This window comes from Lolium perenne, chromosome 4 (genome assembly GCF_019359855.2).
Source record: "Lolium perenne isolate Kyuss_39 chromosome 4, Kyuss_2.0, whole genome shotgun sequence".
Taxonomy (NCBI): domain Eukaryota; kingdom Viridiplantae; phylum Streptophyta; class Magnoliopsida; order Poales; family Poaceae; genus Lolium; species Lolium perenne.
In genome coordinates, this window is record NC_067247.2 from 70969212 (window position 1) to 71041300 (window position 72089).

At 42.4% G+C, this 72089-nt stretch overlaps 3 protein-coding genes across 3 annotated transcripts; 1 reads left to right on the plus strand and 2 right to left on the minus strand.

The window, feature by feature from the left end:
* The first annotated feature begins 23915 nt into the window (after nucleotides 1-23915).
* Nucleotides 23916-29889, plus strand: LOC127346881 (E3 ubiquitin protein ligase DRIP2-like). The gene is made up of 7 exons (XM_051373127.1): nucleotides 23916-24036; nucleotides 27205-27304; nucleotides 27838-28171; nucleotides 28266-28672; nucleotides 28756-28806; nucleotides 29195-29267; nucleotides 29653-29889. The coding sequence occupies exons 1-7, from the start codon at nucleotides 23916-23918 to the stop codon at nucleotides 29887-29889; spliced, it is 1323 nt and encodes a 440-aa protein (XP_051229087.1).
* A 663-nt stretch (nucleotides 29890-30552) lies between these two features.
* Nucleotides 30553-31197, minus strand: LOC139838988 (uncharacterized). The gene has a single exon (XM_071829010.1). It carries the CDS (start codon nucleotides 31195-31197, stop codon nucleotides 30553-30555), a length of 645 nt encoding a protein of 214 aa, XP_071685111.1.
* Nucleotides 31198-40717: 9520 nt separating this feature from the next.
* On the minus strand, nucleotides 40718-41839 carry LOC127292933 (PRA1 family protein B6-like). Its single transcript, XM_051322481.2, has one exon. The coding sequence runs from the start codon at nucleotides 41790-41792 to the stop codon at nucleotides 41010-41012; it is 783 nt and encodes a 260-aa protein (XP_051178441.1). The 5' UTR covers nucleotides 41793-41839; the 3' UTR covers nucleotides 40718-41009.
* Nucleotides 41840-72089: the final 30250 nt, after the last annotated feature.

A 72089-nucleotide genomic window follows, 5' to 3' on the forward strand; every position in this document is an offset into this window, starting at 1 on the left:
CTTTCTGGTCACCCTCGAGCTGGGAGTGATTGATGGGGGTGGGGGGCGGGGGCTACCTTTGCTTGGATTGGGGTGTTCTTCCTTTATTTGTCGACATTTGCAACCTTTGTAGTTTCTGCTGATCCTCACTGTATCTTTTGTCAGCTTGTACAGGAAAGGCAAGACCTCGGCGGTGGGGGCAATGGAGCGTAAGGCCACCACGCATGTGGGCAGTTGGCTGAGCCTGAGCTGCGTCCCCAGCCCCGCGAAGCAGGTACTCCGTTTGCTTATCCACTCTTTACCTTTTAAGTGTCTCTCTGGTCTCTGCATCCTCAATCTGTTCCTGTTCTGGAATATGCTTAAAGTAGCACATGTCTTCAGCTGTTTGTGCGTAAAGCCTCTGTGACACCATGCTCTATATTCTCTGTATCAGGTTGGTACCTCCAGGTTCCGTGCTGAGGCTATGGGGAACGAGAATAGCGCCCCACCTGCTGCAGGAGCATGGCCCGATCTGCAGCACAAGAAGCGAAATGCCACTGCCGAGCCGGGCAGGGACCGCCCAGGGGTAATTTTTTTTAACCAACTTACCATGATGTATACTGAATCAGATACTCCCTCAGATCCAAATTAATTGACTCAACTATCTGTAGATACGGATGTATCTAGATGTGTTTTAGCTCTAGATACTACTGCCTCCATCCCAAAGCTTTGGGCTTATATTATTTTTAGAAAGTCAAACTATACCATGTTTGACTAAGCTTTTACCAAAAATCAGTAACATGCAAAATACAAAATTAATATCATTAAATAGATAATAAAATATATTTTCCTACGGTATCTACACAGTATTATATTTGTTGATAGAATGTTCTAAAATTTTGGTCAAACTTTGCTTGTTTTGATTTCTCAAAAATAAATAAGGCTTAAGCTTTTGGATGGTGGTAGTACATTCATATCTAGACAAAGCTGAGTTAACTAGTTTTTTTGTCTGTCCATAGCTAGTGTTCACGCTGCAAAAGGCTAAGAGCATCCACTATATGCATCAGTCTATCTCATACAGTAATTCAATATCACTGCTGAGGTCTGCCTTTTGTTTTGCTATTCATATGCAGACTGAAACTTTAGGGCCTTTACTCAAAAGGAAGATCAAAACTGCGGCTGATCAGGCTGCCAGTATGTTGATGCCGCCCCCATCTTCTAAATGCCTCTACAAGCACAAGGCCACGCACCAGCTGGGTGGTGATCTTTTAATGAATATGGTATATTTTCTTAATCCACAAAACATGCCTTGATTTTTCTCTGTTTATTGTCGGTTTTTTCTATGCTTGCCAAAAGTTTACAACAACAACAACAACAACCAAGCCTTTCAGTCCCAAACAAGTTGGGGTAGGCTAGAGTTGAAACCCATAAGATCTCGAAGCCAAAAGTTTAGAAACACCAAATTCGTTTGCTTACAATCATCATACAGTAATGTTCATCTACTCCAGTTCCCCTAACCCAACATAAAATGATGTTAATTTCGATTTTTAGATTAAAAGAGCACCATTAGGCGCTGTTAATTACGACTTTGAGATTAAAATGTCATTTGCAATTGTTAATTATAATTATGAGACAATTGGTTAGTTTAACCTCGATCTCTTCTGCTCTCCATTTTTCCCAACCGAACAAAAATGTAACCATTCCATTCCTCTGAAATGGAACCATTCCATTCCATTCCACGCTGTTTCAGAACCGAACACACCCTTGCATTGTTGTGAACTGTTGTCCATACACGGCCATACCCTTCCACTTACATCTAGCACTATATGCATCGATCTGTCTCGTAGTCATTCAATATCACTGCTTGAGATCTGTTCCCATTCTTATGCAGGCTGAAATCGCTGCGCCTTTACTCAAGTGGATGCAAAATGGGGCTAATGAGGCTGCTGTGAGGACGATGGTGCCGGCACCATCTTCCGAAAACCTCTACAAGCACGAGGCCATGGGCCACTGGGTGGTGACCTTTTAATGAATCTGGTATATTTTCTTAATCCACATACATGATTTCATTATTATCTGTTTAATTACTGTTGGCTTTGTCTAATGCTTACCAAAAGTTCAGAAACACCGCGTTTGCTTACAATCATCATACACTAATTTTTCACTTTTCATCTGTCTCATCCAAAGATATAAACTGTTGATTTCCATTGGCTTCTTTTGTAATCATTTGCATTGTTGTCAACTCGTTCTCTATGCACAACCCTATTCTTCCACTTACACCCCGCACTATTTGCATCAGTCTATCTCATAGATTTATTAAATATCAATGATGAGTTCTGTTGCTATTCATATGCAGGATGAAACTGTTCCTCTACTCAAATGGATAAAAAATGATCCCGATGAGGCTGCCGTGAAGACGATGGTGCTGCCACCATCTTACGAAAACCTCCTCAAGCACAAGGCCACGGGCCACTGGGTGGTACCCTTTTCAAGAAGGTATATTTTCTTAATCCTCATACATGATTTGATTTTTGTCTGTTTATTGCCGGCTTTGTCTATTGCTTACCTTTACTTCAGTCACTCACACACCTATTATTCCACTTACATCCGCACTATATGCATCGGTGTCTCATAGATTCATTTTATATATCATCATTGATGTCCGTTGTTCTTCAATTTTTATATGCAGACTGAAACCGCTAAGCCTTCATTGGTCAAAAGGATTGCAACCGCTGCGATGAGGCATCTGCAGAGGCTGCCACCAAGTTATCGTCAGCCCCACCTTCGGATGCTTATATAAGCTCAAGTCCAAGGATCAGCCGGGCCGTAACCATCCAAGGGTTCGGGTATATTTTCTTAAGCCACATATACATGCCATGATTTATGTCTGATATTATCACTGGCTCTGTCTAATGCTTTTTGGAATTCGGAAACACCAAATTAGCATGCTTATATTCATCATACACTAATTTTTCACTGTTCAGCTTTGTAACATAGTGTTATGCACTTGCTTGTCAACATTTGCATTGCTCTGAACTATGCACTTTACACAACCTAATTCTTCCACTTACGTTCAGCGCTACGCACCAGTAGTACCTCCCATGTTTCCTTCACCATCCCGATGCCGAGCTTGCGGGAATATGGCGGGCCCATGTACATACCCCGCATATAACACCTCCTATGGCTCTATCTACCTTTCTAGTAGCTCCTTCACAGAGTTACAGGTATGTATTCTCAGTGGTTTAGCATGAATTGGCATATAGTAAAGTCTTGTTTTTAGTCTTCCCGCTTCTTACATTTGTATCAATTTTCACATGCAGATCGTACCTTGTGAACTTCGTCCAATGATTAACCAGATGTGTCCGCATGAAGGATCTTTCACTATGCATGGCAATGGCAAATTGATGAACACCTACACGGTCTATGAGGTGTATGTCTACAAGACGCAGGCCATCACATATTTGTATGGACATGATTGGAGAAAGTTTGCTTTTGACTACGGTCTGAAGAAGGGCGACGAGTGAGGATCGAAACTCAAACGGGCAGATATACGTAATCGCTACGTAGTTGGAGACACTTCCAAATATATAATATGTAACTTTTTTCTACTCATATCTTTTGATAATCGCATTCTGAGCAGCTTGTTCTAAACCATTCCCTCTGTTCTAGCTTGCTGGGTTTAACATGATCAAAGCTGCAGATCCCCGACGGAACAGAGCGGATGTCACAAAGGGCAACCACACCAAAGACCGGCACCGGCTTCCCACTCTCCCGCATCAGCACCGGTTCCCGTACCAGCTCCGTTTCATCGCATCTACCCGCAGTCCCCTACATCAGCATTGGTTCCTGTAGAGGCCCCATATACTACACATGCCCAAGCAGCTCCCGCATCAAAGATCGGTTCCTCTAGCTGCACCGTTCATCGCACCTGCCCAACAGCCTCTGCATCAGCACCGGTTCCTCTAGAGGCACCGTTTACCGCACCTCGCCCAGCAGTCTCCTCTGCATCAGCACCAGCTCGTGTACCAGCCTGTGCTCATGCACCTGCCCACCCGGATCACCGAGGTCTCAGCTCATTGCCGTGGCCACCCGTGTGGTGACCGGGACGCATCTCGAAGGCTATGTTCGTGAGTATATGACAGCATAATCGCTCTTATCTTGATGTCTTCTCTGCTCAAAGTCTCACATGGTTCAGTGCATTGGTGCCATTGACTAATTTTTGGTGGTATCTCTTGCTTTGAATCAGAAATTGCCTAAAAGTATCTCCAAGGATCTCAATGCTGGCCGAAGGGGCAAGATATCCCTCGTCATGGAGAGTGAAGGTCTCACCGTGGAGGGACGGTACTCTGTCGGTCCACGTATGGCCGCTTGGCTGTTACTTCCAGGTGGAAAAAGTTCATTGACGGTGCCAAACTTCGCATTGGATCAAAGTTGAAGGTCAAGATCTTTCGATGCCGCTGTGACATGCTGGTCATAAAGTTCGCGGTTGTCTAGTTCTGTTGTCCCATGAGCCCTTATCAAATGCATTTGTAGTTATACTTATATAAGGTTATCTTATCTGAACTGCTAATTAATTGTATGGGTGGTAAAACTCTGGCAAGCTTTTGTTCTTAGCAAGTATGTATGTATGATCAGCTATTATGATAACTAATGTTTGTGTTCATCTTAATTTGCATTTCCCTTTTAGAAAAAAACTTAATTTCTATTTTGGCTGACCTGTTAGAGAACTATCAGATTGAACCCACAACATGATTCATATAGATTCATTACACCGAGCCACATGTCTTACCTTGCGATACACTACTTCCATTAATTAGTGCAAGAAGGCTTACCTGAGCTGCCTGAACCATGGCAGATTCGAATCCACCTTATCTATCTAGAAATACAACCTTTGCAGAAAGAGGATTTGCAGTATGGGGAGGCTGACATTGGGGACCCATGAGCCAGGCGTCGTCAACGTTTTAAAGGTGGCAGGAGATCGAAAGAAAAAATAAGCCAAAAATCAGTTGGTAAACAAATTCAAGAAAAGAAACATTTACCTTTCTGAGAGGATGACATGCGGGACCCATGAGGCAGCAGCATCCTCAACTATTTCAAGGCGGCAGGGGATCAAAATAAAAAAGGAAATAGCCAGAAATTAATTAGGGTCAAAAATAAATCCATCAAAGGAAACTTTTATTGTTCATAGAGGATGACATGTGGGACCGACTTGCCAGCTGCGTCGTCATCGTTTCAAAGGGGGCAGGGGATCAAAAGAAAAAGACAAATAGCCAGAAATTAGGGGAAAAAAATAAATCCAACAAAGAAAACTTTTATTGTTCATAGAGGATGACATGCGGGACCCATGAGCCAGCAGCTTCCTCAACGTTTCAAAGTCGGCATGAGATTGAAAGAAAAAGTCAAGTGACATAATATCAGGAGCCAAAAATAATCCAAGAAAAGAAACTTTATTGTACATAGAGGATGACATGCGGGTCCCATTTTGTAGCAGCGGTCTCAACGCTTCCAAGGCGGCACAGGACCGAAAGAAAAATGAAGTAGCCGTAAATCGGGTGTGAAAAAAATCCAAGAAAAGAAAGATTTCAATTGGGCCGTATCTGGACATCCGGGCCTTCGAACTATCTTCGGGCCTTTTGACTCGTACAATTTCAGCCCACTCCAAAACAGGAAAGGTCGGATTTTTCTCAAAAAAAAAACAGGAAAGTCCTATGCTTCGCAAAAACAAAAAACAAGGAGATTCAACATATAAGTTTGTTTATGTAGATATAAAGATTTAATTTATCCGTTTGCAATAGCTCAGAGCGAAATACAACGTTTATTGTCTCAAAATAAAATATCACATGTTTCTTGTACGGGAGGCTGATATCGGGGACCCATGAGCCAAAGAAATGGAGTCAACGTTTCAAAGGTGGCAGGGATCGAAAATAAAAAAAGCCAAAAATCAGTTGGTAAAAAAATACAAGAAAAGAAAACATTTATCGTTCTGAGAGGATGACATGCGGGACCCATGAGGCAGCAGCATCCTCAACGTTTCAAAGTCGGCATGAGATCGAAAGAAAAAGGCAAGTGACATAATATCAGGAGCCAAAAATAATCCAAGAAAAGAAACTTTATTGTACATAGAGGATGACATGCGGGTCCCATTTTGTAGCAGCGGTCTCAACGTTTCCAAGGCGGCACAGGACCAAAAGAAAAATGAGGTAGCAGCATTCTCAACAATTCCAAGGCGGCAGGGGATCAAAAGAAAAATAAAGGAAATAGCCAGAAATTAATTAGGGGTCAAAAATAAATCCACCAAAGGAAACTTTTATTGTTCATAGAGGATGACATGTGGGACCGACCTGCCAACATCGTCCTCATCGTTTCAACGGGGGCAGGGGATCAAAAGAAAAAGGCAAATAGCCAGAAATTAGGGGTAAAAAATAACTCCAAGAAAGGAAACTTTTATTGTTCGTAGAGGATGACATGCGGGACCCATGAGCCAGCAGCTTACTCAACGTTTCAAAGGCGGCATGAGATCGAAAGAAAAAGGCAAGTGACCAAATATCAGGAGCCAAAAATAATCCAAGATTTATTGTACATAGAGGATGACATGTGGGTCCCATTTTGCAGCAGCGGTCTCAATGTTTGTAATGCGGCTTGAGATCAAAAGAAAAAGAAAGTAGCTAGTAATTAGGGGGTGAAAAAAATCCAAGAAAAGAAAGTTGATGGACATAGAGGATGACATGCGGGTCCCTTGAACCAACAGCTTACTCAACGTTTCAAAGGGGGCAGGGGATCAAAAGAAAAAGGCAAGGCAAAAATCAGAGGGTGAAAAAAAATCCAACAAAGGAAACTTTTATAGCACACAGAGGATGACATGCGGGTCCATGAGCCAGCAGGTACCTCAACGTTTCAAACGTGGCATGAGATCGAAAGAAAAAGTCAAGTTACCAAATATGAGGTGCCAAAAAAAACTCCAAGAAAAGAAAGTTGATTGCTCATAGAGGATGACATGCGGGTCCCATGAGCCTGCAGGTTCCTCAACGTTTCAAACGTGGCATGAGATCGAAAGAAAAAGGCAAGTGAAAAAATATGAGGAGCCAAAAATAATTCAAGAAAAGAAAGTTTTATAGTATATAGAGGATGACATGCGGGTCCCATTTAGCAGCAGCGGTATCACTGTTTGAGAGGCAGCAGGGGATCGAAAGAAAAAGTCAAGTGACCAAATATGAGGTGCCAAAAAAAATCCAAGAAAACAGTTCAAAAAAAAAATCCAAGAAAAGAAAGTTTTATAGTACATAGAGGATGACATGCGGGTCCCATTTAGCAGCAGCGGTATCACTGTTTGAGAGACAGCAGGGGATCGAAAGAAAAAGTCAAGTGACCAAATATGAGGTGCCAAAAAAAATCCAAGAAAAGAAAGTTTTATAGTACATAGAGGATGACATGCGGGTCCCAGTTAGCAAAGAAATGTATCAACGTTTGAGAGGCGGCAGGGGATCAAAAGAAAAAGGCAAGTGACCAAATATGAGGTGCCAAAAAAATCCAAGAAAAGAAAGTTTTATAGTACATAGAGGATGACATGCGGGTCCCATTTAGCAGCAGCGGTATCACCGTTTGAGAGGCGGCAGGGGATCGAAAGAAAAAGGTAAGTGACCAAATATGAGGTGCCAAAAATAATCCAGGAAAAGAAAGTTTTATAGTACATAGAGGATGACATGCGGGTCCCAGTTAGCAGCAGCTGTATCACCGTTTGAGAGCCTGCATTGGATCGTAATTAAAATTCAAGTGACTAAATTTGTGGTGCCAAAAATAATCCAGGAAAAGAAAGTTTTATAGTACATAGAGGATGACATGCGGGTCCCATTTAGCAGCGGTATCACCGTTTGAGAGGCGGCAGGGGATCGAAAGAAAAAGGTAAGTGACCAAATATGAGGTGCCAAAAATAATTCAAGAAAAGAAAGTTTTATAGTACATAGAGGATGACATGCGGGTCCCAGTTAGCAGCAGCGGTATCACCGTTTGAGAGGCGGCAGGGGATCGAAAGAAAAAGGCAAGTGACCAAATTTGAGGTGCCAAAAAAAACTCCAAGAAAAGAAAGTTGATTGCACATAGAGGATGACATGCGGGTCCCATTTAGCAGCAGCGGTCTCAACGTTTCCAAGGCGGCAAGGGATCAAAAGAAAAAGGAAGTAGCCAGAAATCAGGGGGTCAAAAAAAATCCAAGAATAGAAAGAATTTTGGTTCATAGAGGATGACATGCGGGACCCATGATCCTGCATCGTAAACGGCTCGATCGGAGAACGTTGAACGAGATGGCGCGATCTAGAAAAAAAACAATGCCAGAGAGGCTGCCATCTGGGCCCTACATCCCTCGGCGGTGCGGATTTGCGTTGACTCGGCCGGCGAACCCGAGATTTCGAGATGCACCACGTCCCGGGCCACCATACGCCACGTTTTGGCCGCTTTCGTCGGGCTAGGTGGCCTCAAAAACGAGAAAAAAAAAAGTTTTGACATGCACCACGGAGGGACCAAAATCGTCGGCCATGGTACACCAGCAACCACGGCGCGACTTCAACTTCGTCGGCCATGGCAACTTTTCTTGTAGTGTAACCCTCTAATGAGTTTGCTTGAAGTTTGGTGTGGAGGAAGTTTTCAAGGGTCAAGAGAAGAGGATGATACAATATGATCAAGAAGAGTGAAAGGTCTAAGCTTGGGGATGCCCCGGTGGTTCATCCCTGCATATTTTAAGAAGACTCAAGCATCTAAGCTTGGGGATGCCCAAGGCATCCCCTTCTTCATCGACAACTTATCAGGTCACTTCTAGTGAAACTATATTTTTATTCCGTCACATCTTATGTTCTTTACTTGGAGCGTCTTTTTGCTTCTATTTTTGTTTTTGTTTGAATAAAGTTGGATCCCACCATCCTTATATTGGAGATATTACTCTCCGCTTTTTCATATGGAACACTTGTGTTCTTAGTTGTGCTTTAATGTTCATGGCGAAGGCTGAAAATTGCTTCGTTAATTGTTATTTGGTTGGAATCAGAAAATGCTTCATATGGTTTGGAATAACTGGGCAATTGTTTTGAGATCTCATTAGATCATGTTTAAGCTCTTGCATCATGTAGTTTAATCTATTTATGGAGAACTACCGTAGAGCTTGTTAAAATTTGGTTTGCATGATTGGTCTCTCTAAGTCTAGATATTTTCTGGTAAAGTGTTTGAACAACAAGGAAGACAGTGTAGAGTCTTATAATGCTTGCAATATGTTCTTGTGTAAGTTTTGTTGTACCGGTTCATACTTGTGTTTGCTTCAAACAACCTTGCTAGCCCAAACCTTGTACTGAGAGGAAATGCTTCTCGTGCATCCAAACACCTTGAGCCAAAACCCATGCCATTTGTGTCCACCATATCTACCTACTATGTGGTATTTTTCTGCCATTCCATAGTAAATTACTTGAGTGCTACCTTTAAAATTTCATTCATTTATCTTTGCAATATATAGCTCATGGGACAAATAGCTTAAAAACTATTGTGGTGATGAATATGTAGTTATGTGTCTTAGTTCTTATAAGTTGCTTGTTGAGCGGTAACCATGTTTCTGGGGACGCCATCAACTTTTTACCTTTGTTGGATATCATGTGAGATGCTATGCATGTTCGTCTTGTCTGAAGTAAGGGTGATTTTCATGATCAAATGGTTTGAGTATGCATATTGTTAGAGAAGAACATTGGGCCGCTAACCAAAGCCATGTATCATGGTGGAAGTTTTCAGTTTGGACATAGAACCTCAATCTCTTATGAGAATATTATCTGTTGTTGAATGCTTATGCATTAAAAGAGGAGTCCATTATCTGTTGTCTATGTTGTCCCGGTATGGATGTCTTAAGTTGAGATCTGTTAAAAACGAGAAATCAAATGCAATTGATCTCGTAGGACCTTTGTACAGGCGGCATAGAGGTACCCCTTTGTGACACTTGGTTGAAACATATGTCATGCAATGATAATCCGTGTTAATCCAAGCTAATTAGGACAAGGTGCGAGCACTATTAGTACTCTATGCACGAGGCTTGCAACTTGTAGGAAGTATTATGCATAGCACATATGAATTATTACTACCGTTGACAAAATTGTTTCTATGTTTTCAAAATAAAAGTTCTAGCACAAAAATAGTAATCCATGCTTCCCTCTGCGAAGGGCCATTCTTTTACTTTATGTTGAGTCAGTCTACCTACTTCTTTCTATCTTAGAAGCAAACACTTGTGTTAACTGTGTGCATTGATTCTTACATGTTTACCTATTGCACTTGTTATATTACTCTATGTTGACAAATATCCATGAGATATACATGTTACAAGTTTAAAGCAATTGCTGAAACTTAATCATCCTTTGTGTTGCTTCAATGCATTCTACTTTGAATTTATTGCTTATGAGTTAGCTTTTATGCAAGTCTTGTTGATGCTTGTTTTGAAAGTACTATTCATGAAAAGTTTTCCTATATGATTCATTTGTTTAGTCATTATCTTCTGTTAGCAATCTTTTGCTTCAGATCACTCCATCCATCTCATATGCTTTACAATAATGTTGATCAAGGTTATGTTGGTAGCATGTCACTTCAGAAATTATTTGTTGTTATCGTTTACCTACTCGAGGGCGAGTAGGAACTAAGCTTGGGGATGCTTGATACGTTTCAAACGTATCTATAATTTCTTATGTTCCATGCTACTTTTATGACAATACTTGAATGTTTTATACATACTTTACATCATTATTATACATTTTCCGGCACTAACCTATTAACAAGATGCCGAAGTGCCAGTTGCTGTTTTCTGCTGTTTTTGGTTTCAGAAATCCTACAAAGGAAATATTATCGGAATTGGACGAAATCAACGCCCGGGGTCTTATTTTTCCACGAAGCTTCCAGAAGACTGAGGGAGAAACGAAGTGGGGCCACGGGGCGCCGCCACACTAGGGCGACACGGCCTAGGGGGGGGCCGCGCGGCCCTAGCGTGTGGGGCCCCCGTGACTCCCCCGACTCCGCCCTTCCGCCTACTTAAAGCCTTCGTCGCGAAACCCTCTGTACCGAGAGCCACGATACGGAAAACCTTCCAGAGACGCCGCCGCCGCCAATCCCATCTCGGGGAATTCAGGAGATCGCCTCCGGCACCCTGCCGGAGAGGGGAATCATCACCGGAGGGCTCTACATCATCATGCCCGCCTCCGGATTAATGCGTGAGTAGTTCATCCTTGGACTATGGGTCCATAGCAATAGCTAGATGGTTGTCTTCTCCGCTTGTGCTATCATTGTTTAGATCTTCTGAGCTGCCTAACATGATCAAGATCATCTATTTGTAATGCTACATGTTGTGTTTGGTGGGATCCGATGAATCTAGAATATTATGTCAAGTTGATTATCAATCTATTATATATGTGGTGTTTATGTTCTTGCATGCTCTCCGTTGCTAGTAGAGGCTCTGGCCAAGTTGATACTTGTAACTCCAAGAGGGAGTATTTATGCTCGATAGTGGGTTCATGCCTCCATTGAATCTGGGACAGTGACAGAAAGTTCTAAGGTTGTGTATGTGCTATTGCTACTAGGGATAAAACATCGATGCTTTGTCTAAGGATATTTGTGTTGATTACATTACGCACCATACTTAATGCAATTATATGTTGTTTACAACTTAATACTGGAGGGGGTGCGGATGTTAACCCGAAGGTGGATTATTTAGGCATAGATGCATGCTGGATGGCGGTCTATGTACTTTGTCGTAATGCCCTGATTAAATCTCATAGTAATCATCGTTGATATGTATTGAATCTTTATTTGTCAATTGCCCACCTATAATTTGTTCACCCAGCATGTTAGTTATCTTATTGGAGAGACACCACTAGTGAACTGTGGACCCCGGTCCATTCTTTTACATCTGAATATAATCTACTGCAATCATTGTTCTTTACTGTTCTTTGCAAAAAAACACCATCTTCCACTCCATACGCTTAATCCTTTGTTTTCAGCAAGCCGGTGAGATTGACAACCTCACTGTTACGTTGGGGCAAAGTATCTTGATTGTGTTGTGCAGGTTCCACGTTGGCACCGGTTTCACTGGTGTTGCGCCACACTACACTCCTCCACCAACAACCTTCACGTGCTTCTTGGCTCCTACTGGTTCGATAACCTTGGTTTCTTTCTGAGCAAAAACTTGCTGCTGTGCGCATCACACCTTCCTCTTGGGGCTCCCAACGGACGAGTACATCACGCGCATCAGAGATACAGCAGCGGCATGAGTATTCTGTGGTGGCAGTAGCGGTTGGTGTACGACAACGTCGCCCGAAAATATTGGTTAGGGCTATACGTCGATGGAAGAGGCAGTCTCTGATATCATATCAACATATGTGGGTTGTGGCGGAAACGGTAACCTCGTTGGAGGTTTCGGGTGCATGTAATATAGGTGGAAAAAGCTTATACAAGTCTAGGTGGAGTACTACTTTATACTGGGTCATATACGAAATTACATTGCTTAACAGGTATCACGTTGTCATGTAAGAGCACCCACAACATGCCCTTCAGCCGCCGTCGGCTTGTGGTGACCCAGCGTACCACTGCATGGTGTAGTACACAAGTCGTTGACATAACACAAGTGAAACACCGTTCCACTCATATTACATCCCTCAGAGTGGTACAACAGAAACATATACGAGTCCAAGGCATGTCTATAGAAGGATACACAAACTGTTTACAGAAGATCAACACAGCCTCCTACCTTACAGTGAGGTAAAACTTTAAATAAAGCTCCAGAAGAACGACTCGTAGTCTAACTTATTGCTAACTCTAGTTCTAGATATACTTGGCTTTCTATAGAATTCTAGCTACTTAGGTGCTAGGATTAGGGAAATGGTTTCCTTCTATTACTAGACTAGGTTTCCACTCTAGCTGATGCAGAAGTTGACTCCATTGACTTCATTGATTGAGTTCTCCATCTTGTCGTGCTTGACTCCTTGGTCTTCGAGTTCCACAGTAGTTTCTCCTTCGGTGACTTTGATCTAAGAAGGGGGTTCAAATGGGAGGGAATGAGTACGAGCGTACTCAGCAAGTTCATATTAGGAAATAGGTGTATCATGCACTAGCTACAGCCACAGACCAGAAAGTCATAGGTGAATGCAAGTTTTTGTAAACATTTCTTCAAAAGGTTTATTTTATTCTGAAAATTATGCCCGTCGGTCTTCACAGGTTGACCAGAACTTCATGGAGTTCCTTTCCTGCCGTGTACGTAGTTCCCTTCCCAGAACAGGGAGTGACAGCCACAATTTGATACACTCTGCAGAGGTGCGTTACTTTTCCCATAAGAGAACTTAACTTTGTTGCCAACCAGGTGACGTCCTTCCCGTCCACACTTTCTTGGTGTGAGTCCAGGTATAAGAACCAAGCCAATCACTGCCTTCTCCGCGATCCTGCAAGCCCACCCTTTTGTCCACCCGTACATCCCCGGTAGACATCTCCCGATCATACGGCTTTACACCCGATGTATGTCGGACAATCCTTCATAGACGGTAGAGCCTCTCATCCACACGAATGAGGATTTTAAAGGATTTCCCAACCTACTGCAGTGTTATCCCAACACCCAGCCAGGCTCTATCAAATCTGTTGGCGTGCAGGAGGGAAAAGATACAGCTGACTTCCCTAGAGCCATTATAGATCTTATGGTCAACGCGAATTGTACGGCGCTAGAATCACTAGACGGCATTGGTGGGTCCTAGGTTAATAGAACCCTTGCAGTGGAACCTCCACCAATCAACACATACCATGGTTCCATTGCCCACTACATAGTCATCTTCATAATTGTAAAAGAATATTTTGCTTTTCAATGCAAGAGTGATAAGTATAGTACTTTGCATATAGTTTGATAAAAATAATCAAATGACATGAGCAAGCGATGAACTTGCCTTTCTTGACTGCGAGATTATGCAGGCAAAAGCTTCGATACGTGAGAACTCCAAATTCTGAAATACCATCATTGTCCGGTAAGGATAATGTTTAAAGAACTGGCAAAGATGCTATAATGCATAGTATGAGATGCAATTGTCCCGAGCGTAACCTAACCCCGATGATTTAGGATTGGGTGAGTTGTAAAGATTTCTTTAGGGTGTGTTGCACTTTTAGAATGGTTCTCAAACAAGGTTCTTATTAGGGTTTGGTTATATTGATATCATAAACAAGTGATATAAGGCATCATAACAAACATATACACAAATAATAGTGGTTGCATACATGTAAAGAGTAGTTGTTAGTTTTAACTCTTATAGTGCATGGTTAATGATTACTTGTTATATTTCGAAAGAATAACTTTGGAAGAACAGGTTAATTAATAACTAATAAGTATTTCAAATAAGAACTATGGGCGTATATGATTTGACTGACATTTACTTCAAAAGAAGAACTTTTGAAGAACAGGTTAAATAAGAACAAGAACTACTATAAATAGGAGCCATGGGTTTCTAGGGTTTACTAATGCATTCATTTAGTTCTCTAATAGGGACTAGTTGGTTCTTAAGTTGAATGGGTCTATATGTAGCAAGTGTTGTCATGTTTAATACTATGGTTGATTATAGGGTGTCAAAGGATGGTTATTAAGGTGGTGCTATGAGTTAAACATTAGGGTTTACTATGATTTCTCATTTGCTTCACTAAGTAACAAATAATGTGTTCTTAAGCTAGATGGTTTATTATTTCCTAAAGAGGTTTAGTTGAATGAGAGCATGCAAAGTGAATTACTATTCAAGATTGGGATCATGGTTGATCACCATGATTCTACTAGGATATGATGGTTGAGGTTGATTCCAATGGTGGTACTAAGAATGGTGATCAAAGGTGCTAATATGAGAGTAATAAGCTAGGGTTTACACCTAAGTGGCACTAGTGAATCCTACAAGGTTTATTCAAGAATGAAGACATGAAATGATGACTTTATGTGAAGTGGTATTATTTTATGTTAGTAGATCATGTGCATGCATTTATTTGTTGCATATTAATGTTCCAAAGGTAAACGTGAAGTTCGAATGATCACATGTGATAAACCCCTAGGGTTTTAGGATAGAAACTAATTTAGGGTGATCACATAAAATAATGAGATCAAGGTTCTTGTTTATATTAGAACTAGGGTTTCTAAATTTGTGATATCATTTTTAAAATGATAATTGGTAATGGAGTTGAAGTTAGTAACTATTTTGAAATAAGTTAATAATGGTTTGACATTTTATTCATTTTCACAAGATTTAATAATTAGGGTAACTCCTATTTAGGTTTAATTTAGAAATCAGGGTTTTATAATTGTTAGTAAGTTTTAGAGTTATAACTTGTTCACTAAAAAGTTTAAGCAATTCAATAACTTTTGATTACAAAAAATATTAACTTTTATTATTTTCTTGCTTGGTTATTATTTAAAAGGAATGGTAAATGGTAATTTGCAAATTAGGGTTTATGAAATACCACTAATATTTAAATTGATGAAAATATGATAAAGAAAATTAATCTTAATATTTTACTTACTTATTAATTAGATATTATTTGTTTTTGGAACTTAAACAATTATAGAATTCAAATTGTATTTAGGAGAAATGAAAAGACATAATTAACAACATTAAAATAATTGAATTTTTATTTTGACACACATTTTTATTTTATATTTTTATTGAGTAGGGTTTATATTTGTGAGCATTTTGATATATTATTTATATTTTTTTGAGCTAGAATAAATTTTATTTATTTCTGCAAAGTTCGAGTTATTTTCTACTTTTTAAATTAAACAGAAAAAAATAAAGCTATCCGGGTTAAATCTACCCACACTCGCTGACTAGTGGGCCAATGACCACGTCAGCTTCCATGTTGGCCGCTGACGGAGTCAAAATCGGGGACGTGGAAAACGAGCTCACTGCCGGCGGGAAGTCGACGATGGTGTCGTCGATTCGGACCTCCCCCGGACGATTGGGGACTACCGTTCTCCTCAGCACGCGATGAGGAAGCTAGTGATGTTATCGCCGCTACTAAATGATCGCCGGAGCATGATCGACGGCGAGGCGAAGCGGCATCGCTCACGGGATCATGGTGCGGCGATGATCTGAGATGTAATTGAGCTGGCCTAGGGCACTGAGAGATGCAGAAGCTCACCAGGAGCACCGAGGGATTGACGGCGTGGTCGATGGTGGTCGCAATCGACGGCGATGACGGTGACCGGCGTCGGGGAAGAGGACTTGACAGCGACGCTCCAGGATCCTTCGGCCCGATTCCTGGCGTGGGCTAAGCAAGTGGAGGTCGGGGAGGACGATGGCAACCACGACATGGCTCGGGAGTGCCTCCATCGACGGCGAGACGAGTTGGCCGGTTCAGCTAGGGTTTCGGCCTGAGAAGAATTTGGAGGGGAAAAGAAGAAATAGGAAGCTAGGGTTCGTCGGGGGTACTTATAGGGCTCCCCACGGTCGGCGAGGTGGTCGAAAAGTCCACGAAAACGGCCGGGACGTGGCACAGCTCGTCAGCTGTCGAGCGCCTGCGAGAGGAAGAGGATGAGGACGAGCTCCCCCCTCTCGCTGATATTTTCGGACGAAGGGGTATGGTGGTCTTGGGCTGGGCTGAGGCTTGGTCGACGTGGTGGCGATGATGGGCTAGTTCTGGGCTGCTCTGGTGCGGGCTTGGCCTGGCAAGGTAAGCCTTTTCCCTCTCTTTTTCTCTTTTCAAATTCCTGTTTTTATTTGCTGATTTGAATTTGTTATTTGAATTCAAATTTGAATTCTCTGTTTTTTTGCAGGTTCTAAATTATTTAAATATCAACATAACTTGATAATAATGCTTACTATATAATTTTCTTGTTTTAATAAACATTGAATTTTTGATTGAATTGTTATTTTGCGAGGTTTAATTAAAATAGAAATGAGTTTAGATTTTTTATCTCTCTTCTATTTATTTGAGAACCAAATCTATTTAAGTGGTTTGAAATATATGCATGAGGAACATGTTATTAGGTCTTGCTAGTACTTAAGAATATGGATTGTTTACATATTTTAATTATGGCTAGAGTTTAATAAATGAATAAGAGAATGGAATTGGTTCATGATTTTATGTGGAGAATTGTTTCTAAGGGTTTAATAAGATGGTTTGATAAACTCTATCTTTAATAATCTTGCTTAGCAAATTCTAGCTTGACTTACTTGAAATAAATCCTAAGCTCATCGTGGTTAATTCACTTGCTAAGGTTAAGATCTAAACTATAATATATTATTCCTATTGGTCAACTAAACAAATTACTTGGAAGGCAAAATAGAATTGGATATTGGTTTCATTCTAATCACTTAAATACCATTTAAGCTTAATTATAACTTGCTTGGCTTGTACTTGTGATCTATGATACACAAGTTAGGACATATTATTTATGTGGAGTGGATCCTATGGGAAAGGGTTTAGGGTTTTGGTGATGCTCCACTAATTTAAAGTATAGATAGGCATGAGGCATGGCAGGGTTCTACTTATAATCCAAGGTGCATACATGCATTGGAACTCAAATGTGGTCTAGGATTTTAGTGGTGATCTACCTATCATTTTATGTGAGGGATGGTATATACTTATCACATAGGTTTATCTTATAATTGAAATCTACCAGAGCTATACATTATACATGATCAACTAAATCCTCACTAATCTCTCCTTATCATTCTCCTCATCACACTCAGCTAGATTCTTAGGGTTTATGATCATTACTCAATTTGTAATGATCCAAGTATTGGACTTATAATGGTTTAGCGGTGAAATATGGTTCTCCTCTCCAAGATCAAATGTTGTCTTGAACAACTGAGATTAGTACTACTCTAGTATTCTTGTATGGGCATGGCTATGGTTAGTATTAAAACTTCTCTCACTTCTCAATGTCTTGGACTATCCTAAGATCCTACTTAAGAGATGATGATATGATCCTCTAAATATATGGTTTGCCTAGGAATTCTACCTTGCAATCTTATGTAGCTTGTTCTTCAGGAAATCTGATAAACCTGCATCTTGTGGTATGCCTCCACCTCCTAGCTTCTTCATCTTGATCCTAGCTAATGCATGAAGTGGCTCTATGTGTTTGATCCCTTGTATCATGGTACTAGATGAGCAAAAGGAGGAAGGATGTGGCTCTATTTATAGACTTGGGAAAGCTCTAGTATCATGACACATAGGTGGTGACTCTTGTTTTGGTTTGATGAGTAAGGTTCTTAGTTGTCATGCCCTCATCCATAGCAATCCTTTGAGCATGAGGTGGCAAAGCTTGGAATGCAAGTTATGAAGATATTTTCATCCTATATGGCATGATCATTATCCTCTCATATGATTTATCTTTGGATAGTCAAGTGGCATTTGTTACTAAATATCTTGTGGTTGGTTTTATTATTGTGGATGAGGCACTATATCATATTTAATTGAGTTTATATTATAATATTGGTCAAAAGGTCAAGGTTGAAGGTTATTCCTCAATTTTGGATAGTTGGTGTTTGAATTCACCAAGGCATGATCATATGAGTTTCAAAATACTCATAGTTAGTTTTGTCTAAATAGTTTGAACTATAATTCATAATGTAAATGGATTTAGTTTTATGATATTCCATATATTTAATAAGTTATATGATTTAAATAAGAATGTGTGGCCTTTATGCACTTTAGACCCTGTGATTTACTTTATTTGGTAACAAGTTTAGAAGTGAATTAAATTACAGACAAAGGTAGTTGCTAACTTTTAAGTGTTAATATGTTAGGGTTTGATTCTTAAAGAATGTGTGGTTGTAAGGAATACCATGCTATGATCCTTTATAGGATTTGGTATTTGATCCTCACTTAAAGTGTTGTGTAATAGTTCTAGCGCTTCACTTGATGATCTACTTCAATTCCAGCAAGTCAGTGAAATTTCAGTTACTGTGACAGGTTTTATTTGAAAGCGCGAAAATTCCCTGGATTTTCTATGCATGAATGCAATGCACACTTTGGTGTTCTCTCATTTTGTAACCTCTAAACCTGGGATATTACACGGCATAACCCTCTCTTGGCACAGACCATTTGGCCATCGGTATAGCCAGTGCCGTCGACACAACCCTTCGGTGGGTTCGGCGGAGGCTTAACGATTGTTAGCCCAGGAAGATCATCGGCACAGGTGAATAATTTTTTTTCAAATGTTTTCAAGGCAAATTTTTGAATTGATTGACAGTTTAATATCTAAGCATACTTACTATTATGTTAAATTAGTTAATAATAGTCAAACATCCCACTCAGTTACCTATCATCAAACTGCTCCCATCCCATCACTCGTAACTTCTTTGTTCCTTCCGGATGAGCTTCCGACATAGGAGTTATTTTTTGTTGAAATTTTATAACAGTATCCTATCAATCATATTAACCCTTGGGTCATGGCATTACACTTCTTTATTATTTGAATTCCAAATAATTATTTGACTAAAAACAATAAATACATTATTGCTTTTTAATAATAAATCAAGAAACAATAATTTTTATATTTTTGTTTTTTCATCAAAAACTAAAACCTAAAAAACTCCTATTTCTTTTTTGATTTTGAGGAATCTAAAAAATCAGTAAATGTTCGCGGGCGGTTAAAATCAAATGTAACTTTTTCTATACATACATTTTCATATAAACAAATGTTTTCATCGGAGGTCGTACGCAACAAGAAAACAACAAGAAAATCAGTTTACCAAAACATGACGTCATTTTGCATAATATATCAAAATTCATGTTTGTTAATTTTCCTAACAACTAAACATATAATACATGGTTCATCTTAAAGGATTTATTTTTTGAAAACTCTAACATTTTCTTATATTTTTTTTGAAAACTAGAAAGGCAATTGGGGCGGGGGGGGGGGGGGGGGGGTTGTGGAGCAAAAAAGGAAAAAAAATGATGTGTCGACGGCTTTTTGTTCGCCGTCACGGCGGAAGCACCAGGTGCCATGCGTCCATGGCTGTACCGACGGTGGCCGTCGGCACATGACTTCTATGCCGATGTCAATCTTGTGCCCACGACCGTTCTAGTGGCCTACCAGGAACGGATCCTATGCTGACAGCCCCGAGAAAAAGTCGTCGGCATAGGATATAGCCGTCGGGCCTTTTTGCGTTTCTTGTAGTGACTCATATTTTCGCTCGCGGCGGGTGAATCAGAGACGTGTTGGAGCGCAAGATTAGCGTATGAAACAAGAGCTAGCGTTTCATGGGTTGGTTCTTGCCTCTTATTTTAAAGTTGGGGACACACAACAAACCGGAGAGACGTAGGGTGGGAGTAAGGTCATGCATGGCGCGTCATTTTTCGTCGATTCAACTTAATGAGGGGTAATCACCTGGGGCGAATCTAGCATCCTCGAGCCCAGGCAACCGCCCAAGTTTTTCAGCCGCACCCATGCTTGCGCTGCATGACTTTTAGTTGTAATTTTCCCCATATTGACATATTGAGCACGTGTGGCTAGGCTTAGAGAAGTTTCTGGGTCCGTCACTGGTGATCACGTCGCTAGCCGACATGTACTACATTCCTTGGTACCGACGTTACGGGTTTTGGAGCTTGTAAACCCGATGGATAGAACACTAGAGTTATGCGCATGTTTATTAGAAAAACAAAAAAGTTAGAAACAACATAGTATTAGACCGCCGTATTGGGGAATAATCTAGGGGAAAAAAAGATTGGAAAGAAAAGAGAAAAACTGTTCTGACTACAAACAGTACATAGATCGGCATACATACTTCGAAAAGTACCCCTGATGCCCTGAGCTAGAAATCTCGTATCACGCCGGAACTATCCGACGTCACGTTGTCACTAACATAGGTACGAGTAACAGAGTATGTCTCCCTCTCTCGAACCGTTGGTAGCTCTTGGCAAAGTGGACCCCGATCGATGTTTCTCAATCTACCCAGATGCAGATTGTGTTTCTTTCCTATTAATTCCAGTGAGGTGGCATACGATATACTGTACGAAATTAATAGAGTACATTATAATTTTTCACGGAGAAATCTTATCTATCCAGCTCGACAACAAAATAAGTTACTGCCCCGAATATTTTTGGCGAGAAGTTAATTGCTATTAAGAATAGTCTCGACGGGATTTTTTTTCTTTCTGATCACTAGTCTCGACAGGATCTTCCGTGGCATTTTTTCATCTCAAAGAATACAGGCGACCGTTATTCATCCGAAATGGGTGTCATGGCTAAGTTAAATAATCTTTTTTTGCAAGGGTCAAATCATCTAACGAAATGGGAGTACTGAGGTTTTGCAACTACCTTTTGAGATGTATTCTCCCAAACCATGTCTCACACGCAGTAGAGCGCGCGGGCTTTCTCCTCTGGTTGCCAATCCCGACACTAATTGCAACGCCGACTTCTAAATCAGGTCTGGCGCACGTGCATGCAAACAAATTTTGAGTGCACGAGTGCGCGGGAAGGCTGAAATGGGGGCACACAACAAGCGAAGCGGTATAGCGTGGGCAGCAAGGTCATGCATGATGCGCACTTTTTCACCAACGTGGGACTGCATTCGTTGGCAACGACGTTATGTATTTGTAAACCTAAATTGAAGGAGTAAGCGGCGACGGGCGTCGAAGCCGAGCCGCTACGGCACGGCCCCCCTTGACCTCACGCGCCCACCGACTTAGGGTTTTGGGTGGTGCGGGGTGCATCAGACCCCATTTCTATCTCTCGTCGTGCAAGCGAAACTTAACCGATCGTGCAGAGGGACGATATGCGTGGGGAGGGGGACACGCGTGCTTGCGCACCATACACCCCACCCACCCCGAAAGGAAAGGGACGCATGCGCGTTGGGCGCGCGAAGCGCGCCAAACCCCGCCCTCCCACCCCGAAAGAAAAAAGCATTGGGTAAGCGGTGAAAACCCACTGGTGCATTTGGCACACGTTGTGCGCCCGAAAAAAATCACCGGAACTACCAAAAAGACTAGCTGTCACAAGTCTACCAAGTTCTAATGTACTGCCCCGATCATGTCAATGAACCTCCTCAGATTGCACGGCGCAAACCAGTCATCAACGAAGACGTATGGTAAGGCACCATCCCAACCATAGTGTATGCACCATAGGACAGTAACCGCCGTGCATGTTATCACGCCCTCGCGTACTGCCCCAATAGCACTATATGCACTGTATTAGATCGCACGGTGCAAAGTCGGAACAGTACAAATGGACGAACAGACAGTGCGTACAAACATATGAACACCCGTGGTCGAATGCGGTGCATGTAAATGTATTAGGGCGGTACAAAGTACTCCAACTGTAGTGTTCAAAGGAGACCCCTCCCATTATACCCCATAAAATCTCCATTGTCCGGGAAGAGAAATTTTAAACAAAAGAGAAATAACAAAGGAAAAAACAAAGAAAGGAAAACTACAACGACACGAAACCCAGGACCTCGTCGGCGTCAACGGATGAATACTCAACGAACAGCTGGCAAAATATCGCAATACGAAAGCCAACGATAAAAGCGTGGAAAGAGAAAAAGAAAAGGAGGAAAACACGGAGAAGGGAGGTGTCCGCGGCTGACGCGTGGCGCGTGCGGAAGGATCCCGTTTCGCGCGCCAGCCCGCGCGCTGGCACGCCCTAGTCGCCCTCGAAAAACTGTTCTGACTACAAATTTTACATAGATCGGCTTATATACTTCGAAAAGTACCCGTGATGCCCTGAGCTAGAAATCTCGTATCACGCCGGAACTATCCGACGTCACGTTGTCACTAACATATGTACGAGTAACAGAGTATATCTACCCCTCTAGAACCGTTGGTAGCTCTTGGCAAAGTGGGCCCCGATGTTTCTCAATCTACCCAGATGCAGATTGTGTTTCTTTCCTATTAATTCTAGTGAGGTGGCATCGACCATACGATATACTGTACGAAATTAATAGAGTACATTTTAATTTTCCAGGGAGAAATCTTATCTATCCAGCTCGACGACAAAATAAGTTACTGCCCCGAATATTTTTGGCGAGAAGTTAATTCATCTCAAAGAATACAGGCGACCTTTATTCATCCGAAATGGGTGTCATGGCTAAGTTAAATAATCTTTTTTTTGCGAGGGTCAAATCATCTAACGAAATGGGAGTACTGAGGTTTTGCAACTGCCTTTTGAGATGTATTCTTCCAAACCATATCTCGCACGCAGTAGAGCGCAGATGGCTTAAAGCGCGAGCTCTCAACAAACTGAGCAATTTAGCGCGGGCTTTCTCCTTCGGTTGCCAATCCTGGCATTAATTGCACGCCGACTTCTAAATCAGGTCTAGCACACGTGCATGCAAACAAATTTTGAGTGCACTAGTGCGCGGGAAGGCTGAAATGGGGACACACAACAAGCGAAACGGTTTTAGCGTGGGCAGCAAGGTCATGCATGGTGCGCACTTTTTCACCGACGTGGAACTGCATTCCTTGGCAACGACGTTATGTATTTGTAAACCTAAATTGAAGGAGTATCGAGTTACAAACACGAGAGTTATGCGCCCTCTATCGGAAGAAAAAAGTTAGGGACAAGAAAGAAAATTGAGAAACAAAAATTGTTCTGAATACGTAGATTAGAGAGTGTATACATACACCAGAGAAGCGTATACATACACCAGAGAGTGTACAGCCAGCCCTAGAAATTCTGGTGGGCCCCGGTCCTAGGCTAGGCACACCCCGCGGCGCGCACACGAAATCGCCACCTCCCACCTCTATTTATACACGGCCAAATTTATCAAATAGATTTTGTTGGCACTCTTCGGTCCCCCCAACCCCGAGCCTCTCACCGGAGCTCTGCCGCCGCCGCCGCCGCCCCTGCAGCCCCCGCCTTCGTCCACCCCTTCAGGTCATCTCCTTGCCTCGCGTATTCGTGATTCTCCCCTGCCCCAGGACTGACGAGGAGGAGGCCGACGAGGATTGGGCAAGAGAAGGAGGTGGTGGTCGAGGGTGGTTGCCGGCGGCGGGGAGAGATGGAGACCGATAAGGGGGAGGTACGCCGGCCGCGGGGCGCGCTCGCAGACCGCCTGACCTGCCCGCTCTGCCAGGACCTCTTTCGGGAGGCCTCCGCCTTCGCCGAGTGCCTCCACACATGTAAGTTCTGTGATTCTGTCTACCCCGCCGCCTCTCCGGTTTCCTTTCGTCTCGTCCTTCTACTCTTTCGTGTCTGCGCCGCGTGCGCTGCCGTCAGAAGTTCTTGCTGCGCCTGCGCTGCTATCATCGTGTCGCGTCGCGTTGGCGTCCTTGGTTTTGGTGTCGGATTCTGCTATGTTCCGGTGCCCTGATGATCAGGTCTGTTCCGGAAGAGCGCCGCCGCCGTTCTCGCGTTAGTTTCTCGCCCTCTAGTCGCGTGCACTGAGATCCTGGCCATAGCGGCCAGCTCGCCGTGCGTTAGCCATCGCGTTTACTTTCCTCCCGTGGCCGGCAGCTTTCTCGCCGGGCTCACCGTGCTCAGCCGGGGGCGCGTCTCGTGGTCGGCCGTCGGCGCCGACGGCTGCGATCCCTGTTGTGTCGCTAGGACTCGGATGCACGGAGGCACAGGTGCGGCAGATGGTGCTCCCCTCCCCGGCGCTCGACACGACCTCAACTACCCTGCCATCGTGCTCGCCGAGCTGGCCGCCGCCGCGACCGTGAAGCGGACGGTGACGAACGTGGGCCTCCGGATGGACGAGGTCTACCATGCCACCGTCTTCAGCCTCAAAGACACGCACGTGGCGGTGTGGCCGCCGGCGCTGACGTTCTCTCCGCGTTGTGGCACGGCTGACAACTACGTGGCCATCACGCCGGCGAAGCTGTCGCGCGGCCAGTACGACTTCGGTGAGATCGTCTGGTCCGACGGCTACCACAGCTTGCGCACGCCGCTCGTTGTCAGGGTCACCGGAAACGGAAGATGAGTGGTTTTGGTCATGGGATCCGAAAGGATCCTATTCTGCTAAAATCGGTTCGAGGTATTGCTGCCTCTATTTCTTGCAACACGGCAAATGCCATCTGCAAGATGGCCATACCGCCATATGGCTCATTGTGTGGGAAAGAGTATGAACTACTAGAGAGAAGAGGCCTCTCGCATATGGATCATTGCGTGTAGCGTCTACTGTAAGTTGACTGAAGAAGGGAACATCTGTTTTCCTCAGATCATGCCTGCAGCAAAGCTGAATCTACATTCTACGCAACTGGTGGAGCATATGGAGAGAGGGGAACGGAAGAGCATTTTGAAAATACCTACAATCCTATTCACCAAATCATCGACCAGATTAAGAGTGAAGCAAGGCTGTGTGATTGTGCCGTGCGGCGGTTGCCTCCTTCTATCTTAGTCCGAGGGAGGACAGTTTTCTCCCAGTTCAGTAGGTCGTTTCCCAGTTCAGTAGGTCGTCGGTAGTTTTGCTCTTATGGGTTATTAGGTTCAGTTTTTCAGTTTCTGCTGCTCCTTCCTGACCGAAAACATGCTCACCAGCATACAGCAGCGGCACTCTGAAGTCTCATCCTCTGAGCAGTGGTTTCTTAGGTTCAGTTTTTTAGTATCTATGTTGTTCTTGTAGTCGTTGTTAAAAGGTCGTTGTTGGATGGTTCTTGTACTTTGACCTATCTTAGTATCTTGGTCTTTTCTTCTGCTTAACATGTGACATGGAGTCCTGCTGCATGGTTCGAAAAAAAATCATCCACAGGCTGCCTAGCTTCAAACTTCAGTATCTTGGTGGTGCATGTCTTCAGACTTCAGACCACGCCAGAGTGCCGGATTCAGATACTTGTGTGGATTTTCCCTAGTGTTTTGAGTTTTCTTTAGGGAATGCCATTCGGCTAGTTTTATTCATAATTATACACACCTACATCGTTTATCAAGAAAGGTAAAACAAAGCTAGGGATCATCGTCCCAAAATGCTAGGGTTATAGAAAATAGCAGCCTTCAGGTGGAAGAGAGAACTTCATTCTGCATTGTCTCTGTATACCTTCGGGTGACTGAGTCCAGGGGCTTTCAAAGAGCAGTTCCAATAGAGCGAGTCTCTTCCTTCTGTTGAGAAGAATTCTTCCTTGGTCTCCAATAATTTGTCACTAGTGCCCCAATTGCCAAAGCCTAGTGATGCTGTGTTCAAATATTTTCTCCATGGACACGCTCACGACGTTCCCACCAAATATACCACACACCCGTTAAAACAATCTTTGGTAGGATAATCCCCCTGAGAGGCTCAAATGTGTTCCAAAGCAACAGCTCCAGCTCATTCCATTGCCGTGCTGGATTAATCTCTTCCAAAATTCACAGCTTCACATAATATGCATGATATCTTCACACCCACTCAAACATATAGGACATTAGGACATCCACTAGTTCGTTGATATATAATTGTTTGCCAAAAATCCTAGACAGGGTCAAAAAAAAATTCGTAGACACCATATGAGTCCATGTAAATTCCTCCATCCGAAACTCTTCATTTTTTGCAGGGAAATTTAGCTTCCATAATTTCTTCCACACATGACCCATATTAGATCTTTCTATCCCCAAAACTCTCTCTCTTTTCTGCCAAATAATCCCATTCTGCATGGTACGCTCATCTGATGCTGAAAATGCCATCGTCTGAACGGTACCAAGCAACAAAATCTTCCATACGACCATACCCGTGCGGTGCTATTGGTATTTCCATTATTCGGCTAGCATCAACCAACCAGAACAAGCTGGTTATCAATTCCCCATCTCTGTATTTAGTCACTGGGTTTATCAAATCATTTACCATAGTTACTAGTGGATATTGTGGGTATCCAAGCTTCCTCCCAAATATTTATTTGCTATCTGTCTCCAACTCGCCAGATACATCCACGCTTGAAGTTTTCATGCCCCACCATGATACTTTGAAACGTGAAAGAACTCCCACCTTTCAGAATAGCGTGGAAATCCGGGCTTCATATTCTTGAATAAAATTTGTGTATGTCTTGATGTAGGGGGCGGGAAGGTGATCTCTCTATTATGTAAATTACATTTCTTTATCATAAGCCTCGCACTGCTTCTGCATCATAAGTAAAGTGATGTTGCTGCGCACTCAAAAAAAATTCGAGGATTTTGTTTTTCAAGAAAAATGCGCTCTCAAAATTGATGAAATCAAACATCTACTCTATTTCATTATGATGATACTTGCTTTTTTTTGCGAAATAATACTTGCTAATTACAGCCAATTAAGTTTTGATGTGTCAAGCACATAAAATTCAGTTCTATCAAATCTCCAACTAGCATGCTTGTCTCTAGAGTTCATCTTGTGACCATCCTTTTGTATGCAGTTTGTCGGGAGTGTATTATGAAGAAAATAGATGATGAAGAGATCGACTCCTGCCCAGTATGCAACGTTTATCTTGGTGTTGCTCCTGAAGAGAAACTCAGGTAAGTTATGGTTAATACCAATGTTTATCTGTATAACATTTTTTTTAACTTGTCAATTCTCTTTTCTTCAAGATGCTGCATTTTAAATGTGTACATTTCAGTAGATCAACGTGCTTACACACAACATTTATTCACAGTTGCAGCAGATTTGCTCATTTTCTACCTTTATCTTGCAGAAAAATGTAGTAAACATTTTTTTGTTAAGGACATTTATCTATACGCATTTGAATTGAAAGTAGTTTCTTGTGGTTACTAGCTGAGAATATACCAGCGTGTCACTAAACTCCTATAAATTCTACCGTATATAAATCTAAGTTATAACAGCCATCAGGGGCCCTCGTGCTAACTGCCTGTTATATTGTTATCTTCTCTTATAGCATTGGCTATAATATGCATGCTAACTTGTCTTGTGAAGCAAAAGTTTAGTGTTCCAGCCACTTATCTGTTTTCATTTAGTTTTTTCTTGCGATCTCGACTCAAGTACTCAACTATATGCTGCTACCTGACATGATTAATCGTTTCCATCTTTGAAGGCCTGATCTCAATCTTCAAAGTATCAGGAATAAGCTGTTTCCACTTAAGACAGAAGCTGCTGCTTCTAAGGTTCCAACTATTACATCGCCAGCAAAGAGAAAAGAGAGGTCCCTTTCTTCTTTGGTAGTTGAAACCCAGAAGACAGCAACGCATACTAGTCTAACAGGACAGAGGACCAAAGCTGCAAGAAGGACAACCACCTCCCATCTGTCTTCTATCATTGATAATGGAACCATGAGATTACTAAATAATTCTGAAGGCCGCGATCACAAGACTGAGAAAACCTCAGCACCACAGTCTACCAAGATGACAACATCTGCAAATAAAACGCAGGTACTACTAAAGAACTATCAGATTTGTGCTTAACAATGTTGCCCATTATCTTGTAACATTTATTTATTCTAACTACACATTCCATCCCAAACAGATTAATGCAGATATAGTAGCCTCAAACCAGCCATCTTCTGAAGATGGAAAAAATCGCGAGGCAGTTGACAATGAAGAGCTTCAGAAACCCATACACAACTTGGTCGCGGCAAGCGGGAAGAGATCGCTTAGATTAAGTCTTAAAAGACTTAACGCTGCCGCCAAGGAGGACAGAACTATGAGCACAAATGGTAAACTCTCCACAAGGAAAGATGGCACAGTAGACAAACTGGCTATTGCTGGACTAAAGCTGAGTGCGCATTCCAATAAAACAACCACAGAGCATAATCTGAAGAAAATCCCAGAAGCAGATGCTAGGCAGGAAGTGGTTGGTTATACAAGCACTGGTTCTTTGCATGATGGAATAACTACCCCAATCTGGTTGTCACTAGTTACTTCGCCGAACCAGTAAGATTGCAGTGTACAATAGTTATAGATTCTCATGGACCAAATGTTTTTCTTCCTCACATCAAAATTAAACTGTTTTGCAGGTTACAAGATAAACTGCTGCCTCAGATACCGATTATGAACTTGAGAATTAAGTGAGTTTCACTTTAATCTTGCAGTTTCTTTGACTTCTAGAATATTTGAGGCTTCTCAGACTTACCATCCTCTTATTTGTAGCACATATTTTTGGAAATACTTACCCAGCTTTACATGACTTAGTGCGTTTGTTATGTTTTGTACTAGTAACAACTTGCCCTGGTATGAGTAAGAATTTTTTTAAATAAAAATATTAAGGGGAAGTACCTAGAAAAACAACGCTCTCGGGGATTTTATTATCAATGGGGAAGTGTTTCATTTGGAAATCATATGTTGTTTGTGTAGTCTTCCCTACCAGCAATTTAGTTTTTCCTAATCTACTAACATGTAACTAGATTGCAAGAATTTGATATATTCAATTCAATATGATTTGTCTGCTTGTTTCAGAGATAGGAGTGTGCAGGTCTCGTCCATCCTGACCTACATTACAAAGAAACTTGAGCTAGAAAGTGATGATAAGGTGAGCCTTTATATGTCCCCTCCGATTTACAGTAAAGAAACCACCAGGATGCATTTGTAGATTTTGACGGTGACATGAGATTTAGGTGCATCATTTGTAAGCCTTTTAGATGTCTTTGTAATTTCATTTTGATTGTTGTCACTCGATAAAACCCGTGGAAAGTCTTCGGCCTTTTGTCGAGGTGCTTGCTTTCGCTGCATTTGTAGATTATTTTTGGATGGTGGCCTACGATCTATTTGCATCATTTTTCTGCTGCAAAGCTCCCAAAATATGTATCACTATTTAAGCTCGCTGATTCATCCTGTCCTATCTTCCTGTATGCATATATCGACAATACTGAATCTACTCTTTTGTCTAATCCATGAGTACCTCTCTGCATGCACAGTTGGAGATCCTATGCAACGAGTGGTGGCCAATCTGCCCTTCGACGACGCTCGGTTGCCTACATGAACAGTGGTTGAGCAGCAAGCCAAAAGAGAAGGTCCGGGCTACGGTGGGCGGCCCGGCCAAAGAGTTCGTGATGGAGCTGAGCTACCGCCGGCGCCCGGCAGCCCTGTCTCTCTGCTGCATGATGAAGACGAAGCCCGTGACAACTTCCCTCCGATGCTACTGCATGACCTAGGTTGCATGGAGATAACTGAAGAGAAACAGTTTGCTCCTAGTCAGTTAGTCAGTGAGCCTACCAATATTTGCATCACCATTTTTGGACCGAATGGGCCGTGTAAAGAGCGGGCGAAAGAAAGAGGTTAGGCGTAGACATCTGCTAGAAGCATCTGAAAATTTTATCCCGAATATGTACTTCACATTTCGGATGATAATATTATCCAGACAATTTTCTTAAAGTGTTCTCGTGTGTTCTTGTGCATGCGTACGTGTACGTACCTATATTTTTTTTTCTTCCCTCACGTGGCCGTGACGGTTTTGCAGTAATACAAGTAGAATACTGGTATAGCTGAGTAGGGTGATTTTTATTTTGTAAAATACAGTTAGATGCCCTGTGCAGTTAGCCTAGTGATAAGCAGTAGCCATTCCTTTAGTTTGTGTGGCTTTTAGTAAAGGAAAATGTTTAACAATCAGCCGACCGATCTCGTCCGGGCGATCGGTTGCTCCCGAGTTTCGACTCGGGCGCCCCGCGCGGTACAGCAGACGCATTTACGTGTGGTCCCTGTTAATTTTTTTTTTTGAATGACAGCAGGTGAGCTGCTATTTCATTTCGATAGGGGAAAAAGGTTACATGGAGGAAGGTCACAAAGCGTGACCCTCGGAGAGCGTCCTAATACAAAGATTAACCTGGATCAAAGGGTGTTCCTCCATACTGGGTTACTAAAGGAATCGGGGCTCCAGCTAGTCTCCAAACATCCGCCTCATCCTTAATTCGAACCAGGAGCCCCGTAAAGGGAAGCTCTTTCTTCTCGAAGATTCGTCTATTACGCTCTTTCCAAATCTCCCAGCAGATTAGGTTAGACGCCGGGAAGATGATTTTCCGCTGGGACTTTGTTTGCCTACCCACCAAACCCATGTACCATTCCAGAACGGACAGCCCCTTATCTAACCAATTGGTGGGCTTTAGAGCGTCCAGCCCCAAGGCCACCGCCATATGCTCCCAAACCTTGAGAGAGAATGGACATTCAGTGAAGATGTGAGATGCAGTTTCTAGGTTTCTTCTGCACAACGGGCAGAAATAATCATTTTCCCATCCTCTTTGCAGCAGTTTATCAGCCGTAAGTATTCGTTCAAGCATTAGCGTCCAAATGAAGAACTTGCATCTTGCCGACGCCCACCCCTTCCAGATTGAAGTCAGTCCCAACAGCTCCCAGAAATTGCAGCCTGTAAGCTGAACCAGCAGAGTAATAAGTTTTCCCATCAGTCCCAACATCCTCTTTGCAGCAGTTTTCCCATCCTCTTTGTGGTCCCTGTTATTGACACGCATCGTCCCGCGCATAGCTAGCACCTTGCATGCATGTTCGATGTGCATGGCTCTAGCCTCTATGACCGCTGTTAGTAGCACCCAGAGCCTGCTAGCTCGATGTCCCTGCATGCCCCGTGACCAGAACTTTTTTTCTACTCCTATGCATACTAAAGCAGGCCAGTGGTATACAGTATACTACCACTGCACACTACCAGCTCGCGTGCACGAGTGCCTTCCACCCATCAATGCTTGCTTAGCTATAGCTAGCTAACTTAATTTAGCTGGGGTAAAAGTTACACCAACTTGTCTTCGTTCTTCTATCTTTATTTCCAGATGTTGTATACGTTTGTTAATTTTGTAACAATTGCGTATAAATTTTATAGTGGAAATATGACCGAGATGTTGTAATATTAACTTGGGCATTTGCCACAAGTTTGAGTTTTTTGTTCTAGTCATCTATATTTTTTGTTTAAATATATTGTTATTATTGTTGTAATTAAATATGTAGCAAATTTGTTATAGCTTAACCAACTTTTCATAGCCAATTTTTGTTGTTGTAATAGATATTGATTTTTGTTGTAAAACAACATGTAGCAAAATAATTGTTAATTAACCATTTTCATAATTTTTATTTTTAAATTTTTGTTGTAAACATTTTGTTGCAACAGTATATATTTTTTGTGAGCGGAGAGAGATTTTATTACAATACTTAGTACGCCTCAGATCTACCATAGGGTAGCATTTTATTGTAAATATTGAGAATATCTATCCCAAAGGGATTTTTGTTGTAATTGCTTGTGATTTTTGTTAAAATTTCTCATGGTTTTTGTTGCACATCTACAGTAGGAAGATTATTGTTTAGCCACTAATTTTTCGTAACATTACTTTTTTGAAAAAACTTTTTTCTACTATTTTGTTGTAATAGTATATTTTATTTTCGCACGGAGCGATGGTTTTTGTTGTAATACAAGGACTCAAATCAAGTGGCATTTTTCTACAAATGTTAGAAAATGTTAGATCAAAAAATAGTGATGGTTTTTGTTGTAATACAAGGACTCAAATCAAGAGGCATTTTTCTACAAATATTATAAAAGGTTAGATAAAAAACGGATGATGTAGTGCATGCATCCTAATGCTCACGTGAGGCATCATCAGCTAGCAGATATGCTCCGTGCAAGCAAGGCAGGGAGTATTGCAGGTGAACGAAAGTCACTGCGCGCGCAGCCCATGGCAGGTCCCATGGCCAACACACAACACGCAACCCTTTGACAGCTTGAAAACCTGCCTGACGCAAGCAGCAGCAGTCCTGAAAGCGACGTGCATGGCATATTGATTATGAAACGTTGGATTCGCGAAACGGACGGCAGTCCAGCGATCGATCCACGCGCTCAGATCGGTCGGCCGACGCCCAGCGCGACCCTTTGGTAAATCTGGCCAGTGGCATGCAGCTAGCTGGAGCCACACATCACTCTTCTCGGTTCGGCCTGCTCACGAGGCACGCCCTCCAGTATTGGGGAATATCTAGGGATCACATACTTCAAATGCTACCATGATATTATTTTTTAAAATTTTAATTTTTAAGTGTCTGAAAATTTCAATAGAAATATGTGAGTGCACACAAGAAGTGTGTTCACAATCCCAAAAAAATCTGAACCAAATTCGAAATACTCTAAGAAAAAAAAAAGTCTAATTTGAATAGCATCACAAGAAGACAAAAGTGCAAATGACACTTTTCAATATCAACATGTATTTTTTTCCATTTTCTATATTTATTTAGGATTTTGTTCCGAAAACTCTAGAGATTATAAATACACTTCTTATGAATGCTCAACATTTTTTTTAATATTTTTTAGATACTTGTAAATTTGAATTTTGAAGAGTGATATCAAAGTAGCATTTGAACTTTGAAGTGTGGTACACTGGATCATTCCCCAATATGCATCGGGAGTGTTTTGTGCAGCAGAAAATCTTATTACTCCATTGATTAAATAAATACCTTCCATTTAGACACTTTCTAGCTGCTACTGTGTCGGTGTGATAATGCTAGCAGAGCGTAAGGGGATGCACAGTGCTAGAGAAGAAGACACGTCTTCTCCTAGAAGTTCACATCATCTAAAAAAGACAATAAATATAAATGAAACAATATATTATCTTTTATTATCATCTCTAACAATTGTTGAAAATTGATTAAATTCTGTTAGAAAATTATGTTGATAAGGCATACATGGTACAATGGTAGAATAATCGGAAGACAACCTTCTTTTTGTTCATTCTCTCTTTTCCAATTAATCAAAAAATTCAATGTGGCAGCAGAAGGAAAAGCCAACGTCACCCGTTGTACATGCCCTAATAACCAGGAGCGAATTTTTTTAAAATAATACATTTTTTGATCAACTTTACAAATAATACATGTTTTAAAAATTTTACGAATCTATGACTCGGTCGGTCGACAGCGGCCAACTGTTAACCGACCAGATGTGAGCCTTATGCATGCAACCCTATGCAACACAAAAGATCACCCTCCGTACGTGCATTTGCTGGCCTGTTCAGTAGGCAGTGAGCCGATCGGCAAACTCATAGATTCGTAAAATTTTAAAAATGTGTATTTAGTTGTAAATTGATGGGAAAAACATACTATTTTAAAAAAAATCGCATAACTAGGATGCGTGCAAGATATCTTTGGATAGATTATTTCAAGATATTATCTTTCACCAACAAATTAACAAACGAGACATGGATCGAACGAGGACTTGGTGCATCCCAGCAACAGTGCTTCGAGTTTTTCTAAAAATATATATAATTTTGTTTTAAAAAATTACAAAATTTATTTCGTAAATACATACACATGTCATGAACATGCTTTAGGTTTCAAGCAGCAAAAGGTTGAAACTGAGATGATCAAACGGGATTTGGGCGCAAATATTGCAACGATCTTGACAACCGACACTAGCAACATGGACTTGAAGACCAAGGCTTTGGTTTGAGCATCTTGTGGACGAATCTTAGAGGGCCAAGATTGGTTTCCATGTATGTGTCATATGTTTTGTGATGCCCGGACTTGGTGAGGTTTTGGCAGCCAAACCTGGTGGTCAGGTTAACCATGATTTTGGTGTCCGATGCTTTGATTATGGCTACCTATATTTGCCTTTTTATTTGCCAGGTAAAAAACTAGTAAATAGCAACAAAATAACTGATATTAGAAAAAAAATAGTCAAATGCCAAGAAAATGTGCCAAAATGAATAGGGCCAGTCGATTGGGGCCACCCTTGGGCATCCGCTGAACAAGCTTGGGAGAGGTTCAGACACGTTATGAGGGATGCCGGTAGAGATGCTCCTAAATGGTCATAGTAAGACAACCATTAGGCATGAAAGAACCCAAACTCCAGCAATAATAATCCTCTGCTGATTGCATTGTACGAACAAACAACGCGATAAACTGGTTTTCATACAAACAAATTGCTTGTGTTCAGCTCGAACCTCGTATGTTTCTTCATGAAAAAAGAAGCTGTACAAAATTTCATCTGTCACGCGAAGTTTCTTCCTGTGTAGCTGTAGCCTTGCAGTCATGTCATAATCCAAGAAAGCTTAGCTTTGTTCTGAACGACGTCGACAGATGCCCCTTTTCTTTCCCTATTTAATTAGCACAAGGAACTAAGCAAATGTGCGTATGCCTCCGCTCTTAGCTAAAGTAATAAACTTGTGTTTATATATACTAGTAAAGTTGCACGTGCCACGCACGTATATATCAGCAAATCATTGGACAAGTCAAATATTATCATTGCAAAATCGAAAATTTCAAAATATAACATAATGAACATACTTATATATAAATTTTGCACTTGCATTGCATGTATCGACCAATGAACAAAATTTTATGATAAATATATATTATTCAGTTTCATGCTAATATTGATGTCGACAAATATCACTCTGTGCAACAAATGTGCAAACACATATTTCAAGCACATATCCAAACAATGATACACAACATGAAAAAAAACTGGTTGCTATCAACAAAGATCACACATGGTACTGCATAAAGTTTACACTATTATCACACCTCTAAGAAGGCAGCATCTTAACAAAATCGTCCAGGGAGGCTTTCCAGGTTTTCTTCGGCATTGGTTCAGTATGAGTTTGTTTCTAAAAGAATAAATTTCTATTCATCGGGATGTCTTTCCACTGGTTGGCATATCTATTGACAGTATGTTGGAACTTACTGCCAGAATATGCCATTTTACATGTTTCATCCATGCCATCAACTTCACTCGAGAGAAATAGTCTTCAGTTCATTGTCTTCTGACAATAAAAATATTTCCAGTGGCATTTTCAAAGCCATTTGGCAGTTCAATAATTTCAGCCGAACCTCTTCCAAGAGTAGAGTATGCCATCTTTCCTTGCACTTCAAGAACAAGTGATGGGTCAGAAATTGGTATTGGGGTCAGAAAATCTATGGATTAATATGTGGTTACAGTGGCAAAAATAGGTTATTTGTAAGTGGTGTCATCCAGTTCAACTTATAATGTCAGGAGTCCTGCACAATCATATATCTGTGGCACCTCATAAATATATCGGATGCCATCCGCTCGCCTCACGCTCGCACGCCGTCCACATCAGAATGACACATGCAAGGTATATGGAACCCAAAGTACCAAGATCCTCTTACCGAACCCACCATCAGAAGTCTAAAAAAATCTATGAAGGCATGAGATTTGTTACGGTAATTAGCTATAAGCTACCAGACTATGAATGAACTGATGTTAAATACAACATAAACTTGAAACCAGTAAATCCAATGATGCTACCTAACAACAAATAACACAAAATGTATGTCATTTATCCAAATAGTAGTTCTCAGTTACAAGGAGTCAGCTAAGCACCAAGAGTTGTTCCGTTTCATATTCTTCCTGAACCCACACTACAAAAGTCAAGAAATAAGTACTGTATTTGGTACTTTACCTGCACGCACTTCTCAGAAATAAGCATTGGTATATACTAATTAACCTAAACCAGCAAGCCTTGTTGCAATCTGAGAGAAGACACATGTTTTTTCGAGAAAACGCAAAGGACCTTTGCGCTTCATTTCATTGAAAAGAAAGAGTTGTAATAACAAGTCTCCTAGGAGACGGTGATACAGGGTAGAGTATGTTTTGCCTAGTGCACATCCCAACTGGTTGGAAGGACGGCCCTCAGTCCTAGAGCTCCTGCCCTTGCCCAGAGACAAGCTTCTTCCTTGATGTTGGCGAGCAGCGTTTGCGTCGATGGTTGAGCCCTGTCAAACACGCAGTCGTTCCTATGCTTCCAGAGCATCCATGGAATGAGCAAGGAAGCAGATGCGAACCCTTTCCGAAGCGGCTTTGGGAGCGCAGGCTTGACCTTTGCCATCCAGTCGCTGAGCGAAGCGTCCTCGGCGCCAGGGATCCTACATGTCATCCTAAGCCAGGATAGCACCTCATGCCAAACTTGCTTGGCAAACGGGCACTCCAGCAGCAGATGATGCATTGTCTCAGGCAGTTGGTCACAGAGCAGTCACAGAGCAGGCATCTAGGGTGGTGTTGCAGCCCTCTGCGTGCAAGCCTTTCCGCGGTCCAGCGCGATCTTGGAGGGCCAGCTAGAGGAAGAATTTGACCTTCGGGGGCGCCCAGGTGCGCCAGATGAATTTGGCCGCAGGGCACGCCGTGGACCCGTGGAAAGTGGCCATGTAGGCGGATTTGGCAGAATATACTCCCGAGGCGGTCCACTTCCAGATGAGTCGGTCCGGCTCACCGCTGAGCATCGTGCCCTCGATCCTTTGCCAAAGGAGCAGGTATTCGCCGATCTCTTGGATGCCCAGGTTGCCATGTATGTCCGAAGCCCAAGCGTTTCCCTGCAGCCCATCGGCGACGGTGCGGGATTTGCGGTGCCTTTTTGGTATGCACTTGAACAGCGATGGCGCAATCTCACGCACCGAGCGGCCCTCAATCCATCGGTCATCCCAAAACTTGGCGTCGCGGCCATCGCCGAGGATCATAGACGTGGAGGCGAAGAACAGGGCCTGTTCTTGGTCGGAGAATTGGAGCTCCAGGCCATGCCAGGCACGCCGGTCGTCTGTTCTGCTCAGCCATAGCCAACGTAAGCGCGGGGACAGGCTGGTTCTTTACAGGTCGTGGACCCCCAGGCCGCCGTAGGCGATGGGACGGGCGACGCGCTGCCAATTGACATGACAGTGCCCGCCGTTGGCGGCCGCGCGTCCCGACCAGAGGAAGCCTCGCTCAATCTTGACGATGAGCTTAAGGGTCTTCTTGGATGGAGCCAGGACAAGCAGCTGGTGAATAGGGATCGCGCCCAGGACGGATTTCACCATGGCGAGGCGGCCAGCCATGCCCATGAGGCCGGCCTTCCAGGTGGGTAACCTGCTTGCCACCTTGTCCACCATCGGTTGCAATTGTCCACTCGTGGGCTTGCGGATGGTGAGCGGAATGCCTAGGTAGGTAATGGGCAGCTCGGCAACAGGGCAGTCCAGCAAGGCGATGGCTGGCGCCGCATCCTCCGTGGCGCAGCGAATGAGGGTGGCCGTGCTCTTGCCGTAATTGACGTGCAGCCCCGACGCGCGGCCAAAGAGCTCGAGCATGGCCTTGACAGCCTCGATCTCCTCCCGGAGCGGGTGGCAGAACAGGATGACGTCGTCGGCGTAGAGCGATATCGATGGCAGCACGCGGCGTGGGTGTAGCTGGCGTAGCACTCCGAGCTCGGTGGCGCGGCGGAATAGCCGTCCGAGGATGTCAATAGCGAGGACGAACAGCTGCGGGGACAGCGGGTCTCCCTGGCGTAAGCCGCGGCGGTGCCAGATTGGCGGACCAGGGTCGCCGTTGATCAAGACTCTGGTGTTGGCCGAGGCTAGGAGCACGGCCAGCCACTCCAAGAAGCGGTCACCGAAGCCATATTGCCGAAGCACCTCGAAGAGGAAGGGCCATGACAAGGAGTCGAAGGCGCGGGCCAGGTCAAGCTTGATGAGCAGACGTGGGCTCCTCAACTGGTGCAGCAGGCGAGCGCTCTGGCGAACCAGGACGAAATTGTCGTGGATGCTCCGGCCGGCGATGAACGCGTTCTGGATGGGGCTGACAAGCTTGTCAAGCTTGGGGGCGAGGCGCAGGGCGAGGACTTTGGCAAAGAGCTTGGCCACGAGGTGTATGAGGCTGATTGGCCGGTAGTCGCGCAAAGTGCTGGCGCCGGCGTGCTTGGGGAGCAACGTGAGCAGTGCCTGGTTCAGCTTGGCAAAACCGCGCCCACGCATCTCGTAGACACATGTACTCTAAGCTTGCTTATAAGTAGTGGACAGAAGCTAAACTTTTCGAATGTAGATAAGTGGAAAGTATTCAATGCTGATTTAGAGAACAATGATGTGAACTACGTATATGAGTAGTCAAATCAAAGCTAGTTGTTTCAATACATACCTTAGTACTGATAGAACTATGCTAGCTGAACAAGCAGGTATACAACATTATCATCTTACATATCGCATAGATTTGAAAACCTCACAAATTCCAATAACTTATGTTCTGAATAATAATACTATTTCTGCAATATTCGAACAGAAATGCATCTTACATATCGTACAGATTTGAGTTAGGAAAGAAATGAATAGATTTTTAACTAAAACATGCATCTCCATTCTGGAATCATAGTGAGTTGCCGATGACATTTCATAAGAGCTATCCCTGATATATTATTACCACTAACTGATGATATGTCAGACCCGTGAAAAATGCCCCAAATTCGAGCGCGCACAGAAGCACACATTGAAGACATTTTCAATTTGATTCAGATTAGGAAAGCAGCAACCGGGTTGAGATTGAGACTCTACCTAGCGAGGAAGCACTGGGCGGAGAGTCTCTCTGCCGGCGGGGACTTGTTCAGCTGCGGATAGAAGACGGGCAGTGGCACACGACGATAGGGCGAGGCCGGCGGCGTGTAGGTGCTCATCAACGGCGTTCTCATTCCGGCTACCATGGGGCGGATCGCGGACAGGCGACGAGAGTCTCTGCCGGCGGGGACTTGTTCAGCTGCGGATGAAGAGGGGCGGGGGTGCGCGACGACGGGGTGAGGCCAGAGGCGTTTCGGCGGTCATCGATGGCGTCCTCGATGCGCCGCACACGCGATGGCGGGCAGTGCTGCCGGCGACGATGGGACGGACAGGTGACGGTTGGGCGCGAACAATGACGGGACAATGCGTCGCAGAGCAGTGGCGCCGACGGGCGTAGATGACTACAGAGACGATGGGCACGGCCGGCGACGGCGAGGGCAACGAAGTTGGTCTCTACCGGGACGCCAGACACAAAATGAGACGCTAATTAACTTTGGGGGACACGACTGGACCGTTTTTTTCCCCATTTCTTGTCCGCGGCTCATTTGGGGGACGCTCCGTATATGGTTGTGTTTGAAACGTGAATCGAGTAAAAATCAAACAATCTTTCAATCACCTTTGATCTGATGCCAATCAGCAAAAAGCTCACGGATATCATGGTGAACTGAGATCCTCTGCCTTCGGACCAGCTAGTAGGAAAAGGGAGCAAAACGATGAGCGGACTGTGTGTGTGCGCGCGCTGAATTACCCCTATTCTGAACAAATCTCACCGTTTTTACTTTCGATTCAATGAACATCATCATTGCAGATCTTCGCAAGAATATAATTTCCAGTAAACCACGAAACGAAGATAATTTCCACTTTCCAATGATGGGTCATGGCCGATACAAAAAAAAATGCAAATGAAAAGGAAACAGCTATATGCATTCAAGTAAAGCAATCTGTACAACAGGATAAATGAGGTGTTGATAGCATAGTCTGCAACCTAACATGGCACTGTAACATGTAGAGGAATAGGTGGATGAATTGGCATGCTAGAAGCATTACAAATGATCGATTGTGGAGACCTGTATCCTGGCTTCAGGCTATACATGATATGTCTCAATCAGCACAAAGAGATAATACTAGATTCATATGTCTGGGTGTAACGAGTTACAAAATTCACAAAGCAAACTGCATAGAAACATCAATTACAGGTTATCGAAGTAAAGAATCAGATGGCATGGCTCTTATCAAGATAAGAGTTTTATGTATGAAACACATCACGGATTCACGGCACCAGATACCAACTCAATTCCGAGAAACATATCATCATTGCAGATCTTGTCAACAAGATGATTTCCAGGGAACCAAGAAACAAAGATGATTTCAACATTCCAGTGAGACAAATCATTATGGGCCATATGAGATACAGAAAAATGCAAAGAAAAGGAAACCACCTGTGTGCATTGAACTGATGTGATCTGTGAGACAGGGCAGAAGAGGTGTTGATGGCTATTTTTGCACTACCATGGCATCATTTGCATTACCATGTAGAGAAACAGATGGTTGGATTGGCATGGTAGGAGGAATTCCAAAGGATTGTGAAGACATAAATCCTAGAAACTTCACATTATATGTATTTTAATCAAGCCGTAAAGAGGTACTACTAGATTCATGCATCTGGGTGTAGAGTTACCAAATTGACAAACAAAAACATCAACGAATAGGACGGCAATGACTATTACCAACATACCAGTTTTATACAAATGAAAAACGTGACAGTGCCCATTGCCAACTCAACATAGAAAAAGCAGCATATGTTCATAGTATGATCGCACACATTACAATGAGTCTAAAAATAATCACAAACCAATCTAGTAGATTTTTTACATGCCAACGGAAGTGCTATGTAACAAATAATGGACATGCATTTGCAAGCAAGAACACCAAGAACTCTGAAAAGATATGGTAGTACCAAATCTTGGGCGCCATCACAAGCTGCACAGAATCAAGCAATGCGGACGTAGGTGGGCAAGATGGGTCCAGCCGCGTTGATGCCGGCAGCCATGATCCCGTTGCCGGCAGCCTCCTGCTCGGTCAAGAAGAGGTCGTCGGTGGACCTGAGCGCGGCGTGCGCGGCGACGAGGGCGACCCCGACCATGACGGAGCCGACGATGTTCCAGCCGACGTCGGTGAAGAGCAGCGCGACGACGGTGACGCCGGAGAGGGCGGCGAGGACGGTGCCGTCGTCGAACTCGGTGCCGAGGATCCGGAGCGGCTGGCCGGGCTCGGAGGGGCGCGCGAAGTAGAGGAAGAACCAGGCGGCGCAGAGCGCCAGGAGCGCGAAGAGGGTGCCCGGGTGCCAGAGCAGGGACGCGGCGACGGCGGCGAGGATGGCGAGAGCGTAGTTGGAGCGGAAGTAGGCCGCGTTGCGGCGCATCCGCGCCACCGCCTCCCCGAGGTTGGGCGGCCTGGAGAAGGCGGGCGTGCGGAAGACCTCGCCCCAGGGCCGGCGCGCGGCCACCAGGGCGTACCCCTGCTCCCGGAACCGGGTGACGAGCTCGGCGGCTTTGGCGAGGGAGGAGGGCGGCGCTGTGGGGTCCTGGATCGGGGCTGGGGCGGAGGGGGAGGGCGATGCGGGCGGGACGTGGGTTGGGTTGGGGTAGGAGGAGGGCGGGGTTGGGTAGGTGGGGATCTTGGCGTAGCCGCCGGAGGAGGTGGGCGGGGCGGCGTAGGAGCCGTACATGCCGGCCGGAGGTGCCGAGGCGGCGGTGGCGCCGGAGTTGCGCATCGGGAGATGGGGAAATTTGAGGGTGGAGAGATTGAGGGGAAAGTGGTGGGAGGAAGAAGAGAAATTTCTTCGCTGGAGAGGAAAGAGGGGCCCTCGTCGTCGCTATTTGAGGGAAGGTGCGCGTGCCGTGGAGGGTGGTTTTGCTTGCTTACGGGCAAAGTACCGTGTGTCATCTCATCGTGTTGACATCACCAGAACAAAATCAGGTCGTGTGGAAGTTTTCCGCGGTGGTAGACTGGTAGCTATGTGCGTCATTCTCATCATGTCATGCCCCAAACACTAAGATTTACTCCTACCTCTCTACAAATAAATAAATCGAATGAGGTTTACCTAAGACAACTAAATAATTTTCTCTAAAACAAAGACAACTCATCAACCGAATAAGCGACGCAACCATCACTTATTTTGTGAGGGGGGATAATTGTTCAAAAAGCTTTCTTACGCCGAAACCTAAATGTAAAGTCAGCAGCACTTCTAAATGCCACTTCTTCCCGTCGCATCCGTCTTCAGGACGATATAGTCATAGGTTTTCACTTTTCAGTGGGTGAAAGATTTGTATCCGGGTCCACGTTCAAAGCTTCTACCGTAGAACAAATTCGAGAGGCCTTCGTAGCACATGACATAGATTCCCTCACATCTTAAAAAAATCACTTGGTCCACTTTAGAAATTGGCTTCTCCATGCTCTTTAGAAGAATAACAATCTTAAGATTGTTCCATACAAAGGAATAAGAGGATTCCAAACTACAGTGTGTAGCATCAACATCATTCGAAACGATGCGTGCGCTTATGGAGTAATACTATGTAATGGCAACATAAAACAAAATAAGATAGTAAAGAAATAACTGAAAAGAACTTGGGTTAGTCTCTGTGGGTGTCGGGGCGATCCCTTGCTACTTCCTCGAACATATTCCTTTTCCTAGAGACTCGAGAGGAATCAAGGTTTCGAATATTTTTCTCTTGTTTTGATGATCTGTACCTAAACTTTCGGTACATTTTTTTTTTGCGACGAGTCGATTTCACATGGGTTTTGAGTTCTTCTCGGGTTCTCATTTTCCTTGTTCGATTTTCTATGGTTTTTGTTTATTAAATTTTGTCTATATCGTGAGAACAATAATATTTGGTACGCACATGTTAATATGAGATGTTGACAAACTCGTAGGACAAATATACACATACTAACTTTAGAAATCTGCACTCTAACTTAGAAAGCAATATACAAAAACTCAATTCGACTCTTGGATGCGTATGACGATCCCTCTACCATAAAAACATATTTCCAAGTGTTAAAAAAATTTACATGTACATCTTCATAATATATGTGTGTTCGTCAAGTTTCACGAAAAATAATATGTTTTGTAGTCTACGTGAAAAAGAGAAATTTTATCTTGTGACAAATCTTTGTTTTAGCACCGAATTTTGTCCTTTTTACACACCCACACGACAAGTCAATTTTTCACGAAACAACTTTGTGAGCGCGTAGCACATTAAGATGTACGTGCGAAATTTTTGTTTCATACTTTTTAACATTTCAAAATACATCTAACATACATTTTAAAATAAAGAGAGCATACGCTCACATGTGCCAAAACATCCCAATTGACATATAGTTATTCCCTCAGTCCAAAAGGGCAAGGCCCACATTATTTTATGCAATATTTAATGCCCGACCTGGACATTAGTATATATACAAAATGTATAGACTGATCTTGTGCAAAATGTATTGTTTAACTTTTCTTGAAAAATATTCTTATTTTATCTCCAATTATTCTAATTTTTCATGCATATTATAGGCGAAAATCATAGTCAAAGTTGTGGTTTGTTGACAGAAAAATTACATCGCACGTTACATTTTGGAGATTGAGTCGCTGCCTTGGTGGTAGCTGACTTTTGCAAACTTTGAGCAACTAGCAGGTGAACCTTATAATTACTAAGGACCACATGTCAGTGACTCAAGTCATCTAAGTTTGACCCAATAAAGTTAGCCAACCAGAGCCTCATTTCGGAACAAAGAGATAAATCATTTTATATATATCAATATGGGGGAGTGGCGTTTTGGCACCCGGGAGCATATGCTCCCGGTTTTTTAACTTCATTTTAAATGCACTTTTAAAATGTTGAAAATTTTGAACACAAAATTTAGTAGATACATCTCGAAATTCTACACGTTCAAAAAGTGGTTCCACAGAAAATCGACATTTTGAGTGTCATCTGTAAAAAAGACAAATTTTTCTGTAAAAAATAGTTGTGTATGAGACGTTTTGTTTATCTTTTTCGCACAAGTCATAAAAAATGTCGGTTTTTCGCAAGACTTGGTCTGCGCACGTAAAATATTGATACATAAGCAAGAAATTTTTTGTTCGATTTTTTTGAACATTTCAAAATATTTTTCCGTTGGCAGGAGCATATGCTCCCATGTTCCAAATTGAATTTCCGTCAATATGGTATCTAGTTTCGTAAATATCTGTGTGAACAACACCACCGGTAGAACGGTGTTGGACGAATGGTTCAGGAATATTTTTGATTTAAATTTTGAATCCACGTAAAATGCATGGGTAACAACCTAGCCATCCCATCTAGATGTCGGACATGCCATGCTCCATGTGTCAGCAAGCAAAGGAAGAGTAGCACATGTCAACTTTAGAAGGAGTAATCTTTTTTTCTAAAATAATTTGGGAAATTAATTAAATTGAAAAAGGAAGGACACACCCTACAACGTCTAGGTTGGGCCAAAGAAAACAATGCTGCATCACGTCATTGTTGAATATGTTCATGGGCCAAGGAAAGGGCAATCCTAGAGCTTGAGTGCTCGACAGTGTATCCAATTCATCACCCGTGGGTGATGGGTACAAACCATCGCTCGCGTGATTTCAGCCAACGGGGAGTTTTGGGCTGCGGCTCATCAACAGGAAGGGAGTCAGGCCTCGGGTTTTTTCGGTTTTTGTCGAGTTTTCTTCTGGTTTTTCTTGGTTTTCGATTTTTCCGATTTTTTTCAGTTTTTTCTTTTTTAACAAATTTTAAATTCGAGAAAATTTTAAAGTTAAGCAAATTTCAAATTCGAACGAATTTCAAAGTAAGCAAATTTTTAATCTGAGCAAATTTCGAATCTGGGCAATTTTTAAATCTAAGCAAATTTCCAATCTAGACAAATTTGAAATCTAAGCAATTTTTGAATATGAGAAAATTTCAATTCTAAGCAAAAAGAAATTTAGAATTTGGAAAATTATGAAGCAACCGAACCATGGAAACAAAATAGCGTGCTATTCCAACGCTAATAGCACGCTATAGCATATCTAGAGAGCCGACGCTACGCTATTTCGGTGCTATAGCGCGCTATTCGCATTAATAGCACGCTATAGCATGGTAATAGCGTATTTTTAGTCCCACGCTATTTTGTTATAGCGCCATTTTTTTCCTTGAACCGAACTAATGGGCTAGGCCCATTAACGATTTCCCCATAATGATGGTTATAAACCATCGCTAAGGGGTGATGGTTAGCTGATCCCGTGCTCAACGTTGGGTGGAGTTTACGTGGAAGCCTAAAGGCGATAGCAAGTGGGCCGGCTCATTAATTTATTGGTTCGCCCAAACAGAGTACGATCTTTCTCTATTTCCTACATAACTCTACCGATAGCCACACAATCTGCATCAAATTTTTCGAAACTAAACAAATTTGAGTCTGAACAGATTCCAACTCTGAGCAAAGTTTGAATTTGAACAAATTGTGAATCCGAGCACAATTTCAAATTCTGAATCTAAGCAAAAAAGTATTTTAAACAAATTTCGACTCTGAGCAAAATTTGAATATGAGCAAAAAAAAATTAAACAAAATTTGAATCTAAGAAAAATTTGCTCGAGTTTGAAATCTATTTGAATTTGAAACTAAAAAAACAAAAAAGACAGAAAAAAGAAAAACCTAAAAAACCAGTAAAAACCGAACGAAAAAATTGAACCGAAATATTCTAAGAAGGTACTAAAGCTGAAAAAACCTTGAACACATGTACAGGGCCGCAGCCCAACTTAGCCTCACATGCGTGGGGGCGTTAATACACCTCGCTGTTGCGCGTTGTATAGGAATCGCAAATTTACGTGGAAGCTCCTCGTCACCAACATGGTCGGCAGGCGCGAGGACACTGCACAGTTCAGGTTGCAAGCGGGGTGGGTTGCGGCTGGCCGCTGGGAAGCGAGGCGGGACAACACATGTCCAGCGGATGATTGCGGGACGTCGCATCGTTCCGCTGAAGCCAGTGCGGGACACAGCGGCAAGCTGCACCATCCCGCATGATCCCGCATGACACAGTCGTGGGGGACAGAGCATCTCAATCGAAAGCTGCTTAGAGCAGCTAGCTAGCTACTCCAGGCTACGTATTAATCGTTCAGAAGCTAGCTACGTACATGTTGATCGATCGAAAGCTAGCACGTCAGCCACCATTGCCCAGCAGAAATGACAATAAGATTGAAAGGAATAGTGAGACGCTCCTACTGGCCCAAAGAGAAGGTGATCTCACATGTAAATAAAAAATCATACGAATTCAATGAAATTCATCCTGTCAAAATGAAACTCAGCCTCGTACAGATCATTTGGCCCCTAAATTTCCGCAGAAAAATCACACGAAATCAATGAAATTCATGCTATCAAAATGAACCATGACCACAAGGTACTGCGCTGATTATAAACCAAAAGGTACTGCAACAGCAGAATCAAGTAACATGCAATCTTAACTGAATCAAGTATCAGGCTAATTATTCACATGGGTATTTGCTTCCGTTTTCACCACCACCTTAGCATCATGCATGTTCTGCGTTGTAAGCTTTGGTCCGGCTTGACAGGGATAGTTCTTCAGGCCCTCTGCATATTTATAGGTGAAACATTTAGCAATTTATACAACAGGTAACTGGATCAAAGCAGGACAGACTACATTTGGCAACGGAGGAACATCAAGAGGTCGAGGAAGATCTTCTCCGTTGAGGATTCCAGAAGGGCAGTTCGCCAGTCCCCACGTGGAAATGGCGGCGGCGGCGTCGCCGCCGTCGACTCCAACATCAAGAACTGCGAGCGGGTTCTCCGATACCGATAGGGATGGGAGAGAGAAGAGGAGTTCGGGGCATCGGGTGTGGCGGCGACGGCGCCGTCGCCCGTCGGCGACAGAGGGAGTCAACGAGGGTTGGGGGTCTCTCGGGGAGTTGGGGCCGAACGAATGTTGATCTCTGGTGGAATCACTTTGCGGGCCACGCGGACTCTGCGGGCTCTTAGCAGGCCACGCGGCGTGATCGCTTCGTCCCGCTACGCACAAAGCGGTCGGCCAAGCGGCACCGCGCAAGCGATTTTTGCGGGGCGGCCCAGCGGCGTGGCGGGACAACCCGCCCCAATTGCAACCTTACTGCACACCCTCCAGGACGCCGAGGTGGCTAGCTATGCCACGACCCAAGAGGTAATATGGTTTTTCTTTTTTTGTTTATTTTTATTTTCTTTTTCTTATCTGTATTTCTTGGAATATTTATTTTTCCAGATTTTTTTGAAAACTAATATTTTTTAAAAATGAAAATTTTCTAAATTTCAGAAAAAATGAAATATCCGAACATTTTAAAAGTTGAATAAATTTAAAAATTGAACAACTTTTAAATTTGGACGATTTTCATATCAGAACATTTTTTATTTGGACAATTTTTTTTAATTTTTTCAAAATTTGAAAATTTTAAAAATAATATTAACAAATCTACTCCTTTTTAAAAATGTGAATAATTTTATAATCTACACATTTATCAAAAGTGAGAAAAAAAGAAGAAGAAATTAAAAATTTGGTCCAAAAACGCGAAATGGGCGTGGCCCATACCTGCGCCTGGGATGTACGGCGTGGTGTATAGACCGAGCTGGTTGTTGCATAGGATTAGCCGGTTGTTTTCTTTTGTATGCAAGTTGGTACTATTAGAGATAGATTTGGTTTAAATGTATTTCTTATATATTGGGTAAGGAATCGGTTTGTGATTCCTATCCTCCCGTCCACGTGATTGTGCCTTGAGCCTCAGGTAGCTTGTTGTATAAATATGAAGGAAACCCCTACGGAGATGATCACGGCAAATACATTTTTTGATTTGGTTTGCATGGTTTTTTTGACGAGGATGTGTATATGCCGCAGCCTCCTGGTTTTGACAATTCTCGCCATCCACGGTATGTTCGCAAATTACAGCGTGCCATATATGGTTTTAACCAGTCTCCACGTGTCTGGTATGCTAGACTCAGTGATGAGCTGCATCAGCTTGTTTTTTCTTCTAGAAGGCCTAGACCTCTCTTTTCATCTTCTATTTATATGCTGATTTATGTCGATGACATTGTGTTAGTCGGCTCCTCTTCGTCCCTTGTTGATCGGCTGGTTCAACTCCTCTCCTGCACGTTTCCTATTAAGAATCTTGGCCGGCTTGAGTACTTCCTTGGCATTGAAGCTGCATACACTTCGGATGGGTTGATTTTGACTCAGTATAAGTATGCTCTTGATTTGCTGCACCGAGCTTATATGGAGCAGTGTCGCCCTGTCACTACACCCATGTCTTATACTGATAAACTGCCTCGAGGCCTTGGTGAGCCACTCAGTTCCGAGGATGCTTTTAAGTACAGAAGTCTTGTTGGCGAGTTGCAATATCTCACTTTGACACGACCTGATTTATCATTTGCTGTTAATAAGGTTTGTCAGTACTTGTCACAGCCCACATCTACTCATTATGAGGCGGAGAAGCGTATTCTTCGCTACATCAAAGGTACCGTGTCTACTGGCCTTCGCCTTCAAAAGTCCTCATCCTCTGTGTTGAACATTTTCACTGATGTTGATTGGGCCGGTTGCTTTGATGATCGTCGTTCGACGGGTGGTTTTTCCATGTACCTTGGTCCTAATCTCGTTTCCTAGAACACTCGCAAGCAACCAACAGTGTCTCGTTCTAGCACCGAGGCCGCGAGTATAAGCCCTTGCAAATGGCACTGCCGAGGCAATCTGGATTCAGTCCGTTCTTAAGGAGTTTGGTGTGCATCAATATCGCCCTCATGATCTTTGGTTTGATAATTTGGGTGCCACGTATTTGTCTGCTAATCCAACTTTTCATGCTCGGATGAAGCATATTGAGATAGATTTTCACTTCGTTCGAGAGAAGGTGGTCATGGAAGCTCTTGATGTTTGTTTTATTTCATCCGGCGATCAGCTTGCCGATGTCTTCATTAAACTGATAACCCACAAGAATAGGGGATCGCGTGTAGCCTTTTTGATAAGTAAGAGTGTCGAACCCAACGAGGAGCTAAATGTAGGATAAGTACTCTCTCAAGTTCTATCAACCACTGATACAACTCTACGCGTACTAAGCGTTTGCTTCATCTCGGAAATAAAACTACAGTAGCAATACGGATATGAGAGATAGCTTTGCAAGATAATAAATACATGAAAGTAAATGTTAGTGCTGCAGCAATAAAGTACACTAAGTAACCATATACTAACAGTACCATGAGTGTGGAAAAGTGGTGGTAATTGTGGTGGCTTTGTCCAAGATTAATTAGTGAAGACATTTAGTTCATTATCTTTGATTTAGTTTTCAATGTGGGAGAGGCTAAATATACAAGCGCTCCACTACTTGGGATTACAAGTACTATATGATTGGATTGTTAGCAAACATCCGTAAATACTAACAATGCATTAAGGTTTCCCCAACCATAGCCTTAAGTTTATGGTCCTCTTACTCCCATACATGCAACTCCGGCAGGACTACCCCCCTTCTTTTGCACATACTACTAACCCTATGGTGTTGATCCATGCGCGCACAAGTATAATTGACACCAAAGGACAGTACCATATCAACATACAACTATAATGAACCATAGACATTCAACAAACCATTCAAAAGACAAATATACTACATACACATGACATAGATCATAGGATAAATATTATAGCATCAAACACCATGTTTACATAGGACGGTACAGAGGTTTATGAGAGGATGAACCACTGAATACAAGGAGGAGATGGTGATGGAGATGGCGGTGAAGACGTCGGAGAGGGGCAGCGTGGCGGCGCAGGGCGGCGGCGGCGCCGGCGGCGCGGGGAACTCCTTTCCCCGCCGCCGGCAAGCTTGGGGAGCGCCGCCCCTTAGCCTCCCTCCTTCATGGCTTCTTGGGAGCCCTCCCCCATGGAGATGGGATCCATGGGGGAGGCAAAAACGTGGCTTTGGTGGCTGGAAATTCGTGGGTGGAGGAGTCCTCCACGAGTTAGGGTTTCCTCCTTTATATAGACTCTCGGATTTCCGTCATCCCATCTAGGGCTTCAGTAAAACGGGTCCCTAGGCCGCATACGGACTCCGATTGGGCCGAATTCTGACTCTAGAACGTTCAGCAGAAAATTATCTACAACTTCCTCTTCAGGCCCAACTCCGTTGGAGGTAATCTTCGATGGTCAAACGGACAATCTCCGAAAACAGTTCTGGGACAGATTTCAGCAAAGTTCCAATACGACTCCAACAAGGTTTCCTCTTATATTCTTGATAATTGCTATGCATCAAAGTGTAAAACAAGAACATTATGTATTTTTGCAACTATCAATAGGTTAGTCCAAATAAATCATAAACTTAATATAAAAAAGTGCCAAAGGCATAATATTAGCATGAAACAATCAAAAATTATAGATACGTTTGCGACGTATGAACACCCCCAAGCTTAACTCTTGCTCGTCCTCGAGTAGGTAAGTGATAAAAAGAATAATTTTTGAGGTGACATGCACCTTCAAAGTTCAAAGGATGACTAGATACAAATAATTTAAGAACAAGTAATAACACATTCATGATTCAATCAATAATAATTTTGTGACCATGCACATAGAACTAAGAATGACAACTATGCTCTCATAAGACGGTGCATATAACTTAGAAGATGAAGACTCAACACAAAAGTAAAAGAATGACCCTTCGCAGAGGGAAGCCGAGATTAAACATGTGCTAGAGCTTATTTTGAAAACATAGAGATATAAAATTTTAAGAGAGGCAATTGTGTCAACGGTAGCAATAAGTAATATAGGTTATGTATAAAACTTCCTATAAGTTGCAAGCCTCATGAATCGAATAGTAATAGTGCCCGCACCTTGTCCTAATTAGCTCGGATTTCCATAGATTATCATCGCATTACATATGTTTCAACCAACTTTCACAAAGGGGTACCTCGATGCCACCTGTATAAAGGTCTAAGGAGAAAGTTCGCATTGGATTTCTCGCTTTTGATTATTCTCAACTTAGACATCCATACCGGGACAACATGGACAACATAAAAATGGACTCCTCTTTAAGCTTAAAGCTTTTGGCAACATAAATTTCTCATAAGAGATTTTTGAGGTTTTAATGTCCATGCTGAAACTTCCACCATGTAAACATGGCTTTGGTTAGCGGCCCAATGTTCTTCTCTAACAATATGCATACTCTAACCTTTTATCATGGTTATCTCCTTTACTTCAGACAAGACGGACATGCATAGTAACTCATATGATATTTATCAAAAATATGATGATGGTGTCCCCATGTCAGCATGGTATCCACACAACAAGCAACTTATAAGAACTAAGATACATAAGTGACATATTCCTCACCATAATATTTTTTTAGGCTACTTTCCCATGAGCTATGTTTGCAAAAACAAGGAATTATTTTGAAGGTTTTAAAGGTAGCACATGTAAATTTACTTGGAGTGGCGGTGAAATACCACATATAGGTAGGTATGGTGGACACTTTTGGCATATTTTGGTTTTTGGTGGTTGGATGCACGAGTAGAGATCATACTCAGTACAGAATGAAGGCTAGCAAAAAGAAAGATAGTGACCAATTAAGAGAGCAATAATGGTCATAATCATGCATAGCGACAAAACTTATTAATTAAAGAATATGGTGATATTAAAAGTCTAAACTAAATGATCAATTCAACCCAATTGAAACATCAGAGGAGATCTTCTATTTGCATCACTATTAATATGAAACCTTTTTACTCGTATCCAACACCAATCAACTTATTTGAAACAACTCTCATTTATAATATTCATTAAAGATCAGAGAGCTAATCATATATAACTGAAGCATACTAACAAGCTCTGAACAAAATAGGAGTGAAAAACCAGAGCTAAACGCAGTACTAGCAAAAATAAGACGCTCGTTGAACAATAAGAGTGAAAACTAGAGCGTTCATACAATTAAAACGGAGCGTGTCTCTCTCCCAAACAAACATGGTATGATGGTGCTCACTTCATTGAAAATAAAATACACAACAAAAAATAAAGACGCTCCAAGAATATGATGCAATAAAAATATAGTGAACAGAAACAGGACCTGATATTTTTATTGATGAAGAAGGGGATGCCTTGGGCATCCCCAAGCTTTGACGCTTGTACTTCTTAAATATATCTTGGGGTGACATGGGCATCCCCAAGCTTGAGCTTTTGTCCATTCTTCATCTCATCTCATCATTCGTCTTTCTTACACTTGAAAACTTCCTTCATACAAAACTCATCACAAATCTCATTAGCAGCGTTAGTGCAATGATAATATTAATCAAATCTACAAAGTTCAGTATGACAGATGAAAAGCATTTTAATAAGAATTAGCTACTGTAGCACAACTTCAATAGGGTTCTTTGATCAAGAGAACTCAAAAAGGTGGGCAAAAAGATGCAAATGCAAAACAGTGCAAGAATCTGTCAAAACAGAACAGTTCGTAAAAATTGATTTTTGAAAAATAGTTACGCTGCGTAACTCGAAAAACTCTGAACAAATGAAAGTTAGATAAATACCTGGGGAAGATTCTCGTAAATTGGCAGCTCAAACTTACGTTCCGGTGATTTTTGGCGATTTTTCTCGTGATGAACCAGAAACAGTAAACAAGATTGCAAATCCCCAAATACCACTTTCTTACCATTAGAGGCAATTCTTGGCACAAAAACAAAACAAACATGATAAGGAGAGTTCATTACAGTAGTAATGACTTCCAAGACTCAACAAAGCAGTAAATAACAGAAATATAAACATATTGGGTTGTCTCTCATAAAGCTCTTTCTTTATAGCCATTTAAGATGGGCATGATATTTGATGGAGCTCTCAAACCCCTTTTTTTTTATTGTTTTCCAATTATAAGTGAAACTGACAAAGAAACAAGAACCAAATAAAGAACCTAATAAAACTAAATAGGATAAAACCAAAGATAATAAAAGCAACTATATACAATGCTTACATGTGGATGGGTAATATTGAGTTTGAAGGAGACAACCTCATATTGGTTGATGAATAGGGGGATGCCTTGGGCATCCCCAAGCTTAGATATTTGCATCCTCTTGAATATTCTCTTGGGATCCATCTACACATCCCCAAGCTTGAGCTCTTGCATCCTCTTGCTCATCTCATATCACCATATTGATTGGAACTTAAAAACTGCATCCACATAAAGCTTCACAAAACTCATTAGTAGGTTAGTACTCATTAAATAAAATCCACAAGTGTTGAAGTATCCCTAATTTCTATAAAATCTATCAAATATTTAGCCACTGTAATACTGAGGTTTCTTATTATTTCAATCATACGTCGAAAACGAAGGGAACTTTTCAATCCTAAGTACAATATTTAAACAAAGAGAATAGAAATCTGTCAAAACTGAACACTCTGTAAAGATGTCACTCATTGAGATAGTTACGTAGCTCAAATCGAAAAACTCATGATTAATGAAAGACAGATCATAACCTCAGGTCTATGCACAAAACAATTTCAGATCAAAATGCCATACTGAGATTTTTCACGAATTTTTGCAGCACAGCACAGGAAATCTGTCTCAACAAAATCAGTCCGTAAAGATTGAATTATTAGATCTGTCTACGTGCCTCAAATCAGAAAAGTCAGTACTAACAAAAGTTAGATAGCAAGCACTACTATGCATTCAAGATATTTCAGATCAAGATCATGTTCTGGTGATTTTTAAAATTTTCTACAGTGGAGCACAGGAAATCTGTTTTCTAGGCAGCATAGTGACAAACTTGCATAACAAACTAGGGGTTATCTATACATTCTATTTACAGCGGGATATGTACAATATATACACTATATACACTATTTACAAGTTTTTAATGAAAATCTTCCATGGAAAGAATTGTTTTGGTTTCGCAGGCATGAACACAAGTGTTCAAGGTCGACCCCCACTTCACCATTACTCATCTTTCCAATCACTTTTCTTTTCTGAAAATATTTTTTTATTTTTTTATATAAGAAGTACAACTAATTTTTTTTTGTAATTTGCATTCCCTATCCATACAAGAGATAGAGAACAACTAGGTACAGGAAGTAAAACTACTTAGAAATAAAGCAAACAAGTGCACACGAAAATATTCACCTACGCTATGCCTCCCCCATTACTAGGAAATGCCTTACCGCCGGCGACCTGAAATGGCTTACCGCCGGCGTTTTTGTATTCACCGGCGATCACCTCGCAGGTGGTAATGCCTCATCACCGGCGCCTTCCAATTCGCCGGTGGTAAGTGCCGTTACCGCCGGCGTTTTACCCTATTCGCCGGGGGCAAGTCTTACCGCCGGCGTCTTCCCATTTCGCCAGGGGTATCAGGTTGTAGTGCTGGCGCTTTGCAAAACGCCAGGGATACATGTACATTTCGCCAGTGGTAATATTAACAGGAGCCAAAAAAAATCCTCGAATTTCACAGTATATACACCAGAATTCATAGCATATACACAGAATATACATGCAAATACCAGAATGACAGCAAAATAGACATCAATAACGCAACAGATATAGAAAGTATCCAAATGTTCATAATGTGCATGCATCAATAACACAACACATATAGAAAGTCTCCAACCAGCAAATATTACACAAATAGATACAGGCTTCTAGCTGCCCGCCAGCTGCCCGCCAGGCTTCTCACTCCTCCGCTGGCTGCCGGCCAGCCTACTCGCTGAAACGCCGCCGGCCAGCTCCTCCTCCTGCATGCTCAGACTCCGAAGCCGAGCTCCCTACACATAAGTATCATTATTGTTTGTTTAGTTCAACCGAAGAAAAAATCACATGAAAGAATTCCATGAGTTAGAACTAGTGTTAGGTATCATTAGCTCCCTACACATGGAAGTATCATTATTGTTTGTTGCTTAGCCTAGAGACAGTACTAATAAATTCAGAAGCACGAACACTCCAGCACAAACAAATTCAGAACACAAGCTCAAGTACTCCAACAGTTTATGCTATAGAGAGAGAAGAGAGGATGTTTGACACCGCCATCTTCTCCTGCACAACCTCTCTGTGCATCAGGTCTAATAATAACACCTCTTTGCAGCTAAATCATCCTTGCATTTATATACAGGTACCATTGTTATTCTGGGCACCACAACCTCAGCGCTGCTCAAATCCTTGGACATCTGGTGGGTCATCAACTCCCTCTTCTCACCCACATCTCTACGTTTTCTATCCTATGCTAATTCTTCTACAGGTTCCGCGTAGACAAACGAAAATAAGAGCAACAGGTACGCATCGAGGCAAAAGGATACTTCACAGTCCGTGGTCCCATTGCATCTATCTAGATGTATGTATTTCTGCCAAATTTCGATATGCTCGTCTTCAGTCTTATGAATTATGACTCAACTCTTTTATTGATTTGTCTATGCAGTGTACTTGGAAAACGGGAGAACCATGCCACGCCATGTTTGTGAGTAATTTAGTATGAATTAAATCTAATTAGCTCATACTTTGGTCATTGTTAAGATCTGTTATATATATTTCATGTACAGGCATAGAGGAATCACACTCCATCGGTCATTGGATCAAGAGTAGTTGTTTCATCCTGTTGTAAATTATAGTTCAAAATATTATGTATCGATGATGGCAAGAAAGATGTCATCTTTATGTATATCTATCACTATCCACCTGACCCATGTGTGCAAGAAACATGAGCTAAGATTCATAGAATGGAAACGGTATGTACATGAGTACTTTTGCTATGATGTAACAAACTGAACAAAGAGACTGCATCTTTTAGCTGGATAGAATCATCCTGAAATCTTTGCAAGATGAGTTGGATGCTTCCTTCTACAACATCAACACATGGGAATTTTCTTTATGAAACTACTTTCCTTTCATTTTTCCTATGATATCTAAACTTAATGTTCTACATCTTCCGCAGCAACGCGCGGGGTGTCACCTAGTAATTATATACAAACAAAAGCGACTAGCAGTTACTAGTTCATATCAACCTGCAGAGCAGCAGGCAAAACAAGTAAACTAGTACACAAGCAGCTGTATACTGCAATGCCACTTGCCACACTAAGTATCCTATAAAGCCAGTAAAAAAATTGCTATGCCTGAGACCAGCTTTAGAGATTGCTATGCCTGATGCAAGGCAGCAAGATACATGGACAAATAAAATTCTTACCAGTCAAGTTACTTTCAGGATTATTCTCCAATTGATAGAAGTGCAAGTATAAAACTTAGAGAGACACTAGCGTATCCAGAAACATTACTTGTTAATCATTTTACTGAATTGCCATGTTAGATGCAAGAGAAGAAATTGAGAGAAGAAATTGACATCTCAACCGAAATGATCTCAATTAATCATTGCCTAGCACCAAGCCACCAACTAAGGCGCTACAAGTCAAACCTACGAACCAGCACCAAACAGACAGATTGTGACAAGCAATTGTATCCTCGCGTATTGGGCGTGTGCTGCAGATGGGAATGGTTGAATGAACACCTCAATTTCTAGGCATGAGCATTTATAAATTTCAATGAAACCATGAGTGCGAGAATAGGATGCAACTGATGCAGGTATTGATCTGCACGGTAGTAAGATCAGACAGGATATCGAGCAGCACACGAATTCCATCCCCTTTAACTCTGTGGATATCGAGCAGCACAAAACACTAGGGTCTAAATCCTTGCAACCAGCTAATAAGAGAATGAACTAGCTCTCGCGCGTCCTCACCTTGCGGTCGAGGAACTTGAGGAGGTCGAGCGGCACGGCGTGGTAACGGTCGTAGATGGGGCCGACGACGGCCTTGACAGTCCCCTCGACGTGGTCGACGCCGGGGCGGAGCGGCCCCGCATCCTGCCTGGCGTAGGCGTAGGCCGCGGCGGCCAGAACCACCGCCTGCGCGGCCGCCTGCTGCACGAACTCGAGGTACCTGAGCCTGGCCTCCTCCTCCTCCGGCGTCCTCTCCACCGTCACCTCCTCCTCCTGAACAAACAAAATCGCAGATCAGCAAACACTTCAATCAGAAACCACGGAATCGGAACAAGAGAGGGAGAGTCGGGTGAGATCCCGTTACCTCGGTGGGGTGGGTGCTGATTGGGGCGGCGTCGCTGCCGGATCGAGGGTGACGGAGGGCGATGGAGGGCGACGGACGGCGATGGATGGCGACGGCGATGGATCGATGGCGACAGAGGGCGATGGATCGAGGGAGACGGAGGGCGATGGATCGAGAGGAGGCGCGGTGGTGGATCGATTTGGGATTTGGGTGAGGGGGGCGAGTTGTGTGTGCGTGTGTTGGGGACGGGGAAGGGGATGGTGGACCGAAGAGCAGAAAACTACCACCGGCGAGAAGGAATGGGGAGGCCGGCGCTAAATTCGCCCCAAAAAGGTCCGGCCCAGTTCTACTTAATCCAGGCGGATTCGTTTTGTAACCGCCGACGGTAGGACGGGTTACCCCCGGCGCTTTTGGGCCAAATCGCCGGCGGTAAGGCCAGGCCCAATTGGGACCCCGCGGCAGATTATATCGCCGGCACCTTCGTGCCCAACTCGCCGGCGGTAATGGACACACCCCCGGCACCATCCGTTCAATCTCGCCGGCGGTAGGGTTAGGCCACCCTGGAAGGCTTTACCGCCGGCATCTTCAAATCGTACTTGCCGGTGGTAACAAGTGTGGCTATAAGCCTTTTCCTAGTAGTGCCCGGCAACGGCGCCAGAAAAGGTCTTGATAACCCACAAGTATAGGGGATCGCGTGTAGCCTTTTCGATAAGTAAGAGTGTCGAACCCAACGAGGAGCTAAAGGTAGGATAAGTACTCTCTCAAGTTCTATCAACCACTGAAACAACTCTATGCGCACTAAGCGTTTGCTTCATCTAGGAAATAAAACTACAGTAGCAATACGGGTATGAGAGATAGCTTTGCAAGATAATAAATACATGAAAGTAAATGTTAGTGCTGCAGAAATAAAGTACACTAAGTAACCTTATACTAACAGTACCATGAGTGTGGAAAAGTGGTGGTAATTGTGGTGGCTTTGTCTAAGATTAATTAGTGAAGACATTTAGTTCATTGTCTTTGATGTAGTTTTCAATGTGGGAGATGCTAAATATACAAGCGCTCCACTACTTGGGATTACAAGTACTATATGATTGGATTGTTAGCAAACATCCATAAATACTAACAATGCATTAAGGTTTCCCCAACCATAGCCTTAAGTTTATGGTCCTCTTACTTCCATACATGCAACTAACCGGTTTGAGCCCTTAGGTTTCTGTCACTCCGGCAGGACTACCCCCCTTCTTTTGCACATAATACTAACCCTATGGTGTTGATCCATGCGCGCACAAGTATAATGGACACCAAAGGACAGTACCATATCAACATACAACTATAATGAACCATAGACATTCAACAAAGCAATCAAAAGACAAATATACTACATACACATGACATAGATCATAGGATAAATATTATAGCATCAAACACCATGTTTACATAGGACGGTACATAGGTTTATGAGAGGATGAACCACTGAATACAAGGAGGAGATGGTGATGGAGATGGCGGTGAAGACGTCGGAGAGGGGCAGCGCAGCGGCGCAGGGCGGCGGCGACGCCGGCGGCGCGAGGAACTCCTTTCCCCGCCGCCGGCAAGCTTGGGGAGCGCCGCCCCTTAGCCTCCCTCCTTCATGGCTTCTTGGGAGCCCTCCCCCATGGAGATGGGATCCATGGGGAAGGCAAAAACCTGGCTTTGGTGGCTGGAAATTCGTGGGTGGAGGAGTCCTCCACGAGTTAGGGTTTCCTCCTTTATATAGACTCTCGGATTTCCGTCATCCATCTAGGGCTTCAGTAAAACGGGCCCCTAGGCCGCATACGGACTCCGATTGGGCCGAATTTTAACTCTAGAACGTTCAGCAGAAAATTATCTACAACTTCCTCTTCAGGCCCAACTCCGTTGGAGGTCATCTTCGATGGTCAAACGGACAATCTCCGAAAACAGTTCTGGGACAGATTTCAGCAAAGTTCCAATTCGACTCCAACAAGGTTTCCTCTTATATTCTTGATAATTTCTACACATCAAAGTGTAAAACAAGAACATTGTGCACTTTTGCAACTATTAATAGGTTAGTACAAATAAATCATAAACTTAATATAAAAAAAGTGCCAAAGGCATAATATTAGCATGAAACAATCAAAAATTATAGATACGTTTGCGACGTATCAACATCCCCAAGCTTAACTCCTTCTCGTCCTCGAGTAGGTAAGTGATAAAAAGAATAATTTTTGAGGTGACATGCACCTTCAAAGTTCAAAGGATGACTAGATACAAATAATTTAAGAACAAGTAATAACACATTCATGATTCCAATGCCAGATTAACCTTATCAGCAAGTTTTCTCCTTGAGTAATGATCCGAGAACAGATAAAAATCTGAAAGAGAGTCACTTAAGCCCCTCATGGTTAAGAATTCGCATAGTGAGCAGATGATCGGAAATGAAGAGCCAACTAGTACTAAAGAGTTTTTCGGCATGCCAACCTTTAGTCCTGTTCAGTGGGTGCAACTATAAAGGGTTTTTCAGCAGTCCAACCTTTAGTCCCATTTGGTGGGTGCAACCGGGACTAAAGGTGGATTTTTAGTGTCATCTAACAAAACTATCGGTAAGATAAGGACGCATGGGTGGACGCACTGCTCGGCGAGATAAGGCATGTAGCGCACAACGTCCTGTCGGAGGAGCCAACCGAAACTAATTAAGAGTTCTTCGGCAGGAACACGATGAAGGAGTGATACGTCTCAAACGTATCTATAATTTCTTATGTTCCATGCCACTTTATTGATGATATCTACATGTTTTATACACATTATATGTCATTATTATGCGTTTTCCGGAACTAACCTATTGACGAGATGCCGAAAGGCCAGTTGCTGTTTTCTGCTGTTTTTGGTTTCAGAAATCCTAGTAAAGAAATATTCTCGGAATCGGACGAAATCACCTCCCAGGTTCCTATTTTTCCCGGAAGCTTCCAGATCACCGAAGAGGGGCCAGAGATGGGCCAGGGGGGCCCCACACCACACTTGGGCGCGGGCCAGGCCCTGGTCGCGCCCCCCTATGGTGTGGGCACCACGTGGCCCCTCCGACTCCGACTCCGCCTCTTCGCCTATTTAATCGTCCCTGACCTAAAAACACCGACGGAGAACCACGATACGGAGAAAACCTTCCAGAGCCGCCGCCATCGCGAAATCAAGATTCGGGGGACAGAAGTCTCTGTTCCGGCACCCTGCCGGACGGGGAATTGCCCCCGGAGTCATCTCCACCGCCGTCTCCACCGCCATCTTCACCGCCATCGCTGCCTCCATGATGAGGAGGGAGTAATTCACCCCTGGGGCTGAGGGCTCTACCGTAGCTATGTGGTTAATCTCTCTCTCTGTACTCCAATACAATGATCTCATGAGCTGCTTTACATGATTGAGATCCATATGATGAGCTTTGTATCGCTACTAGTTGTGTGCTACTCATGTGATGTTATTAAAGTAGTCTATTCCTCCTCCACGTGTGTAAAGGTGATTAGTGTGTGCACCGTGTGGTTCTTGTCGTAGGCTATGATCATGATCTCTTGTAGATCGTGGAGTTAATTGTCATTATGATAGTATTGATGTGATCTATTCCTCCTTCATAGTGTAATGTGGACAGTGCGTGCACTATGTTAGTTCTTGGTTTATTTTGCAATGATCTATTATGCTCTAAGGTTATTTAAATATGAACATTATTGTGGAGCTTGTTAACTCCGGCATTGAGGGTTCGTGTAATCCTACGCAATGTGTTCATCATCCAACAAAAGAGTGTATGTAGCACATATGAGAAGAAGTTATTTATTATGCGATCAATATTGAGAGTGTCCACTAGCGAAAGTATGATCCCTAGGCCTTGTTTCCAATACTGCAAACACCGTTTACTTACTATTCTACTGCATGTTTACTCGCTGCCATATTTTATTCAGATTGCTATTACCACTCATATACATCCATATTACTTGTATTTCACTATCTCTTCGCCGAACTAGTACACCTATACACCTGACAAGTGTATTTGGTGTGTTGGGGACACAAGAGACTTCTTGCTTTGTGATTACAGGGTTGCTTGAGAGGGATATCTTTGACCTCTTCCTCCCTGAGTTCGATAAACCTTGGGTAATCCACTTAAGGGAAACTTGCTGCTGTTCTACAAACCTCTGCTCTTGGAGGCCCAACACTGTCTACAAGAATAGAAGCTCCTGTAGACATCAAGCACTTTTCTGGCGCCGTTGCCGGGGAGGAAAGGTAAAAGGCACTCATACTTCGGTTCCAGGTAACAGTACTTTTCCGGCGCCATTGTGTGTGTGCTCGAAGCTATTTCCTTTAGACTCTGCAATTACGACATTTTGTTTCTTGTTTACACTAGTTAGGCATAATGGACAACAAAGAGCTTCTTATTCTATTTCCTGATTTAAGACATGGATGGTTTGACACAAAAATTAAAAAACCTATGGAACCTTATTTACATGATAGTAGCAATGTTATTAGTATGAATGCAATTACTGCTAATGCTATGAAGAAGTCTAAGCTTGGGGAAGCTGGTTTACATAAAAATAATCTTTTTAGATCCTCCGCTTTGGAAGAAATATTTTGTTCTGATAATGCTTTATCTCCCATATGCGATAACTCTAATGATGCTTCTGATACTTTAAATCCACCTGCTGAAAGTATTCCGTATAAAATACCTATGGAAATTATTGAACGTGTTATGGATAACCGCTATGAAGGGGATGGAACTGTCCATCCTAGGAATCATTTACTGTTTTTGCATGAATTATGCGGGTTATTCAAGTGTGCAGGTATTTCAATGGATGAAGTTAGAAAGAAATTATTTGTTATATCGCTATCTGGTGAAGCGGCGCATTGGTATAAACTATTGAAGGACGGGCGCTCTCTTGATTGGAAGGATATTGTGCCTCTATTTTATTCCAAGTTCTATCCTCCAAGTGAAATTCACAAAGATCGAAACCATATATATAATTTTTGGCCTCATGATGGAGAGAGTATTGCCCAAGCATGGGAGAGATTGAAGACTTTAATGCTCAAATGCCCCAATCATGAGCTTCCAGGTAATATCATCATGATAATTTCTATGCAAGACTTTCTTTTCAAGATAAGACCTTGCTGGATACTACTTGTTCTGGATCATTCACGAGCAATAAAGAAGAGTTTAAAAGGGACCTTCTTGATCGGATTAAGGAGAACGCTGAAGATTGGGAGAACGACAAAGGTAAAGAGTCAGGTATAAACTATGATTATGAATGCATTGAAACTTATATGAATACTGATAAATTTCGAAATATGAGTGCTACTTATGGTCTTGACTCTCAAGTTGCTGCAAATCTTTATAAAGCCTTTGCTTCTCATTTAGAATTGCCTAAGAAGAATTTTGATAAGTATCATGAACCTTTTAAAGAGGCTTGCATGAAGAATGACATTGTTGTTAATAATTGCAATAAGCATGCTCAAACTCCTAAGAATGCTATTTCCTATAAGCATGTTAATTTTTGCGGAATACATAGACCTTGTGGGATTAATCAAATAGAAGATGAATATTGTATCCATCACAGAAATGAAAAAACTAGAAAATGGTCTAGAGCTCTAGATGATCTTGGAGAAAAAGTGTGTGCCCTCTATCCTTTTATTTGTGAACTTTGCCATAGAGTTGGTCATTTTAATTTTCAATGTTCCTCCAATGATAATTCAAACCCCATGAGTTCTGCAAATTTGTATTGTGATGATGAAATTATTCCTAATCAGCATGATGAACTTACCTTATTTTTAAAGTGTGAAGAGTTGTCAAGAAAAATTTCTTTGTTAAATATTAACGATCTTGATATTGATGATGTCCTGCATGGTTGTCTTTCTTATTGCATTGATAATAGCCATACAAATACTTACATACAAAATATTTTAGAAGATGACACCTTGCCAAAATATGATAGGACCGCTGTGTGTTTTCAACTAATTAATGAAAAGGAGGGATCCTCCCAAGTTTCTTCTATTGTTTCTAAAAGTAAATCAGGTTATGCGGACAAGCCACCCTTCAAGCCTCTTCCTCCTAAAGAAGGGAATGAGGAGAAGGAAGAGAAGAAGAAGAAGAAGAAGAAGAAGAAGAAGAAGAAGAAGAAGGGAACGAAGAAGAAGAAGAAGAAGAAGGAGAATAAAAAGAAAGAGGTAACGGCGTATCCCCGCGTGAACGAGATAACGCTAGGTAACCGTAAGTATGTTGCTCCCAATGATTATTGTGATAATGAATCTGAATACGATGATCTTCCTATGCCCTTTACATACATTAGCGATCATGATTTGAATGAGCACACTACCTTTGATATTGGAAATCTCTTTGGTACTGATTATGAAAGTAATGATGATAGCATTATTCATGTCCCCTTAAACGATGATATTGAAAGCCCTAAGCTTGGGGATGTTGTGCTTGAAGATCCTATATTTGAGACTTCTACTTTTAGTGAAAATGATGATATTACATATTCTGGTTTAGATAATTGCTATAGAGATGTATATGACACATGTTACAATTATCCTTATGAAACTTGTCATAGTTACGATGGGCTTGCCAAAAACCATTCCCTTAATATGCAACTTGTTTACCATGTTCAAATTCTTGATAATAATCTTGCTCCAATTACTATTAATGGGAATAACTCTTCTTACACCAAAATTAATGATACTTCTATGCATATGAACCATGATAAGAATGTTTTAAGTGACGGGTATATTGTGGATTTCATCAATGATGCTACTGAAAGTTATTATGAGAGAGGGAAATATGGTTATATGCATCTTAATAATATTAAGTTTCCCCTCTTTATGTTGAGAATCTTTAAGTTACTCGCGTTTTATCCTCTTATGCTTGTCACTTTGCTCTTCATGAATTCATTTGTGTATAAGATTCTTCTGCATAGGAAGCATGTTAGGCTTAAATGTGTTTTGAATTGCCTCTTGAAGCTCTCTTTTGCTTCAAATACTATTTCTTGCGGGTGCATCACCAAAATTGCTGAGCCCATCTTAATGGCTATAAAGAAAGAACTTCTTGGGAGATAACCCATGTGTTATTTTGCTACAGTACTTTGTTTTATATTTGAGTCTTGGAAGTTGTTTACTACTGTAGCAACCTCTCCTTATCATGTTTTTGTGCCAAGTAAAGTTTCTATGTCAAAGTTGATGTTGTATTTGGGATCGCTGCGCAGAAACAGCATTGCTGTCTGTCACGAATCTGGGCACAGTTTTCTGTAGAAAATTCGAAAAAATCTGCCAATTTACGAGCGTGATCCTCAGATATGTACGCAACTTTCATTAGTTTTGAGTTTTTCCATTTGAGCAAGTCTGGTGCCAGCTTTAAATTCGTCTTTACGGACTGTTCTGTTTTTGACAGATTCTGCCTTTTATTTCGCATTGCCTCTTTTGCTATGTTGGATTCATTTCTTCGATCCATTAATGTCCAGTAGCTTTATGCAATGTCCAGAAGTGAAAAGAATGTTTGTGTCACCTCTGAACATGTGAATTTTTGATTATGCACTAACCCTCTAATGAGTTTGCTTGAAGTTTGGTGTGAAGGAAGTTTTCAAGGGTCAAGAGAGGAGGATGATATACTACGATCAAGAAGAACGAAAAGTCTAAGCTTGGGGATGCCCCGGTGGTTCATCCCTGCATATTTCAAGAAGACTCAAGCATCTAAGCTTGGGGATGCCCAAGGCATCCCCTTCTTCATCGACAAAGTATCAGGTTCCTTCTCTTGAAACTATATTTTTATTCTGTCACATCTTATGTACTTTACTTGGAGCGTCTGTATGTTTTTGTTTTTGTTTTTGTTTGAATAAATGATTGTTTGGGAGAGAGACACGCTCCGCTGGTTCGTATGAACACATGTGTTCTTAGCTTTTAATTTTCATGGCGAAGGTTGAAACTGCTTTGTTAATTGTTATATGGTTGGAAACGGGAAATGCTACATGTAGTAATTGGTGTAATGTCTTGAATAATGTGATACTTGGCAATTATTGTGCTCATATAGATCTTGCTTAAGCTCTTGCATCATGTACCTTGTACCCATTAATGAATAATTACATAGAGCTTGTTAAAATTTGGTTTGCATGATTGGTCTCTCTAAGTCTAGATATTTTCTGGTTGAGGTGTTTGAACAACAAGGAGACGATGTAAAGTCTTATAATGCTTGCAATATGTTTATATGTGAGTCTTGCTGCACCATTTTATACTTGAGTTTGCTTCAAATAACCTTGCTAGCCTAAACCTTGTATCGAGAGGGAATACTTCTCATGCATCCAAATACTTGAGCCAATATTCATGCCATTTGTGTCCACCTTACCTACCTACTACATGGTATTTCTCCGCCATTCCAAAGTAAATTGCTTGAGTGCTACCTTTAAACAAATTCAAAAGTTATTACCTCTTATTTGTGTCAATGTTTTATAGCTCATGATGAAGTATGTGGTGTTTATCTTTCAATCTTGTTGGACAACTTTCACCAATGGACTAGTGGCTTCATCCGCTTATCCAATAATTTTGCAGAAAGAGCTGGCAATGGGATTCCCAGTCCCAAATTAATTAACAAAAATAGACACTCCTCCATGGTATGTGATTGTTGGACGGCACCCGAAGGATTCGGTTAACCATGGCTTGAGAAAGCAAAGGTGGGGAGGAGTGTCATCATAATAAAACTAAAATAAAAAGGCACTCCTTCATGGTATGAGATTGTTGGCAGGCACCCGAGGATTCGGTTAGCCATGGTTTGTGAAAGAAAGGTTGGAAGGAGTGCCACCCAAAAATAAAATAAAATGGGAGCCGCTCTTTGAAGGTTTGTCTGGCAAGGGGGTTAGAGTACCCGCTACCATTCGTTGACAACAACAAACACCCCTCAAAACTTTACTTTTATGCTCTCTATATGTTTTCAAAATCAAAGCTCTAGCACAAATATAGCAATCGATGCTTTCCTCTTTGAAGGACCATTCTTTTACTTTATTGTTGAGTCAGTTTACCTATTCTTTCTATCTTAGAAGCAAACACTTGTGTGAACTGTGTGCATTGATTCTTACATGTTTACCTATTGCACTTGTTATATTACTTTGTGTTGACAATTATCCACGAGATATACATGTTAAAGTTGAAAGCAACCGCTGAAACTTATATCTTCCTTTGTGTTGTTTCAAAGCTTTCTACTAAGAATTTATTGCTTATGAGTTAACTCTTATGCAAGACTTATTGATGCTTGTCTTGAAAGTATTATTCATGAAAAGTCTTTGTTATATGATTCATTTGTTTACTCATTATCTTCATCATTGCTTCGAATCTCTGCATTCATCTCATGTGCTTTACAATAGTATGATCAAGGTTATGATGGCATGTCACTTAAGAAATTATCATTGTTATCGTTTTACCTGCTCGGGACGAGCAGAACTAAGCTTGGGGATGCTTGATACGTCTCAAACGTATCTATAATTTCTTATGTTCCATGCCACTTTATTGATGATATCTACATGTTTTATACACATTATATGTCATTATTATGCGTTTTCCGGAACTAACCTATTGACGAGATGCCGAAAGGCCAGTTGCAGTTTTCTGCTGTTTTTGGTTTCAGAAATCCTAGTAAAGAAATATTCTCGGAATCGGACGAAATCACCTCCCAGGTTCCTATTTTTCCCGGAAGCTTCCAGATCACCGAAGAGGGGCCAGAGATGGGCCAGGGGGGCCCCACACCACACTTGGGCGCGGGCCAGGCCCTGGCCGCGCCCCCCTATGGTGTGGGCACCCCGTGGCCCCTCCGACTCCGCCTCTTCGCCTATTTAATCGTCCCTGACCTAAAAACACCGACGGAGAACCACGATACGGAGAAAACCTTCCAGAGCCGCCGCCATCGCGAAATCAAGATTCGGGGGACAGAAGTCTCTGTTCCGGCACCCTGCCGTACGGGGAATTGCCCCCGGAGTCATCTCCACCGCCGTCTCCACCGCCATCTTCACCGCCATCGCTGCCTCCATGATGAGGAGGGAGTAATTCACCCCTGGGGCTGAGGGCTCTACCGTAGCTATGTGGTTAATCTCTCTCTCTCTGTACTCCAATACAATGATCTCATGAGCTTTGTATCGCTACTAGTTGTGTGCTACTCATGTGATGTTATTACAGTAGTCTATTCCTCCTCCACGTGTGTAAAGGTGATTAGTGTGTGCACCGTGTGGTTCTTGTCGTAGGCTATGATCATGATCTCTTGTAGATCGTGGAGTTAATTGTCATTATGATAGTATTGATGTGATCTATTCCTCCTTCATAGTGTAATGTGGACAGTGCGTGCACTATGTTAGTTCTTGGTTTATTTTGCAATGATCTATTATGCTCTAAGGTTATTTAAATATGAACATTATTGTGGAGCTTGTTAACTCCGGCATTGAGGGTTCGTGTAATCCTACGCAATGTGTTCATCATCCAACAAAAGAGTGTATGTAGCACATATGAGAAGAAGTTATTTATTATGCGATCAATATTGAGAGTGTCCACTAGCGAAAGTATGATCCCTAGGCCTTGTTTCCAATACTGCAAACACCGTTTACTTACTATTCTACTGCATGTTTACTCGCTGCCATATTTTATTCAGATTGCTATTACCACTCATATACATCCATATTACTTGTATTTCACTATCTCTTCGCCGAACTAGTACACCTATACACCTGACAAGTGTATTTGGTGTGTTGGGGACACAAGAGACTTCTTGCTTTGTGATTACAGGGTTGCTTGAGAGGGATATCTTTGACCTCTTCCTCCCTGAGTTCGATAAACCTTGGGTAATCCACTTAAGGGAAACTTGCTGCTGTTCTACAAACCTCTGCTCTTGGAGGCCCAACACTGTCTACAAGAATAGAAGCTCCCGTAGACATCAAGGAGGAAGCGGCGCCATGCCTATAAAAGAAGCGTCGCTAATCGCAAGCAGCTCAAAAAGCCAACCAAAAGGTAGGTAACTTCGTCTCCATGGCCAGGGGAAAGGGTTGGGAAATCTGTCGTGGCAGAGCTTCTCGAAGATGTCATTAGTGTACACGCCCTAGGACATCTTCGGAAGTTCCGCCTCGGAAAATTTCCCTGCAATCCCGTGAAAGCATCCATTTCCTCTAACAGTGTTGGGGAGGGTTGGGAAATCTTCCTTGGAGGAGCTTCTCGAAGATGTCGTTGGTGCACACGCCCTAGGACATCTTCGGAAGTTCTGCCTCATGAAAATTTCCCCGCAAGCCCGTGAAAGCCTCCATCTCCAGTGTTAATATCTTACATCTTCGAGGAAAGGGTTGGGAAATCTCACGTTACGGAACTTCTTGAAGATGTCATTGGTGCACACGCCCTAGGACATCTTCGGAAGTTCCGTCCAGGGAAAATTTCCCCGCAAGCCCGTAAACACCTCCATGATGAAGTTAATGGACATTGATCAACCTCACACTAGAGGTGTTTTCGTGTCAGTCAAGTTGTGAAATGGAAACCGGAGCGTGGGTTTGGTTAATGGTTTCAATAGTGAGATTAATTACTCTACAAAACAAAAAATGGTTTTTGATTGCTTCTCCAAATTCAAATACTTTCCATGTTCAAAGTTTGTTCACATTTGAAAGTGTGCAACAATTATTCAAATTCATATTCAAACACTTATCAAATATTTAACAAATATAAAAAAAACTTAGTTTTGGTGCAAATAAGAGGTCTTTAGTTTTGGCGCCAATAAAAGATCTTTAGTCCCGGTTGGGGATAACAACCGGGACTAAAGGTGCTCACGACCTGCCGTACCCCACACAGAACCTTCAGTCCCGGTTAGTGTCACTAACCAGGACTAAAGGTCCCTAATGAACCGGGACTACATGTTGCCTCGCGTTCCAGCCGTTGGAACCGGGACTATTGCTAGCAATAGTCCCGAATCAAATCATGGCCCGGACTAATGCTCCTTGCATCTCCAAATGAAAGACCCATTTTCTACTAGTGTTATCTTAGCCATGTGGTGTGGAATAACTCCAAGGTATGTATTTTTTCTTCTTTGTACTAATAACATGGTGCAGGTTCACTTGTTACAGCCAGGATTATTTTATTATCATTATTCATGTGGAACTTCATGTTTTGTTTGCATTGGATATTAGGTAGTTTCAATCCTTATTTGCCATGGTTATCATCTATTAACTCAATCTGGAATTATTCAAAATATTGATGTGATGTGATGTGATGGGGAATAATTGATGCGGAACTTCACTCGAGGAAGTAGTACTCGAGGGGCCAATGGAGGCGGAATTTCACTTGAGGATTTAAGTCTCGAGGTACCATGATGAATATTCTGGTGAAAATAAGGTCTATAAAGATCTTAAGTGTCACAATATGCAAACATCTTGTGGAAAGACATCATCAGATATTTCTTAGATTTTATACTTATTAATACACTACTAGAAAAAGGCCTAACCGTAGGATCACTACCAGTGGTGCACCATGCTAGTGGTGGCGCCACTGTGCGCATCTCTACATGGTGCTCCACTGCTAGCATAGTTACTAGTGGTACACTTGGTGAATACTGTGCCACTACTATGTTTGACCAAGGTTTGACCCACCCTCTATACATAGCAATGGCGCACCATGTATATGTGCGCCACTGTTACCATGTATAGGTGGGTGCTGGAAATGTTTGGGCACCACTTAGCAGTGGTGCACCATGCTTGATGCGCCCCTGCCCCTCCCTCTGAATCTCCTTTCTGGTTTTGAAAATAATAAAAAAAAATAGATAGAAAATTGAAAAAATAAAATCCTTCGAGATGCCCATGTATTATGTCATCTAGTTCTAATAAAAATTAACAAACATGAATTTCGACTTTTGTTTTTGCAAAATGGCATCATGTTTCGGTAAAACGGGGTTTGTGGTTACATACGACCTCCGATGAAATTTTTTCTATATGAAAATATATCTACGCGAAATTTTACATCTAATTTCAACCCCTTCGGAGGTTTAGTGAATTTTTAGATTCCTAAAATTGAAAAGCAAACATGATTTTTTTCAGGTTTTACATTTCAGCTAGAAATTTCAAAAAAAAAGAAAAAAAATAGCAGTGGCGCACCAAGGCTTGTGGTGCGCCGCTGCTAACTTCCAGCCCTACAAATTTTTGAAATGGCCGGCTACCATTTACCCTTATCCCCACCCTCCTACTCCAACTCCTCCTACTCCAACTCCTCCTCCTCCACTCCGGCCTCCTCCTCCACTCCCTCCTCCTCCAACTCCTCCACACCTCCTCCTCCAACTCCTTCCTCCACTCCGGCCTCCTCCTCCACATCCTCCTCCACTCCGCCCTCCTCCTCCACATCCTCCTCCTCCTCCTCCAATTCCTCCTTCTCTACTTCCTCCTCCACTCCAGCCTCCTCCTCCACTCCCCCTCCTCCACCTTCTCCAACTCCGGCCTCCTCCTCCTCCTCCTCCACTCCTCGTCCTCTCCTCCTTCTTCTTCTCCTCCACCCCTCCTCCTCCATACTCACCTCTCCTCCATCCTCACCGATGGCTAGGCTATGAGCATGAACATGAATGGGACAAATAATTCAGACAATAAAAATGAGAAAAAATAATAAGCAAAAAAAATTCAAAAAAGAATGTGCCAGATCCATATCTACATCCATATTTCAAATTTTAGCAATGGCGCATCTACTTTTTTTTCTAGTGGCGCACCTCGCACTTTTAGCACTGACGCACCAAGGAGTTAGTAGTGGCGCACTACGTGGTGCGCCATTGCTAAGCCAGATAGAAATGATGCACCACTGGTGGGCCATTGCTAAAAATTAGTAGTGGCATGATTGCAGTGGCACACTAGGGTGCGCCACTGATAGCCAATTCTAGTGCGCCATAGATTAGCTTTTTTCTAATAGTGATATGATTGCTAATCCCTTGACTAAGCTTCTTAGTTGAGAGGTTTTTGGTAATCATGTGAACCCTATGGTTTGATAAATATTTGAATGATCATTTTCGACAAGTGGGAGATGTTTAATTATATGTAATGCAACTTCGGAACCACATTGTAGGAATATACATGTATTTGTGCATGCATGGAATTATTTTACATGTTGAGTATGAAATTATTACTTGCTAGAATGTACTTAAGTATTAAGACCTTAAGGAAGCTGATCCATTATCAATGGAATAGAATATAGCTTGTGTTTGTACAGGAATGGTTATGTTGATAATTAGAAGAAACTTGGCCATGGATTAGGTTACGGACCTAATGGCGACCTGCATGATTAACGGAATTTATACATGATCATGGCCCATTGCTGCTCACAAGCGCGTGTTCCAGGGGCTCAATGGATAGAATCCGCTAATAGACAAATTATATCGTAGTTGATAGTTTGATCTGAACTCTATCCCAAACAAGCTTGAAAAGCTAGTAATCTTATCTATATATGAGAGGTTGACTCTTTGAAAAAGATAATATAAAAGGTTTCTACCCCTAGCCTTAGATATGTGAATTGTGAGTGGTACTACGAAAAACACAGAGGAATAGGGTCAGGCCACAAACTCTAACAAAACAAGTGCTCGATGTGTGATAGAAATTATCCCGTGGCTCTCCTAACAAATCAAAACCCAAATCAACTACGAAATAAGACGACCTGAAATTAAGCAGTTTTGACATTCACATCACTCAAGATGAAAAAAGAAGGCTTCTTTTACAGTACCTTTTACCACTTCCAGAGAGGGAGAGGTATGATTTGAAGTAACGGTCAGGATTAAGCGACCTAGATTAGGCCCAGCAATCCAACAAAACTTAAATAACAAGAAAAAAGTTAAGTTAATAGTGGCCCGGCCCAGCAATCGCCTATCGAGTTTCCCAAGACGCAACCTCCGCCAGCGTGCGACGCCGCCGCCAGATCGAGCAGGGACGCCGCCGCCTCATCCACTCCCTGCCCCATCGTCCAGCGACTCCGCCGCTCCACGTCGCACAAGGATACTTCCAAGACGTCTCGGCT

Excerpts from the sequence above, each read along its gene's own strand:
- LOC127346881 (XM_051373127.1), top strand. The coding sequence starts at position 23,916 with ATGGAGACCGATAAGGGGGAGGTACGCCGGCCGCGGGGCGCGCTCGCA. Across the intron at positions 24,037-27,204 it reads CGCCGAGTGCCTCCACACAT|TTTGTCGGGAGTGTATTATG; the intron begins GTAAGTTCTGTG and ends TTTTGTATGCAG. Across the intron at positions 28,807-29,194 it reads ATTATGAACTTGAGAATTAA|AGATAGGAGTGTGCAGGTCT; the intron begins GTGAGTTTCACT and ends TGCTTGTTTCAG.
- LOC127292933 (XM_051322481.2), bottom strand. The coding sequence starts at position 41,792 with ATGCGCAACTCCGGCGCCACCGCCGCCTCGGCACCTCCGGCCGGCATG.
- LOC139838988 (XM_071829010.1), bottom strand. The coding sequence starts at position 31,197 with ATGCGTGTCAATAACAGGGACCACAAAGAGGATGGGAAAACTGCTGCA.